This window comes from Tenrec ecaudatus, chromosome 5 (genome assembly GCF_050624435.1).
Source record: "Tenrec ecaudatus isolate mTenEca1 chromosome 5, mTenEca1.hap1, whole genome shotgun sequence".
Classification (NCBI taxonomy): domain Eukaryota; kingdom Metazoa; phylum Chordata; class Mammalia; order Afrosoricida; family Tenrecidae; genus Tenrec; species Tenrec ecaudatus.
In genome coordinates this window covers 44,600,949-44,673,037 of record NC_134534.1, presented here as the reverse complement: position 1 = coordinate 44,673,037, position 72,089 = coordinate 44,600,949, and positions in this window count along the sequence as shown.

Below are 72,089 nucleotides of genomic sequence, written 5' to 3'. Positions count from 1 at the left end.
ACCATAAGGAATAGGAAACACACAGGAGATTTTTGTTCTTCAGCTTTCTGTTCAGTATTCCGTTCTCATGATGCACAGGGGTAGCTGAAAATATTGCTATAAAATCATAGAACTGTTTCTTAGGCAAAAATATGAAAAGGAAAACTCTTATTTCTCAGCCTGTCCTCGTCACTTCTGAAGGCAGTGCTTCGGTCTCTAACAACAAGACTCTGCACTTGTGCATTGACACCAGGTCAACAGGGCAGATGGCCACCATCAAGGAGTTTGAATCACGTTCCTTTGAAATATTCCTTGATTTTGGGGGAACAAAAAGAATACTGAAACAGCCAGGGCAGTACTATAGGAGGCATGAGGTGAGGTTCCCCAACAAAATTCTCATAGGGCAGCCCTTACTACACTAGAAGAATAAACAAGTGTGTTACTATGATGGCGGGTGGGGGGGTCCTCTGTGAAACTTCCCTGGCCTTTGCTCACCAATGCAGCTTTCCGTTTTCTTAAATCTACTTCAGAAGAAGCCCCCACGATCATCCTGTATCCATGGAGACACTCTATTAAAAATTACTCCCTTTCTCTTTAGTATACTTAGGGTATTTTCTTGTTCATAGTTATAGACAGAGATAGAACGGGGATGATAAAATAATTGAGTTACCAAAAGCTATTACATAGGAAAATAAGGGAGGAAAATGGAACTGGAAGACATAGTTGTCTTCGTTATCTGGCATGGCTTTAGCAAAATACCACAAGTGGATGACATAAACATTTTCTCAAAATTTAGGAGGCTAGAAGTTGGAATGCAGAGCCCTAGCCTGGGGGAGATGTTCTCTCCCTGTTGGTTCTGGAAGGCTCTTGACTCCTTTCAGCATGTGGCCCCGTGAGTTTGGAGTTCTTTATGTGGGTTGGCATCAGTCTCCCCCTGGATCTGGGAGGTTCACAGCACAGGAGCACGGGTCCAAAGGATGTACTCCACTCTGCTTCTTCTTTCTTGGTGGCAATAGGTTCCTCTGATCTCTGATCCACTTTTTCTCTTTTATATCCCAGAAGAGATTGAATCAAGATGTAGCCTAATCCTGTCACTCACCCTGCCTGTTAGCATCATAGAGGTTGGGATTTACAGTACAACCGATAATTACATCAAATCATAAAATGGAAGACAATTAATCCATTCAATCATAAGGATCACACTGAGATTTGTGGCCCAGCCAGGTTGACACATATTTGTAGAGGGACACAATTCAATCTATAAAGACTAATAAACAAAAGAAGAAAATTAAAATAATGACTATCCTAAAAAGGGAGGAAAATGAAGCATTTCCTAAGGCCAGGAAGGGTATTTTTGCTACATCTAATCCAACTACCCATTTCACCTATCAGGAGACTGAGAGAGAGAACAGTTAAACGGCATAACTATAATGTTAAAACCGGCAAGGAACAAAGCCAGAGCTAGACTGAGGTTTTCTAACTGCTGTATTAAACCCATTAAACCTGGCGTGTGTTTGCAGCATCTACAAGAGTGAAACTGCCAGTGCAAGCATCAATTTCCCCAGTAAATACTTCTCACTGGGATGGACACTGGTACAGATAGGAACTGGAAACACAGGGAATCCAGGGTAGATGATCCCTTCAGGTCCTGTGGTGAGAGTGGCGATACCAGGAGGGTGGAGGGAGGGTGGGGTGGAAAAGGGGAACTGATTACAAGGATCTATATATAACCTCCTCCCTGGGGGGTGGACAACAGAAAAGTGGGTGAAGGGAGACGTCGAACAGTGTAAGATATGGCATAATAATTTATAAATTATCAAGGGTTCATGAAGGAGGGAGGAAAGGAAGTGAGGGGGGGAAATGAGGAGCTTATGCCAGGGGCCTATGTGGAGAGCAAATGTTATGAGAATGATGAAGGCAATGAATATACAAATGTGCTTTACACAATTGATGTATGTGTGGATTTTGATAAGAGTTGTATGAGCCCCTAATAAAATGATTTTAAAAACTAATACTTCTCACTGTTGAAACACAAGACTGGCTGCTTTTTGCCTTTTAGGAAAGCAGACCTCTATAAGTGCTTCGAGTTCTGTGAGCAGCATCCCCAGTGCCTTTGCACAAGAACTGAGATATTGGGCTCGCCCAGTATTTTCCTTATGTAAATTTGTCTTGTAATTGATCGTGTGGACATTTCCTGCATCGTTTCATGCAACCGTGCCAGTTTCCTTCATCTTTGAGTGTGAGAGCTATTTTTAAGTCTTAGGAAGATTAGATGCTGTCCAGCACAATTGTAGACTGTGTCACGTTGATTCGTCAAAGCTACCAATAAAATATCTGCCAGATTTATGACAAAAATATGAATTGCCTATTGTTATCTAAAACAGTCTCTCCAAAGGGAACACGTATAATGGATGGTTTACATTTCACAAGCTGCTGGATTGCCAGAAACGTCACCGCACAAGAACAGAAGGAAGCCAGCTTCCATCTCTCTGCCACGTAAAGCCCTCCCTTATCACAGGGACTCTGTCTGCTCTGTTGACTACCGATCCTTCATGCACTGAAAATTAATTGAAACAGCAATACATAAATGATATATTTTTGAACTGGATACGCAGGCTCAACTGACATTCAATCATTTCAAAACCGTGCGACTTTGGAGCAGTTACTGTGAACCTCACTTTGATGATCTGTAAAATGGAATATTAATAATGCCTTGGGTTCATTTGATTTGCTTTAAATTTGGATTTAAATCAAGAACATATTTCAAGCATTGGTTATAATTAGTCTGGTGCATAGCAGATGTTCAATGAAAATTGTTTCCTTATCATTATGATGAAACCAAAATCCACTGCCATCCAGTCAAGTTCAACTCACACCAGAAGATGATGTGCTCAAGGCTGGAGATCTTTAAGGAAGCAGACAGCCTCATCTCTCTCCAAAGGAGCATCTGGTGGGTTTGAACCACTGACCTAGCAGTTAATTGTCCAACACCTATCAGACACCACCACCGAGTCTCCCTTCTTCTTCTTTATAGGTGTTGATTAAGATAAAAAATAATCAGTCATAATGCTTGCCCTCTAGGCATTTGCAATACACCAGTAGAATTGATTTCTAAAGGACTAATTCCCACATATTGTAACTTGGTGACTCGATGAGAATCCCTCCAGGAAACAGATGGTACCTCAAATTGGATAATTTGAGAAGGTCTAATAGTAGGACTTTTACAAGGTGTAGATATGATGTGAAAAGTGCAGAAGAAAGTGTAGTCTCCCATGGTTACAACACAGTGTGGCATAGCCCTCCTCCCGGGGCTCAGAGGTTACACAGGGAAGTGGAGGAAAGATCAGACTGTAGTGTGCGGCCACTGGCTCGTGTCAGCGTGTGAGAGAGAGCTGGAAGTCACCTGGGCTTGTTTGGGTTCCATAGCATGAAGGCCTTGGGACATTTTAGTTGCTTGAAATGATTTAAGAGCAATTCTTCCAATGATATGCCGAAATGGCATCATCTTTGATGATCCCACTTGCTGTTGTGGTTACATGCCGTTGAGCCAGCTCTACTTCATAGCAACCCTATGTACAGCAGAGCGGAACACTGCACTGTCCTGCCCCTTCCTTAGGGACACTGCTGTTTCAGCTCATTGTTGTAGTCTTCCTGTTGATCCATCTTGTTGAAGCCATATCATGCCAAAGTCTTGAGCTGACTCATATTCAAGACATAGGATCTCAGATCTCTGCCTCGTACAAGTTCAAAGTCACATTATAAGAAGGGCATGTTGGGAAGAAGGGCAGCTGCAGCAGCAGTTACGCACTTGGTGGCTAACCATAAAGAGGTGTCTAGCAAATCCACCCAGCAGGAGAAAGACTGGCCACCTGCTCCTGTGAACATGGCAGCCTAGAAGAGCCTGGGCAGTTCTTCTCTGCACGTGGAGCTGTTATGAGTTAAAGTCAATTCAAAAACACCTAACAGTAATAGCAACCTTTGGAACATGCAATCTGCTACTGGTACTAAAATGGCCCGAGTTTAAGTATGCCTCTCTCCTCTCTGCCCCATCTCAGCCCACCAGGCTCAGTATCCAACTTCCACTATGAAGTTACCTTCAGACACCATTCATACAGTACTCTTCAGACTCAGTCCTAGTATTCACCGCAAAAACTCACTCACTGCCATCAAGCCAATGCCAACCCATAGCAACCCGATAGGACAGGGGAGAACTGCCCCTGTGAATTTCCGAGATGGTTCTAGAGTAAAACCCCGTCGTTCTCCAGCAGAGCTACTGATTTAAGCTGCAGACCCTGCACATCACAGCCCAGCACATAGCCCTACCCCGCCAGGGCTCCAGTCATAACACGGCCCCAAGAAAGGCGGGGGGGAGGGGGCAACGGAATATAGGCCCCTAATGGCAACAAGGTATCAGAAAGAGAGAAGACATTGTAACCTCATGAGCAACACAGTAAAAACTTTCATTTTAGAACTACTGAATGGGAGAAAATAAAACCAAGGCAGGGAAATCAAGTGGGACGTTGTTCATCGTCTTGCATTTCCCATCTCTTTATTGGGCCTTAGTTTCTCAACTGTAACAGAAGAAAAGTGATGGCACGTACTTCATTGCGTTCTTGTGAGAATAAATTCGTTTACACAGGTAAGGTGGTAGATAAAGTGTTCATCACATAATAGATGTTATATGTCATACATATGCACACAGCGATATACACATTTGCTATTGCCATGTTCTCATTCTTACTAACATTCTTGTGAGAGATGGCTTTGGCCTAAATAAAGGAGGTGAATAGATTTTAAATGTTTATTGAGTGGACAATGACAAAGAGGGAGGAGTCAAGAATGACTAATGGGGTCGGGGGAGAAAGATTTCAAAAAGTTCATGAAAAAGTCAAATTTAAAGATATTGTCATTTTCCCGTGTACCTTTTGAAGCCCCCTCTTATATTTGACTTGGAGCAAATGGTTGGATGATGATAGATGAGAAACACAGGGAGCCCTCTCGTCTATCTCCAGAGGCCCATTCGAACATTGCCCACGGCTTGCTTTCAAAATGTTCCCCTTGAGAGGATGGAGAAATAGATCTATGTGTCTATATTTATAGGTCAAGTATTAAGGTGGCGGAAGGACCTTGGGCCTCTACTCAAACACTCCCTCAATGCATGAATACCTTCTTTTATTAAATTGGAACTCCATGATGCTCACTCTCCCGATACAACGGCTGGAGCCAAAGTGGGTGAACAAGAAAATGTGGTGAAGAAAGCTGATGGTGCCCGGCTATCAAAAGAGATAGTGTCTGGGGTCTTAAAGGCTTGAAGGTGAACAAGCGGCCATCTAGCTCAGAAGCAAATAAGCCCACATGGAAAAAGCACACCGGCCAGTGCGATCACGAGGTGCCCAAGGGACCAGGTATAAGGCATCATGCAAAAAAAAAAAGATATAAGTGTGTGTATGTATGTGTATATATGTGTATATGTATGTGTATATATGTATATATATCATATTAAATGAAGGGGGAAGTGCAGAGTGGAGACCCAAGGCCCAAGTGTCGACCAATGGAGATCCCCTCATAGAGGGGTTTAGGAGAGGAGATGGGTTAATTAGGGTGTGAGGTAGTATCGATGAAGAACACAGCTTTCCCCCAGATCCTGGATGCTTCCTCCCCCCAACTACCATGATCCGAATTCTACCTTGCAGGGCTGGATAGGACAGAGGCTGTACACTGGTGCATATGAGGGTTGGAGGTACAGGGAATCCAGGGTGGATGATACCTTCAGGACCAAGGGTGTGAGGGACGATACTGGGAGAGTGGAGGGTGAGTGGGTTGGAAAGGGGGAACTGATTACAAGGATCCACATGTGACCTCTTCCCTGGGAGAGGGACAGCAGAGAAGGGGGGAAGGGAGACTCCAGATAGGGCAAGATATGACAAAATAACGATGTATAAATTACCAAGGGCATATGAGGGAGGGGGGAATGGGGAGGGAGGGGGGAAAAAAAAGAGGACCTGATGCAAGGGGCTTAAGTGGAGAGCAAATGCCTTGAGAATGATTGGGGCAGGGAATGTATGGATGTGCTTTATACAATTGATGTATGTATATGTATGGATTCTGGTAGGAGTTGTATGAGTCCCTAATAAAATGTAAAAGAAGAAAAGAGAAAAAAATGATTAGGGCAAAGACTGTACAGATGTGCTTTATACAATTGATGTATGTATATGTATGAACTGTGAAAAGAATTGTATCAGCCCCAATAAATTGTTAAAAAAAAATGTTCCCCTTGAGGAGACGAGCCAGTCAGAGTGCAGTGTAGCATGGATGAAAACTACAACTTTCCTCTAGTTCTTTAATGCTTCCTCTCCACCACTATCATGACCCCGAGTCTACATTACAAATCCGGCTAGACCAGAGCATGTACACTGGTACAGATAAGAGCTGGAAACACAGAGAATCCAGGACAGATAAGCCCTTCATGACCATTAATGAGAGTAGAGATACCAGGAGGGAAAGGGGAAAGTGGGGGTAGAACTTGGGAACCAATCACTAGGATCTACATATGATCCCGTTCCTGGGGGATGGACAACAGAGAAGTGGGTGAAGAGAGACATCTGACCGTGTAAGACATGAGAAAATAATAATAATTTATAAATTATCAAGGATTAATTAGGGAGGGGGAGTGGGGAAGGGCGGGGGGAAATGAGGAGCTGATACCAAGGGCTCAAGTAGAAATCAAATGTTTTGAGAATGATGATGGCAACAAATGTACAAATGTGTGTGACACAGTGGATATGTGGATGGATTGTGATTGAGTGGTATGAGCCCCAATAAGATGATTTATGGGGGAAAAAAAGAAAAGAAAGAAGGCACCAAAATTAGAAGGAAAAAAAAGTCCTCCTTAGTTGTTCCAACTTTGAGATGGTGAGAAGTGTCTCAACACTCAAAACTTGCGTTTCTTCATGTGTGAACAGAGGGTAGTCCCACAGCAGAAATGCGTGCACAGTTCCTGTGACGTTAACTCTGGACCTCAGCAAGATAGAGTGCATGGGAGGAAGCAGGGGTGCGAGAGAAAGAAGAACTTGAATGATGCAACCACAATTCAAACCATTCGACCCTGTGAGCACAGCTCCACTATTAACGTGATAAAGAAAAGAGAGGGGAATCTGCTACTGCTTCAGTCTCCTGGGTTCTGTACCTCTCTCCTACATGGAGTTTGATTTTAAGGGTTAAATGTAGGTACTTCTGTTTTTATGTAGTGTAGCATTTTTTCTTTTCCATTTAACATGGGCTTAAGTGAAATCCAGTATAACTGGGACCAGTCTTTGGTCAGTTATCAAAGTGCCATTAACACAAAAAAAATTGTTTTTAAATGAAATATACATAATCACCATCTGTTAGCATAAAATGCATAAATACATTCACTAGCCTGTCCTTTGAGGTAGGTGAAGAAGACTTACTTTTTTACCTTTGTTGCCCCTTCGTAGAGGTCCATTAAAAAGGCTTGTTCCCCGGAGCCCTGGTTAGGAAGAGAGTGAGCGACACAATGGATTGCTCAGCACACGGTCAGCAGTCCAAACCACGGACAGCTCCATCCGAGGCAAAGCTCGCTGTCTGGGCTCAGAAGAGGGCCGGTTCTACTCTGTTCTATAGGGTCGCCAGGAGTCAGGATCAACCAGAAGGCAGTGAGTTGGGTTTAAAATGAAGTTCCACATCATATTCCTAGAATAAATTTACTTGCTTCTCATTTTGCCCTTTTTAAACTGGAGCAAGAATTTAAAGACACTTACAAAGCAATCTGATTGCAAAATCCTAGATTTCTACAACAGTTTCCAGATTTGTGTCTTCTTCTCTCAATACAACTAAGTCCAGAAACCTTTAAAAAAAAAAAAAAAAAAAACCTTATTTCTTTCCAGAAACATACAACTTCGTTTTCATTGAACAACTCTTCTTTGCATCCATAATTCACCAGTTAAATGATGGACGCAGATTAAGAAGTACGCGGTTATACACAGGTTTGGGAACAAACAACTCTTCGTAAGAATACTGTCATCTACTCAGGGTGCTGTGAGCATGGTCAGCACGCAAGGCAGAGAGAAAGGAGACTCTGGTTAAAGTCAGAAAGAACATATCAACTCCACTTCTTTGGTTCCAAGGGGAGATTAGGCTATGTCCCAAACATGGAGGGAAACTTGTTCACTTAGAGTTAGGGACAAATTAATCTTACTCTTCAATATGCTGCAGATGGATATTTCCAAGGACAATTTTTGTCACGCGTAGTTTTTACTGTAGAGGCTATGCCAGACAACATTGGTTGCCTACCCAATATCCATTCTCACTTTCTTCACATTAACAGAATCATGATTTGGTAGAGTAAGACAATATGGCTAATTTGAAAGACTCTGTTTCTCAGAAGACTCATAGGCAGCAGTAGCCATGTGATGCAGTGAGTTCTAGCCGGTAAGCAAATGTCACTGTGTGGAGCTGCAGGGAAAGTTCTTTAGATCAAGGCAGGATCCACAGCAGACACCTTCCTGTGGACCTTCTCATCTTCCCATTCTTCATTCCTGAACTGTGAACAGAGGTAAGCTGCGATTTACATATGACGAGGTGCAAGCTAAAGAATTAGGGATTCTTGAGCCACTGAACTAATAATAGCAACCACCTGCTCCAGATATCTTACTGAGTGAGAAAAAATCAAATAAATCCTCATTTATTTAAGCTAATTTTGAAGGAAGTCTGTTTCCAATGAAAAGCAATCCTAAGTACATTCATGCTGACAATAGACAATGCTCACATTAGAGAGGACGTTATAATGTTTCATGAGATGGTTGTGAATATTAAAAGCGATAATCATTTCAAAGTGCTTAGTACAACTCCTGGCACATCTGATGTTCTTAGTTCATCTAGCAATCATCATTATGATCACAGTCATCAGCGTTATTGTTATTTACTAGCATTGTTTCATTAGGGTGAGTATATAAAAATGCTAGTCAAGAAATAATAATTAGTTCATTTTTTTCTAAATGGAAGATTGTGGCTTTCCAGGATCAGTGCACGTACAAGGCTTCTAAAAACATAACCCAATATTACTAACATTGACCTTAGACACCCAGGCCTTGAAATTCTCATCCTTGATCATTTATGTCCAATGTCCACACATTCAATAAACATGTATGGTGGCCTGCTCTGAGCAAGGTATGTACAGTTGTTCCTAGCTGTCTTCAAGTCAGCCCCAACTCATGGAGACTCTACGTAAAAGAACAAAATGCTCCCCGGCCCTGCTCCATCCCAAAATTAAAAGGTAGTTATTAAACCCTGTAAATGGATCATAGTATGGGTAAGGCATAGATCCTGCTTTAAACAACTTACTATTTTGAGAGTCAAAACTACTGAGGCTCTGACCTCAAAACAAGCGGTGTCATGGCGTGAGCTATGTGAACCTAACAGGCATCATCCTTACCCAACCGCAGTCTCCAATCTGTCCCTCTGAATGACAGCACACCATTCTTCAAGCATGCTTCATGCCTGCACACCATGGTTGCTGGATCCACATGTGACTGGCAGAACCTCTCTTATGTTTCGAACACAGTGATGAGATGAACTGCTGGATCTCTACCATGTTGCTACCTACTTCTCCATTTACGTTCTCCCCTCGGGATTTTAATCATAACTCAGTCTCCAAACAAAGTGCTTCCCAAAGGAGATACAAGAATACTGTGTCTCCGATTCAAATTCTCGAGCTAAACCGCATCCTTAGGAAGCATTAAGGACACCAAATACCAGAAGAGCAGCCTCCCTCTTTCTTTCACACACACACACACACACACACACACACACACACACTTACACATACACACACACATGATAGGTCTTAGCTTTCCATCCATGGTAAGTGTAAGAAAGGACATTGTAGTTTAAAGTGTCTGTAAAAGTTGTCCTCAGCACAGGGCGCTAACCCACCCAAGGGGAGGGTATTGTTTATATCTCCACAGGGAAAGAGGGACCAGACTTCAACCTAGTGCCCCAAGGTGTGAATGCAACATTCTGGTGTGGAGTAGGGAACCAGTGGAGAGGTCTGGGGGCTGGCCCCACTACCAAGTACTAAGTGGACACTTGCCCCTTCCCCCAGAAGAGTTTATTTCAAAGGACGGCATTGAATCTGCAGCTCCGGGAGAGGGACATATCTGATCAGAGCACACAGGAAGGAGCACATGAAGGGGGAGAGGGAGAGAGTGGAGCCCATCCTGGCCCACCAGGCCATGAGGATGATGACCTCAATTAGAGCAGACAGTCCACAGAGAGGACCACATGGCCAGCCCCACTATGAGACATGACATCCCTCACTGACCCATGGCCCTGCGGGGGATAGCACCAGAGACAGTGTGGGAATTGTGCCGGACCTGATCCCACCACACCGAGGCAAAGCACTGGGGGAGTGCAGTGGAACAGCAAGGGAATGGAGCGGCAAGGTCCCCAGGGAATGCTGAAAGTGGACTTTGGGGCCAGGGTGTGCTGTTCCAACAGACTGTACAGGAAAACACTCCTAAAGGCCCACAAATGATCCTTGAACTAACTACAAGCTTTTCTTTCTTAGTGTGTTTTGTTCTTTGTCAATGGTTTGTTGTTGGTTTGTTATATACTGTTGCTTGGTTTTGTGCATGTTATTATCTCCGCAGGTCTGTCTAAATAAGATAGGCTGAATGAACAATCTGGAGGAGAAAACAACGGGACCAACAGTTCTGGGGGGAAATGGGATAGGGGAGGTGGGGGGAAAGGAAGTGGTGTTAACAAACCCAGGGACAAGGGAACAACAAGGGATCCAAATTGGTGGTGAGGTGGGTGTGGGAGGCCTGGTAGGGCATGCTCAAGGGTAATGTAACCAAGAGGAATTGCTGAAACCCAGGTGTGGATAGATCATGATAGTGGGACAGGAGGAAAGTCAGGGGGAATAGAAGAAAGAGCTGGGAGGCAAAGGACATATATAGAGGTCTAGATAAAGACATGTACATATGAAAATATATTTATATATGAGGATGGGGAAATAGACCTATGTGCCTATATTTATAGGTTTAGTATTAAGGTAGCAGAGGGGCATTGGGCCTCCACTCAAGTACTTCCTCAATGCAAGAATACTTTATTCTATTAAATTGGCATTCTATGGTGCTCACCCTCCCAACACAACCTCTGAAGACAAAGCAGGTGAATAAGCAAATGTGGCAAAGGAAGCTGATGGTGCCTGGCTATCAAAAGGTACAGCGTCTGGGGTCTTGAATGTTTGAAGGTAAACAAGCGGCCATCTAGCTCAGAAGCAACAAAGCCCACATGGAAGAAGCACACTAGCCTGTACGATCACGAGGTGTCAAAGGGATCAGGTATAATGCATCATCAGAACAAAAAAATCTTACCATAGTGGATGAAGGGGGAAGTGCAGAGTGGAGACCCAAAGCCCATCTGTCGGTCACTGGAGATCCCCTTGCAGAGGAGTCTAGGGGAGGAGATGAGTCAGTCAAGGTGCAAAATAGCACTGATGAAAAATACAACTTTCCTCTAGTTCCTAAATGTTTCCCACCCCACTCCACTATCATGATCCAAATTCTACCTTGAAACTCTAGCTAGACCAGAGGATGTATACTGGTGCAGATAGGAACTGGAAACAGCAAATCCAAGGTGGATGATACCTTCAGGACGAGCGGTGTGAGTGACAATACTGGGAGGGTAGAGGGAGAGTGGGTTAGAAAGAGGGAACCCATCACAAGGATCTACATGTGACCTCCTCCCTAAGGGACGGACAACAGAAAAGGGGGTAAAGGGAGACATCGGACAGGGCAAGATATGACAAAATAATAATTTATAAATTATCAAGGGATCATGAGGGAGGGGAGTGCAGGGAGGGAGGGGGGGACAGAGGACCTGATGCCAAGGGCTTAAGTGGACAGCAAATGTTTTGAAAATGATGAGGGCAATGAATGTACAGATGTGCTTTACACAATTGATGTATATATGGATTGTGATAAGAGTTGTATGTAATAAAATGTGTTTTTTTTTTAAAAAGTCAAGGCAACCCCTTTTCAATTGAGTGACTCTTCAGTGAAAGAGCAGCTTAAATTGTTATGCCCTCTTCTTTTAATAAAATATGTACTGAGTGGGGGAACAAAAAGCTGTCCTCAGAGAGAAGTTGCCAAACTACTTTAACTCTTATTTGACTGCAGCTCTTTGTGTGTCTTTCCTTGATGCTCACAAAATTGCTAAGCCCAGTGTACTTCCTAATTTTCTCCTCCATATTCCCACAGCCACCTCCTTAGGTCAAGTTTTATAAGCTGTTCCTTAGGCTTAAGCAATAGCCTCCTGAGTGGACGGCAAGCCTTGCCTTCTTTTCCCAGGTTGTCACACAAGATGAGCTTCTATCTCATTCAAACTTTTTCTCAAATGTTCAATAATTCTAGTAGTTGAGGTAAAGTCCCGATTGTCCAACAAAACATACCTAAGGCCTTTTAGAATGTGACCCAAGCTACCTCTTCAACTTCATCTGCATCCACTTCTCCCTCGTCCAATTTCACCCTTGAACCTTGGTGATTTTCTGAAGTGCGCTCGCTAGTCCTTTATCCAGAGTTGTTCAGGATGTTTCTCTCTTTCTACAATGCCATTCTTTGGTGAGCATGATGAACTCCATTAAAGTCAAAGTTAAATGATGACTTCTTCTTCCTGTACCAATTCATTCATTCATTTGCTTATGAATTCATTCATTCAGCCCCAGCCCTATCACAAGCACAACCTTAGACATTTACACCCAGCAGTCAACTGTTGTTATTGTTGTTCGGGGCCGTGGAGTCAACTCTGTTTGTCAACATTGTTGTATGTGTGGGTCCTATGTACAGTAGAATCAAAGACTGCGTGGTCCTGCGCCATACTCACAACCGTTCCCATGCCTGAGCCCACTGTTGCAGCCACGATGTAATCCAAAGGAGTACCTTCCTCTCCTTTGCTGCTCCTCCACTTTACCAAACATGCTATCCTTCTCCAGGGACTGGCTTCTCTGACAAAATATCAAAAATTTATCAGACAAAGTCTTGCCATGCTCGCCTCTAAGGAGCACTCTGACCACACTTCTTCCCAAGCAGATTGGTTTGTCCTTTTAGCAGCTCGTGGTACTTTCAAATGCATCGATTCTTTTCAGGCTTCCTTATTCGTGTGCAATGTTCAAATGCAGATGAGATCATTGACAATACCATGGCTTGGGCCAGGCACACCTTAGTCCTCCTTTTAAATACTCTAAAGAGGTCTTGTGCAGATTTACCTAATGCAATATGTATTTTGATCTCTTGACTTCTGCTTCCATGAGCCTTGATTGTGGATCCAAGCAAGACAAAACCTTGACAACTTCCACCTTTAACCTTTTCTCCATTTATCGTGATGTTGCCTATTGTTCCATTCGCGAGGATTTGGGTCTTCTTTACTTTGGATTGTGATCAAGAGTGAAGGCTGCAATCCGTGATCTTCATCAGCAAATCAGCATATAAAGTGCACGGAGTGTGAGAGACACAGACATAAACATCAATCACATATGGATGTGTAAAACTGAAACCATGACAAGTGTGAGAAGAAAAAGACAAGTGCAAAGGAGACTCCATGTTTCAGGGCCCTGTGGTGGGAAGGCGTCCAGCAAGTATGAGTGGCCGACAATTCTGAGTGGTGGAGATAGAGACAGAGATGGCGAGTAGACACAAATAAAGCCAGGACAGACTAAATCATTTGAGGCCTTGATGTCTACAGTAGGTTTTTTTTTTTCTTTTCTCTAAAAACAGTGGGATGATTTTGTGGTGTTTTGGGTGGAAGAGCCATGAGATCATTTTCCCCTGAGTAGTCTGCCATGTAGTAACTAGATGGGGAGATGCATTGTTAAACGGTATATAAAGAAGGGATTAAATTAATTCCCTCACATACTGTATGGAAAAGTATGAAACAGCACAACAATCCTGGAAAATATGCAGAGTGGTGGAGGGAACCATAGTGAAATGATATTTGCCGTGAACACCTCATGGAAAGAGCCCTGGTGGACCTGTCAGGAAAGTACCGGATGGCCATTCAGACCCACTCTAGCTCCCCAGGAGAAAGTTAAGGTTACCTTCTCCTGGCAAAACTGACAGACTTGGAAAATCTACATACGATCACTATGAGCCAGAATCAACTCTATGGGAGTGGGTTTGGTTTCATATCATTTGGCTGTTTTGGTTTGGTTTGGCTTGGCGTGGCTTGGTTTGGCTTGGCGTGGCATAGTGTGGCTTGGCGTAGCATGGCATGATGTGTGCTTTGGGTCCTGACCACTAAACCTCCATTCCAGCATTGCTGCCTTTGTCTGAAACTTGCTCCAGCATCATTGACTTAGGAATGGAGGAAGATTATCATCCTGCTTCCAGATTCCCTGGAAAAGAGAAATGTAATCCAATATGTATACCGACTTAATAATTTTGACACAATCATGCGTATTTCCTTCTAGGATTCAAAACATTTCCTTTGATTCTTTCTCAGGTATGAATTTAGAGAAGTACCATGCTTAAATATCTGTAGGTCAGGCATCACTTATATAAATATTTTCATATTTGAGAATTTTATTCTCTGTATACAGACTTCAGTTACTAGAGTTGCCAAAATACACACACATGCAAACACACATTCAAGTACATAGATAGCAGACTGAAATGTAACATCTTTGAGAAGGAGCCCTGGTGACATAATGGGTAGCTAACGAGAAGATTGGCTGCTTAAACTCACTCAGTGGCTCCATGTCAGACCAAGTGATCTGTTTCTGTAAACAGTAGAGCCGAGAAAACCTTCTTGGGAAGTTCTACTCTGTTACATGGGGCAACTATGAGTCAAAAATTGATTTGATGGCACCTTACATTAACAATAATTTGAGGCTTTAAACAGCATGCAGGAGTGATATGCCTTACAGCATCCCCATCACACTATAAGATCCTAGGTTTCCATCATGCATTCATGTGGGTTGACTAGGGAAACAGATCCATAAAAACTCATGGGTGTATAAGAAAGAGCTTTAAATACACGAGCAGTTGAAAATTGAGAAAACATCCCAGCCTAGTCCATATCAAGTACATAAGTCCAATATTAGCCCATATGTCTGACACTAATCTATAAAATCCTCTTCAGGCTCACGAAGCACATGCAATGATGCTGAATGCAGGAAGATCACAGGACAGTGGGTGCAAAGTCAGTGGCGGTAGAAGCCTCTCAGCACTGGCAGGGGTCTCCACATGGCTCCTCAAGTTCCCAGGGCTGCATCAGGGTAGGTCCATGTGGCTTCTCCTCAGGGAGGTCTCGCATGAAGTCAGCCTTGTAAGTAGAGAGACTCCAAGGGAGTGAGCAGAGAGAGTATGCCTCCAGCCTCCAAGGAGGAAAAATATCAGAGTTCCCAGAATTCTCAGGGGAAAGCCATGCTCACACAAAGGCCTCATGGGTTATATCTTGATTGACAGGCCAGATCCACCACTTCACTCATAATCCTCTCAAATGGACACCAGGTTATATAACTACCACACCATTAGTCATGAGGAAAGAGTTGACAGGGTCTGTAGAGATGCCCGAGTCTTGACTTTGAGGTAATGGAACTCGGGTGAGAGGCAGCGGTGGCTGCTGCATATTTCTATACCCAGCGAGCTGGTCTCCACACGAACTATCCATCTTCCCAGCTGATTCTCCGAGTAGGGTTTTGAACATGTGAGAGGAAAAGAAATAAAACAAAAGAGTCCAACTATGATTAAAAGGTGGAAAAAATGAGCCAAACTGGGGGTTTGGTGGAAACCAGTGCATTCTCCTGTGGTGCAGGAAGATGTCTGAGGCAGAAGACTCTTACTAGTGCATGTTTCAGGGATAAGCTAATGGGAGAAGATAAGCAGGCATGTCCAGCCCCTGGAGACTAGCTGGACATAAGATGAGGGTGGTATGTTCACTCAAGCCCGCCCGGCTCATTGTCACCCCGTGCCTAATGGAACAAAAGCATGCTCAGTCCTGCTCCACCCCATGAGTAATTGAAGACTGGATAAAATTGCAGATCAAGCACTGTAAAGGGATCAAAATATGGATGAAGCTTAGATTCTGTTTCGCAGAGCTTACCATTTTATAAAAATACAAATCTGAGAGTCCAAACTGCTGAAGCTGGGCCCTAAAACAAGTGGTCTCAGAGCTCAGAGCCCTGTGAGCTATCAAACTGCCATCTTCTGTCATGGTGGAGCATGAGGACCTCCAAACTTCTCATGGACACAAAGTGTGGTTGAGCCACTGAGCAATCCCAAGGACCCACTTTGAGAGAAACCACCATAGGGCAGGGGAGGGAGAAGGAGGAGGGCTGCTTCTCTCCCTTGCTGTAGACCACATAAGGACGCACGATGACCCAGAGTATGTTTGAAACGAATTGCACTCCATGGGGTTTCCATGAATGACCTTCTGAAAGTAGAAAACTAGGTCTTTTTTCCAACACACTTTCAGATGAACTTGAACCTCCAACTTTTCACTTAAAAGCATAGTGCATTAACCCACCCACCGGGGAGTCCAGGTGTCAGCTAGGGCAGGATAATGGGCCAAAAGAATGTCAACAGAATAGAAAACGGTTGTGACTTCTTCCCACCTTTATGACATGTTCTGTCAGAGAAGTCATTTCTCCCTCCCTCAGTATAACTTAGAAGCTGAATTTGTAGGAAATGACTGGATATGAAAAGGAGTTTGACACAGTTCAATGCTGAACTACCTACACTTTAAACTAGACTATGCCCATTGTATACATCTTGACAACCCACCAAAAAATTTGATTGCATTTGCCTGATTTACCTTGAAAACCAACTGATGTCTCAGAGGCAGAAATTAAAGTCAGTTCTACCAATGATTTAGGAATTTGGGGAACAGTGTGTGAACATAGAGTTAATACCAATAACATGCACATATTGTGAAAGAAAAGTCTGGTTGTCTATTTCCCAACTCGTCTGATGAAAATCCCGTGGATTGCAAAGGTCAGATCTGCACATGGGAGAGCAAGAACCAGGAAACTTTGCATTGTGCTGTGCAGAGACCAGGATGGGCCAGAGGCCAACTTGATGGCAGTGAACATCAGCAGAATAATATAGTTGGTTCCTTGACACACAATTTGTGACCTCACTTTTGGAGGTTAGTGAATCAGATTTGAAAATAATAAAATGCTCTGGATAAACACAGATATAAGACTCATCTGATCATGTGATTTGGTTTCATGTGATTTGGTTTGCCAAGAAGAACCAGGAGGCATGAAGTTGAGCCATGTAATTCAAGAGGTCAGAGTGCCAGCTTTTATGAAGCAAGCCCTCATTTTGCAATACCCACCCAGGGTCTTACTCACTGCCATCAAGTCAATGCTGGCTTAGAGTGACCCTATAAGACAGGGTAGAACTGCCTACTGTGAGTTTCTGAGACTGTAATTGTTTACAGGATGTGTTAGACCAGGTTATTGTGCTAACCTGGCCGATACACACATGTGGGGCTCATTGAAGGGCAGAGAGATAAATGGATTGATGAGCCTCATCTTTCTACTTCTCGAGTCTCTTGCACTCTGATGATCGGACCAGGGTGCAGCTGCCTTAACCAGTTCCATGCTTCAACTGGCAAGGCTCACTTCCTATAAGACATCCCTGAGGAGAAGTCACATGGCTCTACCCTGATGCAGCCCTGGGTGCTGGAGCATCTGTGTGGAGTCCCCTGCCAGCGCTGAGACGTTTACACACTCATTGATTTGACTTTCCTCCTGTATTCAGGGTCATCGTGTGTGTTTTGTGAGAATGAGGAGGACCTTGTAGATTGGTGTTGGACATATGGGCTAATAATATTGGACTTATGGGCTTGGACAGCACTGGATTGGGCTGCTTTCTTGATGTACATTTACCCTTTATATAAAACTCTCTCTTATACATAAGAGTTTCTGTGGATGTTTCCCTAGTTTACCCAAATTAATACAACTAGAGAAACCAATTGTTTACAGGATGTATTAGACTGGGTTGACTAGAGAAACAAATTAATTGACACTCAGATGTGTCAGAGAGAACTTTATATCAAGAAGGAAGTATGCATCAATAAAAGATCCCAGTCCAGTCCAGATCAAGTCCATAAATTCAATATTAGCCCATAAGTCTGATATTAGCCCATGAATTCCTCTTCAGACTCACGTAGCACATGCAATGATACTGAATGAAGGAAGATCACAGGTGGGTGAGTGGAAAGTTCTGTGGATCCAATGGCAGTGGACACATCTCCAGGGCTTTAGCTGACATCAGCATGGCTCCATGTGGCTTGTCAACAGGAATGTGAAGGAGAGAGAGAGAGAGAGAGAGGCAGAGGCCCACCTTTTCTGATGGCAGAATCAGGAGAGAAAGAAGTTCCCAGAATCCTCATGAAAAGGCCACGCCCACAAGGAGGGAACATCAGGCTGTGACCGGATTGACAGGTTTGACTCCACGCCTTCATTCTTTCATCAAATTGTGTAACTACCTCACAGGAGTTGAAAGCCCTTATTTTTCTCCCACAAAATGGCTGGTGGTTTAGAACTGTGGACCTTGCAAATCATAGCAAATCATGTAACTTCTATACCTCCAGGGTTCCTTTTGACCCCGGGAAGGGAGCAGAAATTATTTTGAAGTTGTTTTTCCCCCGTAAATTCAAGGAGAAAAAAAGTATTTGTATGTGTAATGCCTCTTCTTCTCCACTGAGCCCTGGCCCCTCCATACACCCCACTTTAATTACTGGCAAAAGTGCCACTTGAGAGAATTACAGTCATCACATCTGGCTGCAACCAAAGCAGACAGCTCTGTTTCCAAATCCATCGGAAACAGCCAGCAGTCCTTTCCTTCCACATTTCAAAGATGACAGCACGTGTGCATTAACTACATTTAAACTATTCTTTTCCAGGTGAACAAAAGAAAGTGCTATCACACACGGAACCATTTCCTCCTAAGATCAAGAGAAAAAGAAGCCATCATCAAAGAGTCTTTAACTAAACTCTGTGGGAGCCAGGCTTTGGTTCATGTTGTCACTGCCAAAAATCAGATCAGGTCTGCCTCCCCCTACCTCTTTACCTCCGAGTGTTCTGGCTTCTGTCCACTGGAAACCAGGCGAGGTTCACACTTGCGCACTGAAGGGGTGGGAGAGGAGACTTTTGCTCTGAGGTGGGGAAGAGAGAGAATGCTTTCTGGCTGACGTTGGAATCCCATCGTCCATAAAGCGGAGCATCATCTGCAAGCCAAAATGCTACTTCTCAGGAACGGTTCCTAAGGGCAGCGCTGCACCAGTGAACAATAAAGAGGCAGAAACCAGCCGGGCGGCAGGTGGAACAGGTGCAGGCAGAGAGATGAGTACACCTCCCAGATCAAGGGGAAATTGGTCACTCAAATGTGCTTTCAAGGAAGCTGACACGCCGACTGGAAGGGCCTGGGCAGCTCTCAAAGTGAGGAATACTCCTGGATTGTGATTATTGATCTAGAGCCCCAGGTGGGCAGTGTGCTCTGTAATAGGTAGCATGTGCCAAAACAAAGAGCGGAGCCTTGCCCTGCAGAGCCTGCCATCTGAAAGGTACATTCGGGTACAGTTAGACTCCACGACTCGGCAAAGCAGAAAATAAACACAGCCCAGCTAGAAAGAGCTGAATGTGACAGAGCTCTCTTAGTGACAGGAGGGCTTTTAGGGTAGCTGTGGATTTTGTTTCAAGTTGTGTTGGATAAAGAAAGAAAGAGAGAAAGGGAGCGAGAGAGAGAGAGAGCAAAGAGAGACCTGCTGTTAATAAGGACTTAGAGAGATCTTAACAGGCTAGAGCAAGCAGTTCATTAACGATAACAAGAAGGCTTTCAATAAGCTCTACCATGCAAAGATTAGCCACGGAGTATAAAACAAAGACCATTTAGGAGTTGACTACAAGGTGATCCCTTCAACACCATGTTCAGGTTGAACCCCCTAAAAACACTAAGTGGATCTGAGGATGAAGCCACGAAAAGACTGTGTCTAGACTGAAAAGAGTTGGTTGAGCTTTGAGCAGCTTCTGAGCAGGGTCCAACTTGGATGTGACCATGGGACACTCCCTGGGGGGCCAGACCAGGCTCTGGAGTCAAAGTGACTGATTGCAGACTCCAGTCCCCTGGAGGCACACTCTTCTCCCTTGGTACAGCTCTCTCTTGGTCTGCTCTCTACTTGGATCAGGAAAGCTGCAATGCTCCCCCTCCCTTAGACTTCCATTCCCTCCCTCTTCCCTGCAAACTGAGCTCACGGTGGGATTCCATTTCACCAGGACTTCCTGTCCTCTGTGGCAAACTTAGCCTGCTATTGGCAGTCTGCTCCACCAGGTCCCAAGTTGTTCAGCATCACTCAGCCAATGGCTCAAAGTGCCCTGGCTGACACTTGTCTAAGCAAGGAAGAGTGTGATGCAATGAGACACACACTGTCCTCTCAAATCCTGGATCTTGCCGTCACCTTCAACACCGTTTACTACACGTTGGTTCACACAGTTAGCACACCTTTGTTAGCAGAAAACAAGCCTCGGCTGCAGTTTCTCCTTGGATGCCACACAGGGAGTCCTTCGTTATTAAAAGCCGTTTGTTGGCATTGATTGGGTAGTGCTCTCACTGACAGTCTCTGGCTGGTCCTTGGACCGTGTCCTGGCGATCACTCGTGCCATTGCAGCCTGCCCAGGGCCACAGCATCACGCCCCGTCCTGCGGCCTACATGCTGTCTTCCTTCTCGCTCACTCCCATATGATTTTTCACTTGGCCTTTCTGTGGCTCTTCAGTCCCCTCAGAACACGCCATCTGGAAAAATGAGGAGTGAAATAGTGCTTTAAATGGAAAGAAATGAGAGGGAAAGAGACTTTTCATCACCCTGAATTAGACCCAATTTTCCCACTCTGTCACCACTTTCACAAGGGCTGGCACACTCTTCAAAAGCTGCCCATGTTTCTTCTAAGAGAGAGGGGGCAAGAGAGAAGACATCCAATGCAGTGTATAGATCTGGCTAGATTGATGTCATTGCTCATTAAGAAAACAGGCAATCTGCTTCGAGTTCTCATTGGAGAAAATAAATCTGCACAGAGCCCGGCCAAATAATGTGTAGCAAATGATCAATGTTATCTGAGGGAGAAGATGATTGATCCTTTATTTCTTACACCCTCTCATGCATAATACATAGACACGAGGATGTCCTCAGCCTGCCTCAGGACCCAGCAGTGACGTGCCACATTACCATGCCAAGGACTCGTTCTGAATTTCTAGTGACAGTCTCCATATCCCTCAGCAAGTAGGAGCCAGGAATGCTTCAGAATTCAAGAGTCCCTGATAGCAGCATGATGGATTCTTGAATCCCCTCCAGGCCGTTTTACAAGCACATGTATGACGCAGGGAAAGTCTCAGACAGAATTCAGACCGCTGTATCCTCTGATACAAAGCAGGATTGGCCATATTGCCTTCTGTCAGAATGCCAACTATACGAATATAAAAATGAAAATAAATTAACTTTTTTACTGTAAATTGGGTGAAGCTTGAGAGAGTAAATCCATTTTCTATTCAACAAGCCGCACACATGTTGGTTCATCTCGTTGACTGCAATCCCACAATGCAGCATCCCGTAAGTCACCGCCACCCTTTGGTTCCTGTTTCGATTCCTCCTTCTTTCCTCACCTTCTGAAACTTGTCCTTGACGAAGTTCTGCCTTTCGGGCTCAAACTATGGATTATTCAATTGAAGTCGCATGCGCCTCCCCCATGTTCCTGCTCGTAGACCTGTCTAATTGTTTTGCTGAAAATCAAGCCACGAGAGTGAGCTCCGTTCACAGTTGGAATGGTTCCTATAGGCCATCGTTTAGGAAGTCTACTGGTTTCTAGCAAATCAGTGGTTTGGTTTTGTTATTTTTTTTAACTAATTTTAAGTTCTGTTCCATATTTTTTCTCACTCTCCCCGTGACTTTTCAGAGAATGTGTCCATGGTAGCTAAGCACCATCCAGGTCCAGTCTGGGGACCGTGATGACTCACATCTGCATGATCCACGCGTCCAATTGTTTCCACCACGTGCCTTCGATGTTCATCATTGTTCTGTGCTCTTGATGAGGAGAGACCAGTAGAGACCAAGCTTTAGATGACTGCATGCAAGCTTTTAAGGCCCCGTCACTACTCATCAAAGTAAGATGGAGAACACTGTCTTTGTGCACTCCAAAAAAACCACAAACTCACTGCCATCGAGTTGATGCCAAATCTTAAGTGACCCTGTACAACAGGGTAGAACTGACCCTGTGATTTTCTGAGACTGTAACTGTTCACAGGAGTAGAAATTCCAATCTTTCTCCTTCAGAGTGGCTGATGGTTTCAAACTGCTGTCCTTGTGGATCACAGCCTGACATGTAACCACCGTGCCACAGGGGTCCTTTGTGGGCTATGTCACACCAATTGACATGGCTGACTCCAAAGACCATGATCCTGAAACATGTAACTCCAGAAATTCATTACCTCAAGGGGCTTGTTTATGGCTAAGAAAGTTTTATTACATTTTATCTTGTATGCTCTACTGCATTCATGGCTATCTTAGCAACATAGATAGATACATATGTAGAACTAACTTCTGACAAAACTATATAGATGAGGGACAAAGTTCTTTTTTAAAGTTCTTGGGAAAATTGCTTTGCCTTTACATTCCATTTTTCCATAAACTTTCTGAAGCCCCTCAAGTATTCTTTGGCAGGGTCCCATTTTCTTCCACATTATTAGGTCAGCTTGCATGTCTGTGTGTCCATTCACCGGTGATGGTCACTGCAAGATTGGGTCCATAATAGCAGCGATGTCTGTTGTCTTTAACTTTTTCCCTCCTCCAATTGTCTTCCTTTGCCTTCATCAACATATGAAAATCTTTTAAAGAATCAGCAGTATGGGAGATGGCTAGAGAGGACTGTGTTTGCTTCTCCTTATAATGATTATGCTTTAGGAAGCGAAGGTATAAATGTATCTGCAATTTGAAAGAAAGCTGACTTCTCAAACTTTATATCTTAAATTGAGACTTTTTTGTTGTTATTTATCTCAGACTTTTAAATAATGATAGTAAGGGTGATGATTATGGTGTTGGTAGCGGTGGTGACAGTTAACATTGCAAACACCCTATGTACCAGGTTTTGAATTAACCACATTACATGGTATCTCATAGGTTGTAAACTGAGGCTCGGGGAAGTTAATTAAGTTACCTAAAGTCCATGACTAATAGTCTTTGTACTAAAGAGGCAAAAAGAGTAACCTCTTCCTACAAACTCTGCACTAGGGTGGAAGTGAGGTCAAAATAAAGGAATCAGAGAGCACCAAAGTATAATTGTCCAATCATCAATTGTGACAAGTGGCCTGTAAACTAGCAAAAATTGAAAAATAAGTCTTTAGAAGCAAAGATGAGAAGACTTGGTTACAAGCACTTTGGGCATGTTATCAGGAAGGGCTAGTCCCTGGAGAAGGATATAATTCTTGGGAAAGTACTGGGTAAGCAACAAAAAAAGAAGACACGGTAGCTGTGACAATGGACTCAAGCATAACAATTGTGAGGGTGACAAGGGTCAGGGAGCGGCTCCTTCATTCCGATGCACGTAAGTAAGGTCACCATCCGATAGAACTGACTCAGCAGAACCCTCTCTGAGGCACCTAGCAACAACATGAGCCAGGTACCGTACTTGATTTTGACATGAATTCTAACAATAATCGAAGTGACAGTGAACCTATGCAGTAGACAATATTACTCTTCTGCCACATACCAAGCTAATTTTTATCCGCCTACATCCTTCCTTCTACACGCAGATTTATGATGCTCAGGCTGGAACTCTGCAAACCACACTTCTGCTTTGCCTCTTGGTTAGCTAGGCTCTATCAATAAGTGGCTGCAAAGCAGGAGGAGGGAGAAGGGATTTGATCCTTTCTGCTTAAGTTTCTGTACTCATTGGCATCATCTCAGCAACACTTCTTAACTCTGGTAGCAGCAATTCCTTCCAGGGTACAACCTTAGTTTTCATTCAAATAGCAGTTGTGACTCAAGTTTATAGCACTTTTTAGCTTCACTGCACTGCCCTTCAGAAATGTCAACCCACTCGACCAGCTAACCCTCCTGTGAGGTGTGAGTCCCAGCTCTGTAAGACCTCTCCCCCCAACTTCTATATTATAATAACTCCAACTTCTCCTTGTTTCCCAAGCTGATGAGTTGTAGTTGTTTCTGCATTACTATCTCCACGATACCTGCTTCTGATAGTTGCCATAGAATCACTTTCAACTCATGAAAACTCCATGTTTGCAGAATTGAACATTATCTCTCTACAGTACAGAATTTTTGAGACTGTGACCCTATAGTAGAGGGGTTTTCAACACTACGACTCTTTAGAAGCAAATCATCAATTCTGTCATGGGGGTGCCTCGAGGCGGACTCAAACTGCCAACCTTCTGGCTAGGTGTTGCATACTTAACCATTTAAGCCATCCAGGGACTCCTCCAAGGTACCCAGATAATTTTGTTTTACCTTTTCTTTCTCGAATACCCAGTTTATAATGCTTCATATTCAATTATCTCTGTTAATGATTCCTGTCTCCTGACTAGATCTCAGAGATACAACCCCCAATTCAAAAAGGACAGTAAGTTGCACACACCCAGGACTGAAGAGTTCAGACCATCTTCTCTTTTTGTTTAATTATATGCTCTTACCAATATCCTTAACAAAGCAATCACATCTAAAATAAAATAATATAAGAGGAAACTGTACAACATCATGCAACCTAAACTTAGTAGTATTTGGAAACTGTATAAAATGGGGATTTGCCTGCCTTGAAATTTCTTATCAATGTTTTTATCGGTCATCATAAATTGCTATTGTGTAGGGGGAAATGGTTTTCATTGCACTGAAATACCTTATCCAATGACTAGCTTGCTTAGGTGTTGACATAACACTAAAATCCTCTCTGTTCTTAAGAAACTGGCATGCCCACCTTTTACCTGAGGACCAGAAACCACGACACCAAGGTCACAACACCAGAATAGAGAATAACTCAAGCCATCATCGTTGTCATAATAAAGGATGCATCAGAGACTTCAAAAAGATCGTGGTGGACTTTTCAGTTGTGAATATCTATATGGGCCCCCCACTCTAATGATATATACTCCACAAACCAAGATAAAGTAATATCGGAGGGCATACATGTGGACTGACAGGGATAGGCAGACCTTTTATACTCACTAGCCCAATGGGGCAATGATACATCACAGATACATCCACACTGTGAGACTTAAGGTGGTTGGTGAACTTAAAGGTTAAGAGCAACTACGAGTTCAACATCTATACTATTCTGAAGCCAAGAAGTCAGAAACCACTCCTAGAGGGGGAACATTAAAGAACCACCAGAAATTTTCAAACATAATGTGCAATCAGGGAAATTATGTTTCTTTGTGTAAATGAGTTCTGAAAAATCTTTCAGCATCTCAGATTTAACCAATCTAGCTCACAGCATAAATATTAAAATGAAGGTAAGAAGTCTTTTATGCCACTTTCTGATATGCACACAACTTTTTTCTCCTTTATCAGGAAGCTTTGTAGCTTCTCAAAAAAACTGGTGTAAAGAACTTGCATTCCCTGGTTTTACTGTGTAAATAATTGAATGTATATACTATATAATTACAAATTTTACATATAAAATATACATAAATATAATGGGAAGGCCTATCTTTTCTTTTTTATTTATGAATACACTCAGGGGTTATATTACATTGAATCCTTTTAAACAATGTGACAAATGTATTTCTAGCAAATCCTAACATAGTCCATGAGACAGAATGAGTGATCTGGCCCACTTAGTGGTCTAAACAACAGCAAAAAGTTATACAGTGATGGACTGTACAGAAAAAATCATTCCCCTCCACCCTTGTAATGCTTCATTCTAACTAAGTGCCCTTGGCAGTACCTACTACAATGTCACACATCCAGGGGATGTCTAATAAATACTGGTTGTCTCTGATAACACTGACAGAACACAAAGGCATTATAATGAATAGTGGGTGATAAAAATATATATAGGTAATGACTTAGTGGTGGTTGTGTCTTTCTGCTGCCGTTTAGAACAATAAAGCCTGCTATTACAGTATAGACAGATAACAGTAGGTGTGAAAACTGTAACTCTCTTGTCTGGTGTCACCCAAGGAAAATGAAAGTAGGTAGAGTGAGCAAGGTTCCTTTTACTAGCATAAAGGAAGCCACTGCTTCCTTTGGGGACCTGTATTTAACCATCAGCACCCTGTGAATTTGGAGACAAGAGCAGAAAATCCATGAAAAGTGAAGATAGTGAAATCAGCAAAAAAGAGATTAGTATGTTTAATGGTGTCATTGCATTGTATCCACTCAAAACATGTGTCAGCTTACCTAGACTAGGAATCTCACTATTATGTAGCTATCTCATTAGCCAAACTCAAACTCAAAGCTACTGCCATCAAACTGGCTGCTATGGTGCCGGCTCCGAGCAACCCTGTAGGACAGGGTAGAACTTCCCACGTGAGTCTCTGAGTCTGTAACTCTCTACAGGAGTGAAAAGCCCCATCTTTCTCCTGTGGTTTCAAACTGCTGACTTTTTGGATTAAAGTCCAATAAATAACCACTATGTCACCCAGACTCCACTGCAATGAGTTTTTGTGTGTTTGTTTTATCCTCTAGTTTGTGATCTGATGTAATTATTCTATGTGCTATAAATCTTAGCCTTTGTAATGTTAATGAGGCAGGATTAGAGGCAATTATGCTAATTAAGCTTGGTATAATCTACATAATTAGGTTAAGATATAAAGAGATTAAACAAGATCAGAGTTACTTCAGTACCACCAAGAAAGAGGAGTAGAACATGTCCTTTGAACCCAAGGTCTCTGCACTAGGAACCTCCCAGGGGAAGAACGATGTCAAGACACATGAAGATCTCAAGGAACACTGGAAAAGGTGTTGAAAGGAGACAAGCACCTTCCCCAAGAGAGAACACACAGAGAAAGTTTTCACCTAAAGCAGGCACTCTGAATTCTGACATCTAGTCTCCTAAACTGTGATTAAACTGTGACAAAATAAGTTTACACACCACTTATGGTATTTCTGTTCAGTAGCACAAGATAACTAAGACAACGGATCCTAAGAATCAACCAAGCCCTCCGATTAAAAGGTAGAATGTAGGGAATGGGCAGGTATAAAGAGGAGATGTATAAACAAAGAAGGAAACCTGCTGTGGACCTCTAGATCAACAGTTCAAAACTACCAGCTTTCCTATGGGAGAATGATGAGGCTTTCAACACCCCTAAAGAGTTACAGTCTCTGAAACACACGGGGACAGTTCTACCTACCCTGCCCTATAGGGTCGCCATGAATCAGAATTGACTCGATGTCAATGGGTCTGGTTTGGTATAATCAGAGAATTTTTCCATGGTTATCAAATAGTGAACAAGAGGATAGACTCTGTAGTGAGAAACCAATATTCCTCTCACTAGAAGAATGACTCTATTTTAGGATCCAGCTTTCAAAGCCCAGACTAGGCAATAGTGGGTTGAGGAATATAAAGAAGTCTAAGAAGTTACCTTAATCACAAGCAGTTTCATATGTCACTTTGAACATTAAAGGCAGACCTGACCATCTGGAGAAAGCCATATTCTCACCTAACTTAGGCTACAATGACTCTATGGGAGCAGCCACCAGAGACGTTACCATCACACCTGTGTACTGCAATGTGCCTTCCTCCTCTGATTTGAGAATCCTGTAAATCATCTTGATTGGTACAGAATAAAACTTTGAAAGGATAAACAGAATCAACAGACCGCCGGCCAATCTAACCAAAGAAAGGAGGGAACAAATTTCAATAGCAAGGAAGAGGGATGAAAGAGGGGACATTACAACAGACCCTCATGGGGAAAAAGGATAAGTACACAGTACCATGAAGGCTTGTACTCCAATGAATTCAACAATTTAGAAGACATGGGCAAATTCTTGGGAAAACAATCCCTCCCTAGATTATCCCCAGTGGATGTTAATAATCTCAACAGACCCATAGTAATAGAAGAAATAGACAAGGTTATCAAGGGATTACCAACCAAAAAATCTCCTGGACCAGATGGCTACACGGGAAAATTCTACCAAACATTCAGGGAAGAGCTGACACCAATCCTACACGAACTCTTCCAGAACATAGAAAAAGATGGAAAACTCCCAAACTCTTTCTATGAAGCTAGTATAACTCTGATACCAAAACCGGGCAAGGATCCCACAAGAATCAAGAACAATGGACCAATATCCCTAAAGAACATCGATGAAAAAAATCCTTAACAAAGTACTGGCCAATAGAATACAAAAGTATATAAAATAAATAATTCACCATGACCAAGTAGGATTCATACCAGGGATACAGGGATGGTTCAACATATGAAAGACCACTAGTATCATTTGCCACATTAACATGAAAAACTATCAGAACCACATGATAATATCGATAGATGAGGAAAAAGCATTCGACAATATCAAACACCAACTCCTACTTAAGACACTCAAGAAAATGGATATGGAAGGGAAATTCCTCGAGATAATACAAGCTACATATGAAAAACCAACAACCAACTTGGTAGTCAATGGGTAAACGATGAACACAATCCCACTGAAAAAAGTGGACCAGACAGGCTGCCCCTTGTCCCTATTCTAACTTAACATTGTACTGGAGGTTTTAGCTAACAGCATAAGGCAAAGAAAAGACATCAACGGTATTCTCCTGGGAAAGAAAGAAGTGAAACTATAATTATTCACAGATGATATGATTTTATATATGGAAAATCCAAAAACTCCACAAGGGGAGTACTGGAAGCAACAGAGGAATATGGAAGTGGCAGGATACAAGCTCAACAAACAGAAATCGAACAGACTGCCATACATATCAGATAAGACCACAGTAGAGGAGATCAAAAAGGTGATACCCTTCACAATAGCCAAACACAAAGTCAAATATCTAGGGATATACCTGACTGAAAGAACAAAAGCTTTATATGAAGAAAACTACAGAACACTATTACAAGAAACCAAGAGTGACCTCAACAAATGGAAGAATATCCCAGGCTCGGGGATTGGAAGGCCCAATAGGGTAAAGACGTCAGTTCTGCCCAAGGCACTATATAAATTCAATGCAATCCTGATACAATTACCCTCATCTTTCTTCAAAGAAATGGGAAAACTGATTACGAACCTCATATGGAGAGGGAAGAAGCCCAGAATTAGCAGACAACTCCTCAAGAAGAAGGACACAGTGAGAGGGCTTGCTTTACCTGACTTTAGCACATATTATAAAGCCACGGTGGTCAAAACCTCATGGTGTTGATATAATGACAGATACTCAGGCCAATGGAAAAGAACTGAAAGACCAGAAATAAAATCACCAGCATACTGATCTTTGATAAGAGCCCCAAGAATATCCAATGGGAAGCAACTCACTCCATGCACAAGAATAAACGGAAGGTGGATCACAGACCTTGAGGTAAATCCCAAACTATTAGGGCCATCAATGAGGGAAATGGGCAAACCTGAGAGTTGTGGCATAGGGAATATATAGGCTATTGGAAATAGGGAAGAACACAAATACAGATGAGTCTCAAATTGACAACTGGGATATACTGAAGATAAAACACCTGTGTACATTGAAAGAATTCACCAAGAGAGTAATAAGAAAGCCCACAGACTGGGAAAACATCTTTAGCAATGACACATCAGACATAGGTCTTATTACTATAATCTACAATACACAATATATTCTAAGAACCACAATAAGGGCTTTATTTGCATAGACTATGTGATGTAGGTGTTATAGTCTTCATTTTACTCGGGAGTGAATCAGTGCATGAGGTATTCAAGAGAGAGAACATTTGCCTATGGTTATACATTGAGTTAGTGACAGTGACAAGTTCAAGGCCAGGCTATTTTAACTCCTAAACTTGAGGACATGATAAATATGGGGAAGCGATGTAGAGTAATGGCTAAGTAGGCACAATGATATGACTTCCAGTTACTCAATACATTCTACTGTTAATACTCTAGAAAGAATATGGCACTGATAACAGTAGATGAACTAATCCAAACTCCAAACTCACTGCCCTCAAGTCAATTCCTACTCATAGAGAACCTATAGGGCAGAATAGACCTACCTCTGTGGGTTTCTGAGACTTTAAATGTTTACAGGTGTTGAAAGTCTCATCTTTCTATCGCAAAGCAGCTGATAGTTTTGAACTACCAATCTTATGATTAGCAGCCCAACACGTAACCCACTACCTCACCAAGGCTCCCTACATCGACTAATAGGAGACTAAATTCAGATAGACTCCGTATACAAAATAATTTATTATCAGGTCAAGAAAGCATCAAAATGATGGTGAAATGATGGAGCATTCAGTAGATGATGATGGAAAACCTGGCTAAGTAAAGAGAAAGGACGTTAAGTTTCTAACAAATTCTGTTCAGCATGAAGGCTCACAATTAGATTAAAAACATGTGCAATCATGGAAAGTGATCTGGTGATACTTAAAACACTTGGGAATAGAAATGCCATACAACAACTCAGCAATACTTCTGCTGGACATATACCCTGAAAAAATATGAGGCAGAACACAAACAGACCTCTGCTCTCCCACGTTCACTGCAGCACAGTTGACAACAGCAAGAAGCTGGAAACATCTTAAATGCCCATTAGTAGAAGAAGGGATAAAGAAACTCTGGTGCATACAACTCAATTAAAATATATAAATAATAAAAATTCTATAGGAAAAGATAAATGAAACTGATGCAACTCGGGTGTGGGTTACATGATAGAATCCTGATGGCTAGATTTGATGTCATGGCACTTTTTTTAAAAATAGCTTTATTGGCATATCTTCACCCATCATACAATTTCATCATTCAGTCATCTTAAAAAGAGTTGTGCAATCAGTTTCAGAACATTTTCTTCTCATACTCATTGTTAGCCCCCACTCTCCCCACACCCATCCTTCCCAGCCATGCCTCTAGATAATTATTAATTCACTTACTGTTTCTATAGATTTACCCATCCTGGATCTCATATAAAGAAAATCATACAAATCACAAATAGGAAGTAAGTAAACCAACAAATAGACAAAACACAGAAAGGTCTCAATCAAAAAGAAAGCAAAATATATTAAAAACTACCTTTTGATCTATTTTAAAGTTGTCTCAGGTTTTAATAATTTCAGCTTTCTTTTCAATTGAAGTTTCTCCTATTATTTTGAAAGCCAAAACACTGTTAAAAAGGGTTTTGTTTTTGTTTTGGTTTTTTAAGACAATTAACAAATCAGGAGATGGGGTAGATCTCTGCTTCCAAAAATATAATACATAAAGAATTTTATTTTGTATAATAAACTTTAAAGTCCATAAAGGAAAGGTAAACACCGAAAGAGGAAAAGAAGTTTTAAAAAAAAAAAGAATGAAGATAGAGACCATAAAAGAAAGAGTGCTTATGTCCTATTTATATTATATATGTGCAAACATATAACATGTCAGTATATAAAAGGCAGCCAATCTTATCAGTAATAAAATAAAGGTTAACCAGGAAAACAAAGTGATAACATTCTCAATCTAATAAATTAATATCCTTTTTGCCCTTAGAAAACACAAGGTTTGTTGTTGGCAAGGGTTTGCAGAAATGTGGGCATGCGCATACACTATTGGTGGGAGCATAAATTAGTTTAATATCTTAAGATGAGTTTGGCTATAGATATTGATTTTTCCCAGGAATTCTACTTCTTAACATAATCTGTCAAATGTTAAAGAAGGAAAAATAAAGTAGCATTGCATCATAAAAAAATAAAGTAACATGTCCCGGTTGCCATTAAGTTGATTCTGTCTGGAGACTCCTGGGTGTGAGATGACGAATGTACTCCAGAGCGCTTTCCCAGGTGGATTTGTGCAGAAGCAGCTCTCTAAGGCCTTGCTTCCAAGGCACCTCGGAGTCAATTAGAACGGCTAGCTTTTAGCTTCGAAGCCAAGCCCATTAAGCAACGGTGCCAACCCAGCACTGCACACTCATCGGAGTTAGTTACAGAAACACAAGAGTGGAAACAGACTAAATCTCCATCAGCAGGGAGTCACTAACTAACTAGTGACAAATCCATGCAATTGATAACTGTGTGACTGTTAAAAATCATGACCTGGTCCGAATGTATTGGCATGAAAGAATGGCCCGGTTAGATTGCTGAGTGAAAGCCACAGAGAAATAAGCATGCTGAATGTGATAGCTCCCTTATTAGAAAAAACATGACGGTGTCAGTGAAGGGGATGGGTAATACATGCATAAGGAAGAATACATACCAAGAGGTTAATGATCACTTTTATTGGATAACGGGAGTACCATTCAGAGACACTTTCTGTTCTTTTTCAAAATGAGGACATTCTTCGTTTACCCTCAGAGGGACTAACGTGTCAGTATTCTGACTGAAAGTATTTTCTGAAGCACAAACGTTGTCCCCATCTCCTGGGGCTCTTTGTTTTGTTTTCCCACCAAAGCACAAGACATGTCCGATCATTCTCACTGCAACTCTCCATGTCCCCCTGGGACAGAGAAGAACGACGGCATCCTGTGAGTTTCTGAGACTGTAATGCTTTCCAAGAGCAGAAAGCCTCATCTTTCTCCCACGGAACGGCTGCTGGTTTCAAAGGGCTGTCCAACGTAGCTCACTCCGCCATGAAGTCTCCATTCAATTATCAGAAACAATAGTCCTCTGTCTGAGTGACCAGGAAGCCTTCGTCATCTGTCAGACAAAGAGCATGACCAGACCTCTGAGAAGCTGATGTCTGCGGGCACAAGTTTTAGATGCTGTCTGGAGAGATCATCCGAGTGATTTTTCTCTTGTTCTCTGCCCATAAAAACTCTATCATGAACAAAGTATGTCTTCAGGTATTTTTCATTTGCTTTTGACTTGCTAACTGACAGGAGATTACCAGTGAGTATTGAATTGCTCAAGAAAAGATATGCCAGATATGTCTATAATTTGGAAGACAAGAGAAAAGTTAAACCTCGTTGTGACCCTCTAATCTACCACCTGTCACCCTCTCTGTTTACTCATCTACACATCAGGATATGGCCACTGCCATTATTATTCCCTCCTCTTGGAAAGCTGATGGTGCCCGGCTATCAAAAGAGATAGTGTCTGGGGTCCTAAAGGATTGAAGGGGAACAAGCGGCCATCCAGCTCAAAAGCAACAAAGCCCACATGGAAGAAGCACACCAGCCTGTGCGATCACAAGGTGTCAAAGGGATCAGGGATAAGGCATCATCATCACAAAAAAAAAAAATCTTACCATAGTGAATGAAGGGGGAAGTGCAGAGTGGAGACCCAAAGCCCATTTTTCATAGAGGAGTCTAGAGGAGGAGATGAGTCATTCAGGGTGCGACGTAGCACCGACGAAGAATACAGCTTTCCTCCAGTTCCTAAATGCTTCCTCCCCTCCCCACCCCCCACTATCATGATCCAAATTCTACCTTGCAAGTCCAGATAGAGCAGAGGTTGTACACTGCTGCAGATAGGAGCTTGAGGCACAGGGAATCCAGGGTGAATGACACCTTCAGGACCAGGGATGTGAGGGGCGATACTGGGAGAGTAGAGGGTGAGTGGGTTGGAAAGGGGGAACTGATTACAAGGATCTACATGTGACCTCCTTCCTGGGGTACGAACAACAGAAAAGGGGATGAAGGGAGACGCCGGATAGGGCAAGATATGACAAAATAATAATTTATAAATTATCAAGGGCTCATGAGGGAGGGGGGAGTGAGGAGGGGGTGGAAAGAGGACTTGATGCAAAGAGCTTAAATGGAGAGCAAATGCCTTGAAAATGATTAAGGCAAAGAATGTACAGATGTACTTTATACAATTGATGTATGTATATGTATGGATTGTGATAAGAGTTGCATGAGTTCCTAATAAAATGTTTTTTTAAAAAAGGAAGTAAATGTGTAGAAAAGAATGATGGCAACATATGAACAAATATGCTTTATACAATTGATGTATGGATTGTTATAAGAACTGTAAGAGATCCCCCAAATATGATCTTTAAATAATAATAAAAACTCATTTGCTGCCAAAAAAAAAGTCTAGTCTTTTTATTTATCTTGAGATTTGATCATTCCCTTCCCCGCCCCCACTCTATCCAGAACCTTCTATGTGATCCCTTTCAGAGCCGTTGGTAGGGGTAGCCAGCCACCAGCTAGTTCTTTCGGTCTCAGGGTCATGGAAGCTGAGGTTTGTGTGGCCACTAATCCATTTACATTATTGTTGACATGTGCCTTTGATCTTCATCGATCCAAATGGGAGCAAAGTTACACCTCAGATAGTTGCTCACCAGCTTTTAGGCCCCTCGTCACTACTCACCAACGTGGATGAAGGGCCCTACACAACAAAGCGGACTATCTTATAGCAATTGACCCTGATGTTTCCTGAGACTGTGGTCCTGAGTTCCAGGCCCAGTGACTCAGTCCTTCTAAGTGCTGGTTATATCTAAGTTTTCATAAGTTTGCCCTCTGTATGCTCTGCAACAGTCAGGAATACAATTGCTGCCAATGTAAATACGCATATCTAAATATCCTCTGTCAAGCCTACAGCTACGCATGGGTATGCTTGCCTTCTCTCCCTCTCCCAGCTTGAGTGTCCATGTGTGTGTGTCGACTTGTGGATGATCATTATTGCAGTTCTGTGGATATAACAAGATTTACCTCCGTTGCCTTTAACTCCTGCACTCCTCCCAGTGTCTTCCCCCGCCTCCATCCTTTGGGGTTTACCTCTCTCTTATTGTCTATCATCTTCCCCTTTATCCAAGTCAACACATGTCTATCCTCTAGTCTGTAATTTCCACTCCTTTCCCTACGACCCTGGCAACCTTCAGAAAGGTTTCTTCAAGCGTGCAGCCCTTCTCTGGACTTCGTGATCTGATACAATCCTTGTCTTTCTGTGATTGATCTTGCTCGGCGTAATGTCCTCCAGGATCATTCATGTTATGAGGTGTTTCCAAACCCGTAGTTCCCCTTTAATATCGCATGCTATTCCATTGTAGGCATGCTTATCCATTCTTCCATTGATGAGCATTTTGCTCTTGGCATAGTGCTGCGATGGACATGAGTGTACCACTGTCTTCATGCTGCTGCTCTGAGGTGTCTGGATTGTATAACAAGTAGAATGATCACTGGTTCGTAGAGACTTTCTGTTTCCAACGTTCCAAGGAAGTGCCGTATTATTTTTCACGGGAGTTGTATTATTTTACAGCCCCACCAACATTTCTTCATTACTTGTTTCTGTTTTTTGAGATGAAAACAGCCTCGTCACTAAGTTCTTGATTAAATAACGCTTGTACTTCATTCCCCCGTCAGGACAAGGTCAGAGATACATTTCACATCGCCAATAACAGCTGTTTTCTCATTCCTTCAACACCAAGTAAACACTTCCACCTGTGAAGTCAGGATAATTGGAAACACCCTGCACTCCAGATTAAAAAGATAATGATTTTCCCCCAAAGGTTAATGAATTATTATTATGCTCCTATGGAGAAATGTAACTTAGGAGGCCTTTTTAAAATTTTTTTGCTCATTTGTTCATTTTTAACTAAAACCCTCATGTATTGTCTGGCAATTTTTACACCAATGCTCACAAAAAGAATTTTTTTTCCACACAGAAACAACCTCCCTACTCCCTGTCATTGCATTCCTCGGGCATTCTTTTCTCAGCTCGACCCCAGACACGGAGCATTACAATTCGCCCTCACATCAGCAACTGTTCCATCAGAAAGAGAAGACGGAGCCATTACTAAAGGAATTGCATAGAGAAAGCAAGGGGATCAGAAGAGACAGCTTCGCCTGCACATTTATATAGTTCAGGAATCTGCTACAGGTATATAAGAGATGAACTCTGAAAACTTGTTTAACTCATGGTTTTTTGTTGGGTTTGGGTTTTCATGGTAGAAAAATTCAGTTTAAAAAAATGTAAGGGATAAAGAGGTGACCGGAGAAATATTATGTGGTGAATTATTCATTCTAGCTGAGCCATTCCAGGTCACAAGACAGGAGACATCTTAAGATCTTACGCATAACAGAGATGGAGGATGACAGCAGTGCTGTTAATCAACTCATAGTTCGTTCGGTTCCTCCGAGGCCAGCATTGAGAGGGTGTTGGCGACCCGGGAGAGAAACCACTGTGATGAATTGCCAGGTATCAGAGAAAAGCAGGCCAGAATGGAAAGCTGTTTTTTTAAAGCAATTTGTCCAGAAGGCCAGGCAAAAGGAAAAATTGTAGAAGATTCCTTCTCCTCCCCTGACTCGATGCCATCATTCAAATGAGTGAAATAAAAGACTAAACAGTATTATTTTTAGAATGGAGGAGAAAGGAGAAAATTTAGCCCATGCTTGGTATTTTAGAACATTTTGTATGATTATAAAAATATGATGCGTGCATAGGAGAAATTCTGGAAAATATAGGAAAGTACAAGAAATAAATCTCTTCTCTCCTCCCAGACTCAGCAATAAAAACAATCATTAACACTAGTGTAAATCATTTTGTTCTATTTTGTGTGGATGTAGAATCTCAATACAGACAAACATCATATATGTTAAATTGAGTTATTTTATGGATAAACATAAATTGAATTATAGTTGAATTGATGGCTCTAGATTATATATATATATATCATATATATGCTTAAATATAAATTTTCCCAAAAATTCAATCTATATTATATGTACTATTTTGTATCCCACTTTTTAAAAGTGAACATTCATGGTTATTTCCATGACAATATTTTATATCTTTCATCAAAAATTATTTTTGAACACCAATATACATGTTATGTAAACATGACCCCCAAATATGTATGTAAACCAATATGCATACTATGTAAACATTACCCCCAAATGCCTTGAAATGGCATCAGCCAATTCCCTGATATTTGATACTTAGAACATGAAGAAGCGAATGCTCAGTTTTACAATATTGCATGGGATTCCATAGAAGTGCCTGGCTAAAAAAGAAGACAAATAACATAAAACCTCTAAGTTTAAATGTCCTTTCTATAGTGTGTCCATTGTCATTGAAGTCTTCTTGCCCTGCATAATTCAGTCCTGAAGTTAGCTATATAATCAAAAGTATCGATTAAAAGAGGATTCCTAAAGAGGTCAACACCCTTAAAGCATTTTACTGTTACTTCACACAAACCTTCGTGTCAGTAATGTATCATCTACTATTACCAGATTTTGTTTCTTAAAGGAAAACAAGAATATGCTAGTCCTTCTAAAATAGTGCAAAAGTCTTTCTAGATTTTCTTATGTTTTCCCTCACACTAAATGCAAGAGAAATCTGCTAAAGGACTTTTTCTTATCATGACTTTGTAAATATTCTTAGTTTTCATCAAAACATCTCCTTTCCCATCTTTTAGCATACATCATATTTAATAAATTTGTGTAATTTCAACCACAAATACTACTGGAAAACCAGTTTGGGAACACACTCAACCAACTCTTCTGAAGTTGTAGTTCAGCAGAGGGAAGCCAAAGGGCTTAGGGAACTAAAGAAGCTACTGGACCAAGGATCCAGTGAACCACGAGTGCCAGAGAACATGTCTTAGAGAGAAGGAAAACTCTCAATAAACCAACCATGAACTAGGTGAATAAGGTTGCTATAAATATTAGAAGTCATGCGTGCAAAATAGTACATTGTTTGATTCTTAATTAGCACTTGATAAATATAAACTTACAGAATGAATGAAAAAGAAAATATAATCTCTGTTGTTTCCTCACAATTATTGGAATGCAATCAAGGTTCAACTATGAATGAGCAAATAGAGTCTAAAGGCTGAGAACTTGATGCCAGGCTGGAATCAGATCTTTCAAGATGAGGATCTAGAATGAACTGCGATTTAAGAGGACAGGGTGCCACTGTGAAATTTTGTTTCCTACTTTGGAAAAATGCCACAGAAACTGTTGTGATGTTGAATACAGCTTACAAAGACAGCACTATGGGGGAAATTCAAGTGTACAAGTGGTTTTCTCATTTCAAAAGAGGTGAAATGTCGATTGATGACAAACCTCAATCTGGACATCCATCAATTTCCAGAACGAACGAAAATGTCAACTGGTGGTGCATTTGGAGTTCATTCCATCAGGTCAGACTGTTAACCAAACTCTCTGTTTAGAGGTTCTGAAAATATTGCATAACAGTGTGCAACAAAAAGGCCTGGTTTGTGGCATATGGGCGGCTGGTTTTGCCACCACGACAATGCACCTGCTCACACAGTCATCTCAGTGCTCCAGTTTGTGGCATAAAAACAGTGTGTCTCTCTTGCCCTACACACCCGACTCACCTGACCTTGCTCCGTGCCACTTCTTTTGTTTCTGAGAATGAAAAGGAACATAAAAGGACAGCAATTTGAGGATGTAAAACAGGTGAAGAAAAAAACAGATGAATTTGAAAAATTTTTCAAAGAATGGAATTGCAATTATGACAAATGTTTTAAGAGTAATGGAGGTGCTGAGGTTGTTTTGTGTAAAAATAAATAAATAGAAGATCAATAACTTTTGTTAAAAATCCATTTTGGGGGGGAAACCCTCTCGTATGTACACACAAATGGGTATGCATAAAACTGTTGAAATCGGAATAAGACAAATGGAGTTTATCAATGTCAATTTAATGGTTTTACATTGTACTATAGTTATGCAATATAAAGGGTAAGTAAAAAATCTTGGCATTAGGGTTCTAGGTCATATAAACACCAATGTATTTCAGACAAAATGTGTAGGACAGGGTGGAACTATCCCTGTGGGTTTCCAAGACTTTACAAAAATAGAAAGCCTCATCTTTCACCTTTGAAGCAGCTGGTGGTTTTGAACTGCTGACCTTGAGGTGACCAGCCCAATGCATAACCACTAAACCACCAGGGCTCCAAAGAAAGTCAAAAAGACCTTAAAAGTGAACTCAAAACAGAGAGATAAGCTCAGAAAGTTATAGCAGCTATTTTTGTGTTGTTCTGTGTTTTGGATGTCAAAAGGGTAATTTGGATGGATTTTCTTGAAGGACAGTCACTGGGGCTAATTATAGGGTTTTAAGAAAATGCAAAACTACATTGGTGAGGGCAAAAGTCAGAAAAGTTGTACTACGGAATGTTTGGTTTGGTTTTTGTTTGGGGGTTGTTTGTTTGGGGAGGGGGGGTCCATCACAGCAATAAATCTGCTCATTCTTCAAGAGCAGCAAAGGTTGTCTTATAAGAGTTTTATTGAGAAAACTTACCCCCAAGCATCCTACAGCCTGATCTTGCCCTTTCAGTCTTGTCTGTGTTCTCAAAATTTAAAGACTATTTAAGAGAAACACAATCAAGGCTTTAAGAATGGAAAACCTGCTATTTAGATGTGGTATAAATCAAAAAGCAAAGAATTCTTTGGGGAAAGGCTAAAGAGACAGGACACAGCCTTCATTAAGTGATATACTACATGAATGATAGCTCAAGAAATTGTAGCTACACACTATGTTTTTGTTTAGGTTTCTATGATTTGGTAGCAATATATTGTGGTACCATTGAAGAAAATAGGGTGAAGATGAATAGGACATCCCTAAAAATTTTTGGTAACTTCCTGAGAATCTATAACTACTTTAAAATGGACTTTTTAAAAGTAGGTCCAAATATTGATATGCAAAGTACTTATATTAATATTATCAAAGCCAGTTACCACGTAGTACTACAGTATGATCATCTTATGAGAAAGAAGGCTAATATAAAGAATGGAGAGCTAAAGAAAAAACCGTATTTCCATATCAGTATCTTTCTGTACCATTGGACTTTTCTTCTTGATATTTTTCTGGACTATTTCAGTGATGATAAGTGGTTATGGGAAATTTGGCCATTGATATGGAGAATGGCTGTACCTCGAAATTAATGTAATTAACATAATGCAATTAATGTAATCCACATAGCCGAATTATACCTGCAAAAAATTTTTAATTCAAAAATGTTGGGTCACATAACTGAATTATATGTGTAAAAAATGCTGAATTGGAAAATGCTGGGTTGTATATATTTCTACCACAACATCAACAACAACTCAAAAAGAATACGACTTTTTTTTTTAAGCCTGTGGGCCTTCTCTCCACAAAGTGTACATACAATTCTGCCTACAATGTTTGCAATCCCACGGACCCCGAGGCCCATCTCCGGAGCTCCTGAAGGCTGCACGCTTCCCTGACGGGAGCCCTTGCTTTGAAAGATGGAGGCCTAGGCAACTGGAAAGAAGGGGGCCAGGGGACCTATTAACCATATTCAGTGATCAGCCCGGCTCGATTCACTATGACACTCCAGTCACCCTCAAGTGGGAAATAAAGATGCATTTCTTTGTTTCTTTGGAAGTGACGAGATATAGATCTCCGTGTCGCAACTTTAGGAGCCACACCAAGGGTGATCACAACCAACTGAAGGAATAAATTAGCATACAAATAACTTATTACTAAGAATACTTAGAACAACACGAGAAAATAGAATGGTTCTTTGAGCATTTGTTTACTAGCCATAATCCAGGCAACATGCTAAATACTGGAAATAGAGTAAGGAGAAAGCAGGCTTGTTGGCCACCTAGAAATTACTGGGTGCCTGCATCTATGGGTATGCTCTTGGCATGTTTAATGCAGGACATTGCATGCTATGAAAATCTTTAGTATAAAATAGTATTTGCAAAAGATATATAAGAAACATAATGAAGGAGCCAGAGTGAAAATATCTAATCATATCAGAGTTTTGCCCAACAATTTTATTGGCATCTAAGTCAGCCATCAAACAATTAAATAGCTCAATCACTTCAAGAAAAGTTTTACAATCATCACTACAGTTTTAGAACATTTTCTTTCATTTCAGTTTTTAAAGGACTGTACAAGCAAATATATGGGGAATACCTGAGAGGGTTACAGATATAGCTATTCATATGTATACTTTTGTACATTTTATATGTATAAATAGATTATATGTGTACTTTTGTACATTTTATATGTATAAATAGATTATATAAATCCATTTATATGTATAAATAGATCTTTTTTCTTGGCTATCAAATAGTTAGGCTCATCCAGAATACTTTTCATCCAACCACAAGTTTGTCAAACTTAAGGATGACAGAAAAAAAGCTAAATGATTCAATGATCCATGCAGAAGACACCTTGTTTATTTGTTTGTTTGTTTTAAAAGTAAATAAATAAAACTAAAAGACAACGTGGCCGAGAACTGCAACCGTACATGGTAGACATAGGAGCACAGCAGTACCGCAGAGAGCCCTTGTGACTCAGAATACAAATTCTCGGGCCAGACCACCCGGATTAGCATCCCAAACTCCCCCTCTGTGGCTCTGTATCAGAGGGTAAGTAAATTCACTCTCTAAGTCTGTTTCTTCCCCTGGCCCCAGGCATCGTGACCGTAGGTGTAACTGAATGAAACTCCAGCTGGTCATGTACCATCTTCAAGATCCTTGCTCTGTTTGAGACCATTGTCACAGCCTCTCTGCCAGGCCATCTCTTTGAGTATCTTCCTCTGTTTCATGGACCCTCTGCCAAGACTCGTATCCTTCTCCAGGGACTGACCCCTCCCGATCACATGTCCAAAGCACATGAGAAAAAGTCTTGGCATTCTTGCCTCTAAGGAGTAGTCTGACTCTCGTTCTTCCAAAACAGATTTGGTCATTTCTTCAGCCCATGGTATGGCCGGTATTCTTCACAAAAACACCATCATTCAAATGCACCCGTTCTTCTTCGCGCTTCCGCATTCCCTGTCCAGCTTTTGCCTACACGGGAGGTGATTTAAAGCAGCACAACGTGGGTCACACACACCTTAGTCCTCGAAATGACATCACTTACAAGAGGTCTTTAGCAACAGATATGCCTGATGTGATATGTCATTTCTTTTTTGACGGCTGCTTCCATGGGTGTGGATTGACAACGTCAATCTTTTCTCTGTTTATCACCCTGGTGTTATTGGAACATGTTTACTAGTGGTACCGTTGGGAGGGTTTTTGTTCCTTTCAGCTTGAGGTTTTTATTTGTTCCTCATTTTATGTCGAGGTGTAATCTGGTGGCGTGTGATCTTCATCAGTAAATATTGCATGTTCACGTTGCTTTCAACAACCAGCTTGTGTCACCTTCATGTGCAGGTTGTTAGTGAGTCCTGCTCTAATCCTCATGCTGTGTTCTTCTTCATGTAGTCCAGTTTCTTGGGTTAATTAGCAAACAACTGAATAAATATCGTGGAGGCCTACAAACTTGGTGCATGCCTTTCCTGATTTTAAATCATTCAGCAGCCCCTTTCTCTATTCTAAGGAATGCCTCTTGGCCATTGTAAAGGTTCCTCATGAGCATAATTAAGGGTTCTGGAATTTCTATTCTACATAAGGTTACCCATAATTCGTTATGAACCACATGGGCAGGTGCCTTTGAATCGTCAATAATACAGGTAAGACTCTTTCTGGTAGTCTCTGCTCTCAGCCAAAAGCCATCTGACATCAGCACTGATATACCTTGTTCCTCAACCTCAAAGTGGAGCTAATGGGGGGTTAGAGAGTACTACAAAAGTATTTGTCAAATAATCAAACTTTTCAGCCAAACCTATTGGACCCAAACCCAATGCCATAGGTTTGCCTAAGGGGAAAGCATCCTGGAAGAAGGGTCATTTGAATGGGTGAGAACTCACCAGGTGATGAGAGGGAGGGGCACTCCCCTGAGAGATGCAGGCAATGTCTGAAACAAAAGGGGTGAGAGTGTGTTTAGGAATGAGTGGATGACAGATCCCACTGGATGGCAGCCCTGAAGACACAGCTCAAGAAGATGGAGTGGACCGGAAGGCACAGATGAGAAACTCAGGAAGGAAGAGAAAGAAAAGGGGGGAAAGCCTCTCTCTATATGCCAACGAAGAGTTTAGGTTTTACTTGATAAAAAAATGCTAAACCCCTGAAGGATTGTGAACAAAACAAAAAGCTGGACAGTGCTTTGCTTTGGGGAAATCAAGATGCCCCATGGTTTGGATGAGGAGATGAAGAAAGCAGTTAGGAAAGTATTGTATAATGAAAGTCCAGGAGAGGCCTGATAAAGGCCGAAGCCCAGTGCTAAGGGTGAAAATGGACAAGAGGCAGAAATTAACTATCACTCAGAAAAAAGTCAGAGAGATTGGACAAATGACAAAGCCAGTTTAAAAATAAAATAGAAAAATATGTGGAAAAAAATCTGAGAAACCTGCTGTGTATCAGATACACTGGGGGCTTCACATTCAATACAACAATCATTTGAAAATAACTGTAGACAGAGAGAAAACAATCCCTCTTTTTTCCCCATAAGAAACTGAGGCTCGGCAATTTATATAATCTGTCTAGGTCATGTGATCAGTTATAATCCGAGCCAGGATTTGAATGCAAAACTTCCTGACTCTGGAGTCGATGTGCCCCCTGGACTGTGCCATGCTATAGCACATGTGGGCAGAAGATGCCAACTCCACTTTTGGACACCGTGCCGGACCTCCAGATGGATTTGTTGAACGGACAGCTGGAAAGGCATGCTGAAGTCCAAGGGGAAAACCAGGGCTGGAGAATGGAATTCAGAAGCTTCCTGGAGGTTTTGTACGGATTAGCAAAGTCACTGAAGTGAATAATCAATAACAGATCATTTATAATTATTAACTTGCACGTTCATGGGCTGGTATGTAATCATGTTTGTCTGAAGAGCCAACACAGCAGTTTCCCAGGGATTCACAAACAGAAGAAAACTGCTGTTCTCGCCAGTAAGCAATATTTTCGTGGCAAAACACCCTGCAAATGGTTTGTGAGTACAAAGCAGCAAGCATGTGAATAGCTTTCTACAATGTCACGTCCCCTCCTTCCACTTGGGAAGGAGGTACGCTGCTGCCATAAGCAGATCCGAGCAGAGTGCACATGCCGACGCCGATGTGAGCATAAACGCTGTTCCCGCGCCAAAAAAAAAAAAGCCATCCCAAAGCACCAGGCCTGCATAAATCTTACATTTTTATGAATCACTGCCATTGTGGCAACCACAGACTGACAATGTGTGTCTTCGGATGTGAATGGATCTTTCTAGATGGTTTAGCTTCTCTCAGACTCCTCCTGATGGAAACGTACCCATGTCTCCTATCCAAACAGGGCTTTGCTCTTCAAGATTGCTCAAAGAGCAGCCTGGACCCAGCATGGCTAAAAGTTCCCCCCAAAATCTATTTTAATTGCAACCCAGAAAGGCAAAACCGCCCCCATGCCTCCATTGCCATGTTGTAAACATCCTGCCACAGATTCGACGTTAATTTTTCCATTTCTTATCAACAACGATTTTCCAGTGCCAACAAATACATTCTGCCATACAATGTGGGGCTTTGTAAAAGGTGACCTATACTTTCTTTTCAAATGCAGTTTCTTTAATGAAAATATTGTAATGTCAGTCCATGCAAAGCAAATGCATATTAATATGCGTTTACATCTGTCTCATATTAATATTCATGCCTGAATCCACATCCCTACACAAAGCCAATTTTCTGACCATCTGTGTGATGGCTGGTGGATGCAATGAATAAATTTTATTTGTGAGGGGAGTGATAAATCATGTATCTTCAGTTTTTCACCCACAATCTTCCCTCTTAGGTGCAAAAATGTTTTCATCGTGGTTTGGAATATTTAAGTAAATGCAACGGATTAACCCTTTAGCACTCCTACAGATACTGGCAATTTTATAAAGACCATGAAAATGTAATCTCAACAACTCTCGGCCCCCAAAAAGGGGGAAGGCGTGAGGAGAAAGGGTGGATTTGCCTGCTCGAGTTTAACATCTCTCTCTAGTCTTTATGTGCGTTCCAGTCTTTTGCAATACATTGCTCTCTCGCTGTGCAGTTTCCGTAGTGTAGTGGTTATCACGTTCGCCTCACATTACTCTCTCGCTGTTTTGCAAAGTTACACACACAAAATGAGGCCTACCTAAACAGAGGATTTTCCTGAAGAAACTCCATAAAACTAACAGGGAAAGTTTTTGCATATGTAGATAATAGTGTTAGTACTCTATGACTCAAGTGGACTAGCAAGATTCCAGCAGGTAAGCACTTGCTTGTCAGTTTGGTGACCTGTTGGGAAAGACTGCATTCAAATCTTAGAAACAATTACCTTTCCGGGTCTGCGAGAAATGCAGCTAATTAACCTACCAAACGGAGTCTGGAAGCACGGATTGAATTGAAAAGCAATCATACTGTGTGTATGACAGGGAGGCCCAAAGACGCACGCATGCTGAAAAAAGAAGGATAATCCAAAGGTTGAAATCATGAAAACCGTGTCTGGTGGTCTTAAGACAGTTTCCACAGAAAGAGTTCTCTTTCTATGAATTCTGGACGACTATGCTACTTGATTGGACCCAAACCCCAAGTTTCAATTTGATCTCATAGACCTTTCTACGTTAGATGGGCCTTTTCCAAGGTCACTGAGAATGTTCACTGTGGCAAACAGCATCAACCATCACTTCCAGGTCAAAGCAGAAATCAATTGGAACTTGGTGTTCTCACTCACAGGCTGCCCAAACTCCCCACTTCTGGGGTAAGGACACGGAGCAGAGTGACGGGGTCTAGTCATATCTCTCAGAGCTATCAATCCACTGCAGAGACAGCCCATTAGCAAATGAATATTCAAACCATCACTGTAGCGGGGTCAGCACAACCTTGTCACAAACAAGCAACAGTTACTAGTGAACAGAGCCCCTGGGTGGGTGAGAGTTAAGGTGCTCATCTGCCAACTGGAAGGTGATGGGTAGAGAGGCCTCGCAGACATGACTTGGAAGAAAGGCCAGGTGGTCTGCTTCCTGGAGGTGGAAGGGGACCGGGGGGCAGAATCTGTACTTTTCAAACTCCACGAAGCACATTTCTACGCTGACACCACACATGGAGTCGCCATGAGTCTGAATCCACTCAAGCACAACCATTGCTTTGCTTTGTGTTTTGTGCTATTTATTGAGCACCTACTATTTTCAAGATGCTACGGTGAGGAGGTGGAGCTGCCAGGTTGCCCTCTGAACGCTTACCGCCTAGTTACTATGAAGATAGATCCACCCGCACCAGAAGCCTCCTCCACCACAGCGCTGGAAGGTGAGACACATCAACCGAGCCACTATACAAGGACTCTAAAGGATAACGAGGCTTCATACACTCCAGGAGAAATTCGATATCCATTTGAAGGCTGAAAACGTTCCGATGGTCTCTCTTCCGATGACGTTATTGCAGGTGGGAAAGGATTTACAAAGGTCCCGAAGAAGACGTCCTTAGTGAGAAGAAGTGGAAAGTATGGGTAGACCACTCGGGTTACATCTGAGAATTATCATCTTATTAGCGGAAGTTACGGGAGCTGGGCTGGCACCGTGGTTTTGCATTGCGCAAGGTCTGCAGCTCGAAACCACCAGCTGCTCTTTGAGAGAAAGATGAGGCTTTCTACTCCAGGTAAGCGGGTAGAGGGGTTCTGGTATCAAGGAGTTCAAGAAGGAAGAAAATGTTTTGAAACTGATTTTGGTAGCAATTGTATGCTGCTGCCCGGTGTGATTGAACTATGGAATGGTATGGTGTCTGGTCGAACTCCTAACAAAATAACCAAAAAAAGAAAGCCAATATTATTTTTCAATAAAACCTCTGTAGTCAAGTTCCAAACTCAAAAACCCAGAGAGGCAGTTCTACCCTGCCCTCTGGGGTCGCTCTGAGTCATAACTGATTTGATGACAGGGAGGTTGTTTGTTTGTTTGTTTATCATTTTAAAGGAAGTAAAGGGAAATGATTTGGGGCTATTAACTGAACCTGAATCACAAAGCCCAAGAAGCAATTCCTTAGCAAGTCTCTCTTTTCTTCTCCTTAATTGTCACAGAAGAGAATGCCAGTGGGGTGCCAGTACATCTTTGACACCTAGGTAGGATTGCTAAGTATCTTTTTACGTGAGCAAGCCAATCACAGGTTCAAAATACAAAGCTACTGAGCTACAGACTGGAATTTAATAGCGTTCCTTTCACTGTGTTTTGGTTTTTTTATATCACTTTCTTTTATAGCCAATACTGGCCCTCCCTATAGGTTGGTGATATAAGCCTTCCTTTTAGGATAAATTTGTGTCGAGACTTTAAAAATTAGTTGTAAAAGAACCTGTAAATGTGACAAGCAAATGACTAAAGTTTGGAAAGAACCAACGTGCTGTCATCACCGGCAAGATTGGAAAGATGGGTTGGATTCTATCCAGAAACGGCTCAATGTCGGCGCTGACTGCACGGAATCACAGCCTTTGCCTGTGATCCAATTTGATAATTCTAACGCATCTCCTTTTCAAATTCACGTAGCGCTGACGGGGCTTTGGTGAGGTCATGTCTATTTTATAAATCTCTTTCTGACCTGGAATGTTGGGTTTTTTTAGTATTCTTAAAGTAATTTTTATGTAAACGCCAAATGGAACATGATCTAAAGCTGCTGCAAAGATGAAGAAAAGCATACTACGCCAGCAATCCCTAGCCCTCCAGATTTAATGTAGGAGATAGAAACACAAAATTCTCCACCGGAAGCAAAAGGATACGGCTTTCATTAGGTCACAGCGAATTTCACACCATATACTTAAGTATGATTTAGCATACTATTGATACTTGTTTATATTTACCACCTACCTATTTTGCACCTACCTATGTTATAAGGATTAGTGATATAATGTTTCTTAAGCCTCTCGAGCTCCCTAAAGAAAATACACACTATAAAGTCAAGGTAATAGTAAATAATAGTCATCATCATAATAGCAATACCTGCTCGTGCGTTTTCAAATGCTGACTCTGTGTGGCTGGAAAGGGAAATTAGTCTGTGAGTATAAAGAACAGGCTTGTCAGCTAGGTTGAACACTCTTAGAATAGGGCAATCATGATGTTATATGGCTTATCAGGGTCTACAAGAGGGTCTTTCTCTAGTGGAGCTAGTGACTTTGCAGTCAGCAACTAACACGTCATCACTAGCCCACAGGGCACTTCTCTGTCCCTTACGGTCGCTAGTAATCAAACTTGTGTTTCTAACACAAGTTTCTGTTCAATGTTGACTTCAGCACTCTTTCATGATATCAAAAAGTGAGACAATCATGTTTCTTATCAAATGGTTAATCATATGGGATATGTTCACAGTGTGGCACAAAAAAAAAGGAAAGAAAAGAAGCGATGTTCAGTAGCGTTTAGATTTCAAGGTGCTGTTGTCAGGTGCCTTCAGGTCAGTACCGGATCATAATGGCCTTACAGACAGCACAACCAAGCCCCGATCCTGGGCCAGCCTCACAATTGTTCTAATGAGGGAGTCCATCAAGGCGTCAACAGGTCCATCCATCTCCTGGAGGGCCTTTCTCTCCCTCACTGCCCCTCCACTTTACCAAGCATGATGGCCTTCTCCAAGACTGATCTCTCCACACAGCACGTGCAAACCTTGTGAGACAAAGTCTCCCGTCCCTGCCTCTAGGGAACATGCTGGCTGGACTTCTTCTAAGAGAAATATACAAACTGGGATGCATAACTCAAAAATTAATCAGCATCTTTGCTTTTTTTCTGTTGAGTAATTTTTAGCATGAGGACCAGCAACCAGCCTCCCCTTAGAAAAAAGATGGGGATTTCTATTCCTGTAAACAGTCAGTCTCAGGAAACCACGGGGCATGACTACCCTGTCCTATAGGGGTCCTAAGTTGGCATCCACTTGATTGCCTGGAGAACCTTCCAGTGGGAGAAAGACTGAAGGTTCAATGATAAATCAAATCTAATATAATATTAAAAGAGGAGGGGAGAAACTGTTTTAATGTGGCATTTTTCCTTAGATATAAATATTATAGGGGAAAAAATAAATAAATATTACAGGATAGCACATATTGTAAATATATTAAACGATGGGGAAATATTCATGACTGTGCTTTAACATTTTCCAAGTTGTGTTTTACCACAGTTTGTCCATGCATTCTTCCATGGATGGGCACCAAGGTTGTTTCTGTTTTTTGCGTGTGGATAATTCCATGAAGAAGATGAATGTGCATATATCTATTCGTGTGGGGCACCTATTTCTCTAGGATATACACCAAGTTGGAACGTATCAATTAGTGGAGACATTCCTCTCCTGGCTGAATGTTTCAAATGGTACTCAGGCAATTTCTGGGGCTTTGTTTTTGGTGCTGCCTTCAGTGCAGCCTGAACTCCTTCCATCAGTTCTACGGGCTCTGGATCACAGGCTACCTCTTGAAGGATTGACTGGCCACAAACCCTTTGATGCAGTGACGGAGTGTCCCTCCATCTCCTTTTGATGTTTTTTGCATTGTGCAATATTTTGCCCACAGAACCCTTCAATAGTTCAACTTGAGACTTGGCTATTTTTCTCCACTTCTCGCAGCGTGAGACTTGCTGAGCCTCTCCTTCCTTCGGGGCTTTCTAGCTCCTGCTGTTTACGCATTTCACTGTCTGTCATGCTTTCAGGTGTCTTCTTGAACTGTCCCTTACTTTTTTCTGTTTAGATCTTCTATTTCATTTCCTCCATCTGCTCCAGCCACTCTCCCATCGAGAGCAATTTTCAGAGTCTCTTCTGACATCGATTTTGGTCCCTTTTTTCCTTTTGTCTTTTTTAATGTTCAGTTCTGCTGGAACCTGATTGGTGTATTTTGAAGCTCTTTCACTGGGTCCAGAAAGCCTTATTAAGGCTATTTCTCTTGGTCACATTACCACTTCTTCAGTTATTATGTAATGTCTTTCTTTGTTTCTGATGCTGATGCTTGCCTTGATATCTGTTTTACAAGATATTATTATTGCTACTATATGCTGTTTTATGATTGGATATATTTTGTTGGATATATTTTTCCATCCTTTGGTTTTCAGTCTATTTTTGTCTTTGTTTCTAAGGTGTGTCTCCTTTAGACAGCATATTGATGAATCCTGATTTTTTAATCCTATCTGATAGTCTCAGTCTCTTGACTGGGTATTCAATCAATGTATATTCAGTATGAATGTCCACAGGTGTAGATTTATTGCCGTCATTGTGCTGTGGTGTGGTAAGGTGTGGTGTGTATGGTGTGGTATGGCGTAATATGGTATGGCGTGGTGTGTGTGTGTGTGTATGTGTTGCTGGTCTCTTTGTTCCACATAATTTTCTATGCTGGGTTCATTTTGTTTGTGGGTTTTCTTATCACTTCCTTTATTGCTAATGTTTTAGTGTTTACCAGATCTATACTTGCTTCTTTTTTACTTTGATAAGAAGCTTTATTCATTTCTTCTAAGTTACCATGTAACATATTGATCTCTTCCCAAGTTTAAAGCAGTTTGTTCTTTCTTGAAATAGTTTTGACTTCCTCTCCATTTGGAGGTTCTGTAACTACACTATTCATAGGTAATTATTTTATTTTGAAAATAAAAACAAAAGTTAAACTAGACACCTATTTTATGCTCCTTCCTCTTTATCCAGTTAGTGATTTTTCTAAGTCATTTCCTAACATAATCGCAGGCCACTGTAAGATTAAAAAATAATAATAAATCACTTTAGACCAAAGAAATAAAAGTCATTCATGAATTTTTATACTTCAGCATTTGATTCACTCAATATTCATTCTTTTCACAAAATGTACTATGGTAGATCCACTCTTCTGAGCACTGGAGATTCAGCAATAAATCAGATGATAGTCCCTACTCTAATATAGCCTTTATTGTGGTAAAATCAACAAAAACCAACAAGTAAACAAGTAAATTGACTAAGCGCTATGGAAAGAATAAGCGTGCTTTTCCCCAGCCTCCAATCTACCCCCTTCTAGTCATTGCAATAGGCAAATCTGCTGCACAAGATCTCTATAGAGTCTTGGAAAATGTGGGTTTTGCCTGGAGAACTAAAGTGCGCCTGACCCAAGCCATGGTATTTTCCACTGCCTTATGTACAAGTGAAAGTTGGACGTTGAATAAGAACTAAAGAGGAACCGATGCATTTGAATCGTGGTGCTGAAGAAGAATACTGAATGTACCAGAGACTGTCGGAAGAACAAACAAATTGATGTTGGAAGAAAAAGAGCCAAATTTAAAAAGAAAATGAGCCAAATTTCTCCTTAAAGGCCACAATGGCAAGACTTCATTGTACATACTTTGAGCATGTTGTCAGGAGAGAGCGATCACTGAAGACGGACATGAAGTTTGGTAGAGTAGAGGGTCAGGGAAGGAGATGATTGACAGCAAGGCTGCAGCAATGGGCACGGGCAGAAGAACAGCTGTGATTTGGAACAGGACCAGGCAGTGCTTCGTTCTGTTGTGCACAAGGCCACTGTGGCTTAGAACCAACCTAAAACACCTAACAACATAACAACAAAAATATGGTCCCAATGATCCCCGTCCCTATGTCCATGCTCTCATATGGTCCTCTCCCACATTATACAAGGTTAGACTCACTGGCCAACAGAATACAGCAGAAGTGATGGTAAGTAAATTCCAAAATTTGATTATAAAAGGTAGTGCTATGGTCACTGCCTTGTGCTCTGTCTCTGGAGGAAAAGCCAATCATCATGTCCTACAGACACTCGGATAGCCTATGGAGAGCTCCGGGGGGGGGGGGGGGAGTAGGCAGGAAGGACCTCAGGCTCTCTGCCAAGAGCCCTGTGACTGATTTTCAAAGTGGAACCTTCATTTCCCTTCAAATGACTGTCACCCTTGGCATCAAGAGCTTGACTGCAACTTCGTGAGACTTCGAGTTGGAACCACCTGCATCCCCAGTCCTGGTCCACGGAATATGTGGGACAATAAAACATTTGCTGGTTTTAAGTTATCTAGTTTGGGAACATTTTATTACACAGCAATAGGTAACTAATACCAAATTCATGGCCAGCACCTCGATTCCAATGCATAGCAACCCTATAGGACAGGATAGAACTAACTGCCCCTTTGGGATTCTGAGACTTTTTCAAATCTTCACAGAATCAGACAGCCTCCTATTTCTCCCGCAGAGTGCCTGGTGGTTTCAAACCACTGACCTTGCAGTTAGCAGCTCAATGCATAGCCCATTACACCACCACGATGATGGAATAACCTGCATGATGGTCTCAAAGGCCACTCCCTTCCAGACTATTTTGACTGTTATGGGTTGTACTTGACAAAATGCAAAAGAAGTGTTCGTAAAACAGGTAAATCTCTTAAATCATTTATCAAGTAAAAACTAGACATCTATTATATGTTCTCCGCATGGGGATTATATTTGCTAGAAAGCCTGAAGGACAAGAATAAACTATGCAAAGATAAGACCATCTAAGGGAACAACAAGCAGAGCTGGGGCAGGACGCAGAAGGCTCGAGGGTGGAGCGTAGTCTGGGCCTGTGTGTTCACCTGCAGCCACTGCCTCTTATCTGCTGGCAATCTTTCATTACTCGCCTACGTTTGTGCAGTTCCTCGCCAGGGAATCTCAAGAAAGATGATCAGTGTTTAAGGTGATTCTTCATGGCCCAGGACTTGACTTGCTTTGCATCCCTAACCCTACCCACTAAATGCTCCTAGAACCCATAGTACAGTACATGGAACAACCACAAAATTCACTCCCGCCTTTCCAATACTTGTGGTGAGGTGCCGGCGACTAGGCCGCCCCTCGTAGCGGTCCTGTGTACAGCAAGAGGAAACACCGCCCGGTCCTGTGTCCCATTCACAATTGTTCTGATATGCGAGCCCATTGTTGCAGCCAGTGTGTCAGTCCGTCTTGTTGAGGGCCTTCCTCTTTTTTTCCTGCCCCTCCACTTTGCCAAGCGTGAGAGCAACATTGACCCAGTTTGAAATCACCCAATCTGCTACAGAGATCGCGGAATGCAGGAATTAGAAATACGCTCTTTGGCGTCTGAAATTCCTAGGTATGTGACTCATCTCCGCAATCTATCAGGGAAAAAATGAATTCGTGTACCTAAGTCTCAGTTTTCATATTTGTTAAAAACTTTTCCAAGGTTTAAAATCAGGAAAGGTGCAAGACAAGGTTATATTCCCTCATCATATTTATCCAATATGTATTCTGAGCAAATCATCAGAGAGACACTGGCTTTTATGAAAAAGGATGTGGCATCAGGATTGGAGGGACCCTTATCAGCAACCTGCGATATGCAGATGACACAACCTGGCTTGCTTAGAGCAAGGAGGCAGCTGAAGCACTTGCTTATGAGAATCAAGGATTGCAGTCTTTCGTATGGATGGCAACCCCATGTAAAGAAGACAAAAATCCTCCCAACTGGACCAAGAGGTAGCATCATGATACATGGATAGAAGGGTGAAGGTGCCAAGGTCTTGTCTTGCTCAGATCCACAACCAATGCTCATGGAAGCCCCAGTCAAGAGTTCAAAAGACACGCTGCATTAGACCACATTAGAATATTGAAAAGCAAGAATGTTGCTTTGAAGAATAAAGTGCCCCTGACCCAAGCCATGGTGTGTTCCATTACCTCATATGTTCATGAAAGTTGGACATTGGATAAAGAAGACCAAAGAAGAATCAATGCATTTTAATTCTGGTGCTAGAGAAAAATATTAAAAGTGCCATGGGCTGCTAAAAGGACAAACGAATCAATCTTGGAAGCAATATGACCACAGTGCTCCTTAGAGGCAAAGGTGGCGTGGTTTCATCTCTCATACTTTGGACATCTTGTCAGGACAGACATCATACTTGGTAAAGACGCCATGAAGGCGGGCAAGGTCCTCAAGGAGATGATTGGCACAGCGGCTACCACAGCGGGCTCAAGCACAGGAACAATGGTGCTGATGGCGCGGGGCCAGGCAGGGTTTGGTTCTGTTGTGCATGAGGTCACTGTGGGTCAGAACCAACTCCATAGCACCTAACAACAACAACAAGGATCATATGCAACAGCACGTGCACAATAGCACAGGCCAGGCACGTGGAGAACACGTAGAGACGGGAACGCTTCCTGCTCGCAGCTTAACCGAATCCCTCTCATTCTTTAAAGTCAAGTGGAAGCCAAACTTCCTCCAAAGAGTGTTGCCACTCCACTGACTCCTTTTTCCATTTGTAATGTAAGCACTCTGACACCTTTCTTGGGGGCAGGTGGCCCACAGTGTGTATTAGTCTCTATGGACACAAGGGCATCCAGAACTGAAACCACACGGGTGGGATCCCCTCCCCCTTGCCAAGATCCCTCCCCTTCCCCATTGCAGGCCACAGGGACAGGAGGTCTGCTCACTGTCCCACTCTTCTGCACTCCCTCTTCAAACTCTTAAGGGCTTTCTCCCTGCCAGGTCGGTGGTAGAATTGGGCACAGGCTCTACCATACCCAACACTTCCTCGCAGGACCAAAAAAAAGGACAGTCTGCCTGGATGTTCCCATGACACATTTTCTGGAAGTGTGGGGACACAGGTGAGGGGAGAGCCTCGGCAGCAATTTTTTAAATGCTCAAAGGTGAATAAACAGCATTTCAATATCTCAAAATGCTCCCCAAAATTCTAGTTCCCTGGTCATCCTTGCTCGATCTCCTGCTTACAGTAAGTTCTGGCTCTCTGTGTGTGTTTTCCCTCTGCCAGGCCTCTCTCCACCTCTTATTATTATCTACACAAGTGTGAAATGAGGCTCCCTTCCCCTTTAACTCTCCCACACAATATCACCATGGTCACCGGGTGGGAGGCCGAGCTTTGGGAATCATAGAGGGAGACTGTGTGCTAGCATAGCACAGCTGGACATCCACTCCCCGCTCTTCTCACTTATTGACGATCTCATGACCCCACATTTCACAGTTTCAAGAGTAAAATATCTACCATCTAAATATTTTTTGAAATAACAACTTAACATCCCTCACTCACTGCCATTGAGTCAAGGTTGATTCACAGTGGCCCTACAGGTCAGGACAGAACTGCCCCGGTGAGTTTCTGAAACTGTAATTCTTTTTTTTTATATCATTTTATGGGGGTTATACAACTCTTTTTTTAAAAAAAACATTTTATTGGGGCCTCGTACAACTCCTATCACAATCCATACATATATCCATTGTGTCAAGCACATTTGTACATTTGTTGCCATCATTTCTCAAAACAATTCTTTCTATTTGAGCCCTTGATGTCATCTCCTCAATTTGTCCGCTTCCTCCCCACCCATCTCCCTCACAAACTCTTGATAATATATAAATTATTATTATTTTGTCATTTCTTACACAATCCAACACCTCCCTTTACCCACTTTTCTGTTGTCCCATCCCCCAGGGAGGAGGTTATATGTAAATCCTTGTAATTGATTCCCTCTTTCTACCCCACTTCCCTCCACCCTCTCAGTATTGCCACTCTCACCACTGGTCTGGAAGGGTTCATCTATTCCCCCATCATCATATATAAATATATTTACATATGTACATGCCTGTATTTAGACCTCTATAAATGCCCTTTGTCTCTTAATTCTTTCCTCCAATTCCTTTTACTTTCCTCTAGCCCCACTATCATGCTCAGACTTCATTTGGGTTTCAGCAATTCCTCTCAGTTACATTACCCTTGATCAAGTCCTACCAGGTCTCTTATACCCTCCTCAACACCGATTTTAGATCACTTGTTGTTCCCTTGTCCATGAGTTTGTTAATACCCACTTCCTTTCCCCCACCTCTCCTCTCTTCCATGTCACCCGCCCCAGGAACCGTTGGTCCCATTGTTTTCTCCTCCAGATTTTTTATCCCATCTAGCTTATCTAGGTATACCTGCAGAGATAATAATATATACAAAAACAAGACATAGCTAAACAAAGCAACAAAAGAAAACACAACAACAACAAAATGACAAAAAAAGAAAAGCCTATAAATAGTTCAAGGTCTGTTTGTTGACCTTTAGGAGTGTTTTCTGGTCAAGTCTGATGGGGTGCCACATCCTGGCCTCAAAGTCTATTTTTGGTAATCTCTGGGGACTTTCCCCTTGCTGTTCCGTCGCACCCCCTTAGTGTTTTACCTCAGTGTGATGGGATCAGATCAAGTGCAATTCCCACACTGTGTCTCCAGTGTTGTCCCGTATAGGGCTATCGGTCAGTGAGGGATGTCTTGTCTCATAGTGGGGCCGACCATGTGGTCTTCTCTATGGATTGGCTGCTCTCAGCTGGAATACAATCCTCAAGGCGTGGTGGGCCAGGATGTGCTTTACTCTCCCTTCCTCCCCCTTCGTTTGCTCCTGTGTGCTCTGATCAGACATGTCCCTCTCCCTGAGCTGTAGCTTCAGTGCTGTCCTTTGAAGTAAATTCTTCTGGGGGGAGGGGCAGCTGTCCACGTGAAACTGTAATGCTTTATGGGAGTAGAAAGCATTATCTTACTCCCTTGGAGCCACTGGTGGCTTTGAACTGCTGGCCTGGCAATTAGCAGCCTAATATGTAACCAGTAGGCCACCAGGACACAAGCAATTTATGTCTGCCAATAACAAATGCTGAGGCACAAGGTCTGGGTAAGGTGGGCTGTGATGGGTAAGGTGGTGTATCAACTTGGCTGGACCATGATTGTCAGTGAGGTGTAGTTCTCTCATGAGGTAATCACCCGCCATAGATGATCTCAGGTGATCATCCCCCCTTTTTTGCAAAAGCACCAGTTTTTGTATAGTAACCTGATCTTTGAAACCTAACCACGTTGATACAAGAGGAGATAATGCATTATAATTCCTATGCTAGCTTCCCACCAGCCCCAATCTCCTGAAATTTATTTTCTTCCCCCAAATGTAGTATAATCACTATTTTAAAAGCCCTTTTAAAAAATAGCAACAAAGCCCAGAAATTTTCAAAAGGATTACAAATTTCTCAAACATTCCAAGTTGAGATCTATCATGCTGACTCCCTTTCTCTTAGGCCATCAAAACTCAGCTAACCAAAGGTATGTCTTCCTCTTCTTGCTCTTTCTTGTTTCTATACAGGATAAAGCTCAAAACTACCTTGTCCCACCATCACCTACCTTGGGTGAAATTAAACTCTATTTTTTAAATCATCCTTTCCCTTTAAACTAAAGACACAAATCAGAAGGGTGATCTGTGGCCTCTGTGTCCCTACCTTTCTTCCTTGGTGAGTGATTGGCATTTCCAAACTCCTCCCCCCCGGCATTCTCGCCTCCATGGTTACCATGTTCTGGCACTCATCCTAGTTGGCTTCTTTGGTTTAGCTTTCTTTCCCTTGCGAGGCTAGAAAAGTGCTCACTGGTTTTATTCCTTTGCCCCTTTGCTGCACGGCACCTAGCTCCAGTCTTAGAAGAGCCCTATCATGCTCACTGAGTCTTAAAACCATGGCTACGTATCGGCTGGCCTTGCTTCCTCACTTTCTTTGATGCTGCCCTCGTCCACATTCACCCATGGCAAAAGCACCAGATGCCAGTTCTTACGTTGGACTAAATAAAGAAAAGAAATTTAGAAAAAGTTTCACACATCATCTGGGTAATTATCCTGTAGTTATAAGAGAGCAGATAAATGTCCCTGCATTAATCAATGACTAATGCTGCTAGCACTGAGCACGATCGTCAGAGCTTTTACTTAGCCCACTCAAAACAAAATCCTGTGATCTGACAGGGCCAAACAGAACCCCAATCTTGTTTAGCATCAGCAATAAACATTTGTTGAATAAATGCGTGAGCATGTAAACAAATGAATAGACTCTAATAGAGCTGGAAGATTGAGATACCTTGCATTCAAGTCCAAAGTGCCTCAAGACCAACCTTCCTTTCAAGCACCACCACCCCACCCACGGCCATGGGGAGAGCCGAGAGCCCAGGAATCTGCTACTCCAGGGGCTCGCCAGTATTAAAATCTCCTCTATTCTGTTTTTCTTTTCTTATCTATTCCTCTTCTCTCCCTCCTGCTACAAGGCAATTGGGTGTAATATCATCAATTGAGAGTAATCTCTTCACCAACGATAGGTTGTGTCCTTTCAAACTACCTGCTCCATCAATGAGACCTCTGGCATAGTGGTAACAAGTTGGGCTAACCACAAGGTCAGCAGCTCCAACCACCAGCTGCTCTCTAGGAGAAAGAGGAAACTTTCTACTCCAATAAAGGGTTACAGTCTCAGAAATCTACAGGGACAACTCTATCTTTCTAACCATTTTATTGGGGACTCCTACAACTCTCATCACAATCCATCCATCCATTGTGTTGAGCACATTTGTACATTTGTTGCCATCATCATTCTCAAAACATTTGTTTCTGCTTGAGCCCTTGGTATCAGATCCTCATTTCCCCCTCCCTCCCCACCCCTCTCCCTCATGAACCCTTGATAATTTATGAATTATTATTACTTTGTCATGTCTTACACTGTCCGACATCTCCCTTCAGCCACTTTTCTGGGGACAACTCTATTTTGTCATACAGGCTTTGCTATGAAACGTCATTGACTCGCTGGCAGTGAGAGAGTTCTTCAGTCTATTCCTGAGCTGATAGCACGATATGTTGGACTACAAGAAGAGATTGAAGACGGTCATGCCACCAGGATGGAAGGAAGGTTTATTAACATCCTCCCTATGGAGGTGCTCTGGTGCATTAATAGTTTACAAGTTAGGCTGCTAATCACAAGGCCAGCAGTTTGAATTCACCAGCCACACTTTCTATGGGAGAGAGATGAGACTTTCTGCTCTTGTCAAGAATTAACAGTCTCAGAAATCCCTACACGGCAGGTCTACCCCATCCTATAGGGTCACTATGAGTCTGAATCAACTGGGTGGCAGTGAATTTAGTATATGCAGTAGATACAGCTTTGCTTCCTGAAAGCAAGAAGGACTTCAAGCCCTTGCAGATGAAGACTCCAATGTGGATTGCAATTCACTGTACAGAAAACTATCTATAGGTTTTGTTTTGTTGTTGTTTTCTTTCACTCTATGTCTAGCTATATAAGATAGGCAGAACAATTCCAAGGAGAAAACAACCAGACTGGTGGTCCTTATGGGACATGGGAGAGGAGGGGGCATGGAGGGGGATAAGGAAGCCAACAAACTCAGGGATAAGGGAACAACAAGAGATCTAAAATTGGTGGCAAGGAGGGTGATTAATGACTGGAGGGATTTGATCAAGTGTAATGTATCTGAGAGGAATTACTGAGAGCCAAAGGGAGGGTGAGAATGATAGTGGGAGAGGAGGATGGTGAAATGAAACAGGAAAGAAGTAGGAGGCAAAAGCTATTTATAGAGGTATAGCTATAGGCATGTATGTATATATATATGTAAAAATATTAATTTATAATGAAAGGGATAGAGGCCATGGACATATATTTATATGTTAAGTATTAAGATAGCAGATGGACTTTGGGCCTCTACTCAAGGCCTCCCTTAATACAAGAACACTTTGTTCTAATAACCTGGCACTCTTTGATACTCACCTTCTCAACAGGATCACTGAAGACAAAGCAGGTGCATAAGCAAATGTGGTGAAGAAAGTGGATGATGCCCAGCTACCAAAAGATATAGCATCTGGTATCTTAGAGGCCTGAGGTTAAATAAGCACCATATAGCAGAGAAGCAAATAAGCCCATATGGAAGAAGCACACCAGCCTGTGTGCTCATGAGGTGTGGATCAGGTATCAGATATCAAAAGATCAAAAACAAACAATTATATCAATGTAAATGAAGGGTGCTGAAGTTGAGTAGCCATCTAGACAATTGGACACCCTGTCCCCACAGAAGGGTTACAAGGAAGGGACGATTCAACCAGGGTGCAGCATAGCACCAATGAAACACACATCTTTCCTCTAGTTCCTGAATGTTTTCTCTCCACCCCAACCCCCCTGGAATTCAGGACAGATACAACCCTCAGGAACAGTAGTGGGAATGGTAGTATCATGAGGGGAGGGAGGTGGGGGAGAGAGGAGGAGAAAGGGAGAACCCATCATAAGGTTGGATATATAGCCCACCCCCCAGGAGAACGAATTACAGAAATGTTGGTGAAGGGAGACAATGGACAGTGTAAGACATGAAATAACAACAATAATATGTAATTGATCAAGGATTCACTAGGGTGGGAGGCAGGAGAGTAAAAAAGAGGAGCTGATACCATGGGCTCAAGTAGAAAGAAAATGTTTTGAAAATGATGGTGGCAACAAATATAAAAATGTGCTTGACACAATGGATGGATGTATGGATTGTGATAAGATTTGTACAATACAGAAGGGTCGTGGGGAGGAGATGAGCCAGTCAGGGTGCAGTATAGCAATGATGAAACATACAATTTTCCTCTAGTTCTTTACTGCTTCCTCCCCGCCACTATCATGATCCCAATTCTACCTTACAAATTCTGCTAGACCAGAGGATGTACACAGGTACAGATAGGAACTGGAAACACAGGGAATTCAGGACAGAAGAACCCCTCAGGACCAGTGGTGAGAGTGGTGATACCAGGAGGGTAGAGGGAAGGTGGGGTAGAAAGGGGGAATCAATCACAAGGATCTATATATAACCTCCTCCCTCAGGAAGGACAAGAGAAAAGTGGGTCATGGGAGACCTTGGACAGTGTAAGACATGACAAAATAATAATAATTTATAAATTATCAAGGGTTCATGAGGGAGAGGTGGGGAGGGAGGAGAAAAATGAGGAGTTGATACCAAGGACTCAAGTAGAAAGAAAATGTTTTGAGAATGATGAGGGTAATGAAAGTACAAATGTGCTTTACACAATTGAAGTATGAATGGATTGTGATAAGAGTTGTATGAGCCCCCAATAAAATGATTTAAAAATTAAAAAAAACATTTGTAAGAGTTGTACAAGCCCCCAATAAAATGATTTTTTAAAAGAAAATGTTTTGGAAATGTTGATGGCAACATATGTGCAAGTTTGCTTAATACAATTGAATGATGGATTGGCATAAGATTTGTATGAGCCCCCCAATAAAATTATTAATTTAAAAAAGAAAGAAAACCAAAATTCTCACAACTGAACCAAAGGACCAACTTAAAGTTCGCAGCTTGAATCCAGCAAGGCAGGCCTGGAGATGCACTTCTGCAAGCAGGAGTCTGACAGCCTAGAAAACCCTCGAAAGTGGTTCTTCTCGCTAAACTCATGAGGCTCTCATACATCACAGTCAACTCGTGGACAGTGGCTTTGGATGGAAGATTGTGAATAGCTTTTGTTTGCTTATTTAAGTGAGAAATACTCCACCTGTTTTCTCCCATGAACATATCGAACTAGATGAAAGAAAATTAACTTCAATTTTTCTTCTGGTCCATCAGACCAAAATGAACATTATCCAAAATGGTAGCACATGAACTAGGAAGAAGAAAGTGATGATGGTTATTATTACACACTCTCCATATACACATTTCTTCTTCCCACCTAGATGCCCAACAAAGAGGTTTGGGGAAGTAAGTTGAAGCAAAGTGAGATCAATGCTCCCTAAAAAAAAAATTCTGGGTAGCCTTGGGCTTTTGCCTTGTTTCCAACCAATTAGGTGCATGCTAACATCCTTTTAGCCACTGAAGTTACTGTAATGCCTGTGACAATATGCCTATGTAGCGCCTGCGATTTCCTTTAGATGGTAACTCTTGTACTCTCCCAGTCTTAAATAAATCCTCTATCCTCTTAGTTCCTAAACAGCCAGGGTATGTGTCAGCTCTGGGCTTTAATGACACTGCCTACAGCCACCTCTCTTGCAAGGCGAGAACTGTGCGTACACCCTTGGGGTTACGGGCTTGTCTAGTTATGAAGAAATGTGGCCCTAGTTATATCTTCAGAGATCTCCCATAAATAATTCTTGCCTGAAAATGAAGCAATTGAATCATCTTTCTTATGCTTTATCCCCTCTCAGAACGTTGGGGCTGTAAGCTCACGTATGTGTGTGTGTGTGTGTGTGTGTTGCGGGGGGGGGGGGTGTAGTTCTCCACCTGCCTTGTTCAGGCTACATAGCTCCTAAGCCTAGCGCTGTGCTTTGCCCATTCGTGTGTTCAATAAACTTTTCTAATTGTTGAATAAATGAAGGAGCATGAATAAATGAATGAACTCTCCTAGAGCTAGAAGATTTCAAATATTCTTGGATTCAGATCCAAAAATTAAAAGCCTGCTGCAAAGGGTCTCTGTGGAATCAGTGACTCCTTAACTGTAGACTTTTGCCCTGTTCCCTCTAAGTCCGGTGTTTCAAGACATGGCATCTCCTTCCACCAATTAAAAAAAAAAACAGAGGGGGCTGGGGGGTCTTCACTGTCCTGGACCCTGTAAATGTTTAGGGCTTTCTTTAAAGCTTCAGGTTAGTGTCACGATGCAGTATTTCTCGAGCGGGGCTCGACTAGCATTTTGCACGGGATTTCTCCGTGCATTGCAGCACGTTTAGCGTGATTCCTGCCTGCCCCCCCCCCCAAGATGTCAGAGGTCTGGCCCAATCAGTGTGACTTCCCAGAACAGCCTCAAGCATGCTTCGACCGTCCCTTTAAAGGCATACTCTAAGTTTGGGTTGGTCACAGTGTATACAAGGACTCCCCCACTTTCTTAAGGATGAAGTTCGAACCTGATCAGACGTGAGGAAGTCCTTCACGACTTGCCCATTCCGTCCCCGGAAGGCCCAAGTACACATTCACATTCGGGATGGCTCGCTCACGAGCCTGGCAGTTGCTGCTGGCTGTCAACCAGAACACCCACGTGTAGCTTTTCAGCGTGGTGATCTCAGGGAAGTGGGCTTTCTTTACACGGTGGTTGGCACCCCCCACCCCCGTCCCCCCGTCCCCCGCCCCCGGGAGTATCTGTAGAGAACTGAGTGGAAACTTCCAGCCTTTGCTAACGGCTCACTCAGGACTCCCTTTCCCTGCATTCTATTGGTCAAAGCGATCGCAAGCCCACTTTGATTCAAAGGAAAGGCACATCGACCCTGTCTCTCAATGGGAGAGATAGAATAAAATGTAGGGACAGATTTTAAAATTGCCACTTGCCTTCTTTCCATCTTTAATGTGCCCCAGCAGCGTTCCCTTACCCCAGACAATATTCACACTGGAATGGGTTGTTAAATGCCAGGAAAGGCTATGGATTACTGGTTCTCGGAACGCAGTCTTCCGAGATGATGCCAAAATCTATTCTAAGAACACTCTGGCTTGTCAGGTGACTCTTAACGTCTTCTATCATATGCAGTCCTTGCTCATCCAGTCTTTAAATCCATTGCCACTGATCCATCCCTCCGTGACCTTCTTCGGAGAGGGCTAGAAATGCTGACCATGTTTTCACTCATCTTTTTTGATTCACATAACACTCAGGACTAAAATCCTGGTAGTTTACAAGTTATAAATTCTGCACCCCCTGATAGTGCCTACAAAGAATCCAGTCGTGCATAGAATATTGCCATCCGAAGTCTAGAAGTAATTGAAGGATGAATCCCCGACCTAGTAAAACACGCACCCATACAATTCTTTGGGCTGGTGACTGCCTTGTGTTGTGCATTTGAACATGTTTTATCCATGCTCCTGTCTGTAATTGTCCACGCGTATGCCACACAACCCATTCACATGCCTCCACAGTGTAAGTACATACATCATTTCATACTGCTCGGGATTACATAGAAATGAGATGTGTCAGGGTTTTGTGTGGTGTGGTAATACGACACTAAAATGGTTGAGTCCGTAAGTTCAAACGTGGAAGCATATTCATCATTTTGTTACAGTAAACTGCACAGATGCAGTGGAGTAATCGCAGACTGTGGTGATTGCTCTAGCAAGTTCTATTAGAAATGCGTGTATTTTTCCCCCAAAGCTATCTTAATTATTTCTCCCCTTCCTGGGAAAGAGATAGGGAGAACTCAACATGGGCATTTTCAAAGCATTGCACTATCTCACCCAAGACTTTTTAATTACATTAATAATCATATTTAGAGAAAATATTGAGGGGGACATGTAAATTTTCCAATTCAACTCAATGGCTACGTGAAGCTAAATCTGTGTGTTGTAGTGAATATAATCAGCACAGGCCCAACCACCTAGTCATAACCCTTCCACATAACTCCAATTCGGTCCTCTTCTAAATTTGATGCCTCTTCTAAATTACCAAGGCGTTTTCAAGAATCCTATTTATTTGTTTTTTTTTAATACATGGTGCATTTTCTTCTAATTGCATTCTGAACACATTTCACAGAGGAAACTACATCTGGCCTATCCATGGTATAAAAAGGGCATTTCCTCGGGGGGGGGGGGGGGGGGGGGTAATGCGTGTGTAACTCTCGACTCCCGCCTGAAATCTGCAGAGGCGCTAACACCCAGATCACTTGAGCGCTGCTCTTTGTGACTTGGGAGCGAGGCTTGCAGACTCTCCGCAGGGTAATGAGGCCGTGGGCAGTTTGGCGCATGTGCATAAGGCCAAACTGTTCTTCAAGGGGTCCCTCTGCCCCGTGTACACTGGCTTCCCGCATTGCCTTCATGGGCCAGCCTCCCAGCAACGTTTAATTGAGGAAAATAAATGCGTCAACGAGTTGTTCTTTTTGTTCACTCAGAGCCATGTCGGGGGGTGGGAGAACAGACCATCTATATGCACACATTTGTGTGTTGCACGGATGATATTAAGTACATTAAAGCGGCTCTCATTTTTAATGGCTCCATTTTCCCCCCCTTTGATTGCCTCTACCAATAAAAGTGTAGTCTCCGGAAAAGCACCCTTCTGGATAATCCACTGTCTCATTTCAACTCATTTTTTCCAGGAATTCCCCCTGCAGCGATCCCCACTGCCAGCCATTAGCTGTGCACATCTGCCCACGGTAATGACCGCTCCTGTGTACATACCTGACTGCCATCTAATTTAGACTTCACCCACAGGACTCGAAGCAACGTCTCTGGGGCCAGCTAAACTCGGGGCTGGTAACACATTACGATGATCACTTCATTTGGACCTTGGAAGAGCATTACAAGTGCCTGAGGTCGAAAACAGGTCAAATGCTGATGCCGTGGGCCTGCACCTCCGCCATGGTCACACGCTGGTATGTCCACATAGCAGGCGAGGCACCTCACAAGTCTCAAACTCCATTGCAGGCATGGCCAAAATAAAACACATTCAAATGCAGCCTCTTCCTTCCCGCAAGCACCAAGGTATCCTGGGCATTTATGTCAGTGAAATCACAAAGAATCATACTGTTTTGGCCCTCTATTAATGCGTCAACCCTGACGCGTGGCAGCTCTGCGTGTGTGGCAGGAAAACTTGCTCCGGCAGGTTTTCCACGACGAGTCTTTTTAGAAGTAGATCACCAGGCCTCTGGGTAGACTTGAACCCCTAAGCTTACGTTAGTAGCGAAGTACATAATCCAGGGACTCTATCCATAAATGGAAAGACCATATGTTAAAGTGTGTTCCACCTGAATTTTATTTCTTTCTGATGTATACTCTTACCCCTCTGAACACGTCTTGATTTTAAACTCCATGGAAAATAATGGAATGATTTGAAAGTTCTTGTAGGATGGACCACAGCCTTGTTCCTGGACCTGGGCCCTTCAGTATTTTCTAATGGATCGTAAGAGATGAGAGACCCAGTCCTGCCGAAGGATCTAGTGGATGGGCCATCAGAAAACCTTAGGAAGGACAGTCGTAAGATGAGACTTAGAGGGTCTCCAAACAGGGAGAGAGCCTGAGGAGGAGGAGGAGCACAGGTGTGGGGAAGAGAGAGGAAAAGGATGGAAAACAGGGAGCCTGAGGGCCTCCTGCAGTGGGATGTGGTGGGATTCTGGAGGTGGAATTGCTGTGCAGTGGGAAAGGGTGGCGTGTGAGTGAGGATGAGGGAACAGAGCTATGAGGTACGGCTTCTCACGGGACTCGCGGGCGGGGAAGGGGACACAAAATGCAGGTTGAGAAGCCACCGTCTGAAGAAGAGAGAACAGGACAGTGCTTCCCCTGACAGACATCTCTCCCACAGCAAAGGCCAAGGCAGAAACCAAGGCTACAGGCTCAGAGAAGTTTGCAGATGGGATCAGGGGAAAGAACTCATGCAGACTGCTTCATCGGGCCATTGTATTTTTTAAACTCATCATTTCCAAAACTTAAAGGAATATGTGCTCGATTGGGGTGAGCACCTACACCCCAATTTTTTATTTATAAGTTTCACAAAGATGGTATGCTCAATCTTCATTTGAAGGAAGGAATCTTTATGTGAACCAACTCTTTATTTGGTTTCTTCCTATTTTCAGGAAATGAACATCCTGTATCAATCAGTATGCTCCTTATCACAAGGCCTGGTGATCTGCTTCCGAAAAGACCAGCCATGGAAAACCTGCGGAGCAAGTTCTCCTGCCACACGCGCAGAGTTGCCATGCGTCAGGGTGGACGCATTAATAGAGGGCAAAAGCATAGTGTGATTCTTTGTGATTTCACCAATATAAATGCCCAGGATACCTTGGTGCTTGTGGGGAGGAAGGGGTTGTATTTGAATGTGTTTTATTTTAGCCACAACTGCAGTGGAGTTCTGAGACTTGTAAGGTGCTTCACCTGCTGTGTGGACATCTCTGAGTCTGGACACAGAAGGGGTTTTCAACTTGACCGCTGGGTTTCCAGGGCTGCCATGTTTCCAGAAAGAGACCGCCAAGTCTTTTCTCCCACAGATCCACTGAAGAGGGTCAGAGCCACACTTCAATGTGTGCGACCAAAATGCCTTCCCTAGAGCATTGGGGAAATGGCATGGAAACCATGTCATGCCCTTTTGGTCTACCCAGGAGCAAAGAGAATCTCACTCCTGGGAATGATGTCCTAGGAAGCAGAGGTCATGCATGCCTCTCCCCTCCAACTTCTAACACCAGCTACTCTATGGTTCTGCTCACAATGATGAGGGTTTATTAGGAAAGTTAACGGGTTACAAGTCAGGATCAGAAAACATTACAGACACAGTTCTTTTGTCCACAGTGCCTTGTCTCTGCCATGCTGGAAAGCACACCTCCCTCTGGTCCTCAACCTTGCAGTCAAGCATCCCCTTGGCCTCTGCCCTGCTCCAGCAAGTGTTACTTAATGCTAATACGTGCCCCATTCTGCAAACCAGCCTCCTGCTTGAAAACACTCAGATTTACTTGTCCAGGGGGCTGGGAAGCCCAATGCTCTGTCTTATGGTCGCAGCGCTTCAGCCTCTGGTGCCTCCGTTGCTGCTGCCACTCTCCAATTATGAGATCTCATCCCTGCTCCACGCTTGGGGTTCTCTTCCATGATGATCATGAGATTCCCTGCCTCTGCATCTGAAATTACTCACTTGGAATGGCAAAAGTGATCAATTCTGGAGTGAGCGTCCTAAACACGTTATTCGTATGCCCCCACTGTCATTTGGTGGGAATTACAGAGACCGTGGACAGACGAGCAACACCAAATAATTTCCCTTCATCCCGAGCACACATTCTCCACTCACTGTGAAAGGACTGGTCTGGGTAAGTGTGGAAGTGTTTTTATAGCTACGTAAAAAGATCTCAGGAGAAAGTCAGGGTTTTCTATACCGTAAATAGTTAGTCTCGGAAACTTGTGGGGCAGTCCTGCCTGTCTATTGGTCCCTGTGAGTAGGCATTGACTCTAAAGTGGTGAATCTGGGGTGTTTGGGCTTTGTTTTGTTTTTTAATTATCATTTTTATAAAGAAAGGCTCCCGGGTGGTGTGGAGGGTTGAGCATTGGGCTTCCAACTGCAAGGTCACAGGCTTAGAGCTCCCAGCAGTGCCTAGGAGAATGACGAGATTATCTGCTCTGCGAAAGCACGACAACCTCCGAAGCCCGGAGGAGCAGTTCTGCTCTGTCCTGTAGGGTCCCTGTGAGTCAGAATTAATGAAACGGCAGTGGATGGAGTTGGTTATATTAAAAGAACCCTGGCACCAAAAACCTAAATGTAATTTTACTTCCCGCATTCACCTAGCCACCGACCTACACCTCAGTCCACCTCTTTCCGTGTTAACACTCATTTTCACCCTGCTAGGAAACCATCTCTCTCGGTCTTCCATCATTTGGTTTGAAGCAAACAAGAGTTGCTCCATTCCCTACTCAGTTTCCTTCCCAGGCACAGCTCTCTGACTCGGCCAATTCATAAACAACCCTGAGAGGTTCTCAGCCTCCTGGTGGAGCCATTCTACAGTGTCCCCATCCTGTGTGTCATGCCTGCAGGCAATCCTCACTGTGGGTCTGTATTGACTGGCAGACAAAACAGGGGCCATTCTGAGCTGGTGAGCAGCCATGCTGCATTTCTGGTTAAGATTCGCTGTCACCTCCCTGGCTGTCAGGCTGTCAGCTGTCATGCCTTTCCTCTGGCAGCGGGACTTTGAATTGCACCTTCTACTGCTCTCTTCCAAGTTGTTCCTTCTTAGCTCCCCCAGGTTGGAAACCAAGACAACTAACAGTGTCGGCAATAGAACAAGAAATCAAAAATGCAAGATTTAGGAAGCAGGAAGAAGCCTAGTTTTAGTACCAGACATTTGCATCTCTTCACTCCTACTGGCCTTTTTCACTGACTCCTTTCCATCAAAACTGCTCGAGACTGACTTCTATATAAAACCAAATCAAACTCACTGCCACTGAGTCCATATCAACTCATGGCAACCCTATGGAACAGAGTGGAATGCTCCCCTTTGGGTTTCTAAAACTATAAATCTTTACAGGACCAAAGAGTGTCCTCTTTCTCCGGCAGTGTCTGAGCGGTTCAAAGTGCCATCCTTGTGGTTAGCAGTTCAATGTAGAAACCAGCATGCCACCAGGGTTCCTGTAATCTCTACATAGGGAGCTTCCAATTTATGATGTATTTGAGTTACAACAAACTACAAGCAATGTATTAGTCTGGGTAGACTAAAGAAACAAATTCATAGACACTCATGTGGATACAAAAGAGCTTTATATACAAGAGCAAGTGAATATTGAGAAAATATCCCAGTCCAGTCCAGATAAAGCCCATAAGTCCAACATTAGCACATATGCCTGATACCAATCTATAAATTCCTCTTCAGACTCTCAAAGCACAGCAATGACCCTGAATGCAGGAAGATCAAAGGCCAGTGGGTGGAAGTCTTGTCGATCCGATCCAATAGCGGTAGAGGCATCTCAGCGCTGGCAGGGGTCTCCAGGTGGCTCTTCCAGCTCCAGAGCTCTAGCATAGCTCCATGGGTCTTGTCAGCAAGCATGTCTCACAGGGAGTCAGCCTGTGTCCTACCTCCAGTGAGCTATTTATCAACTTAATGCCTTCAAATGAGGTCAACAAACTGTGAGACAGGCTAAACTCCACCCCATTCACTTTAAGTCTCAAATTGACAATGGATTATATAACTCCCACAAACAGTACTTACAACCATTTGGATTGAGGACTTAGATTTTCTACATCTTATCATTAACAATATGTACTACACACAGAATTCCATTGCAGAATTTGCTGATGTGCATCCTCTGATGTTCACTCCCCAGCATTTAAGGTGATGCTTTATAATGATATGGATAATAGAGGGCCATAATAATGGAAAGATGAGGTACTCTGCTGATATCAGCGCCCATTGACAGCGATCTCATGCGGATGAAACCCCATGCATGCTAAGTCAGAGAGAACCTGTGTGAGATAAAGAAAGGTTTTTCCCCAGGTTGTCACCTGCTTGCTAGCACACTGTGTGGTCAGCTACTTAGAGATATTCTTCCTGAGGGCATCAGCCATCTAGAGCAATCAGACACTATTGTCTGCCCCACCATAGGTGGGGCTCACTCCCTACTGATAAGGAGAGTGATTGATTCCCTGAAGGGGAACCCAGAGACAAAGCCAAGGCAGCTCAAGGAGGATCAAGGTTAGACTGCTATCTTGAATCTAGGATCCACCCATCTTGTCACATGTGTATTCCTCATCCCTCCCCTTCCTATTGTATGTACACCCCTAGGTCGACCCCCTCCCATTGCTTGTATTGCCTATGTTACAACCCCTTCCTGTGACATATGTGGTTACCTGTAATCAGGGGGCCTTGAAAGCCCCTTAAGTACATATAAGCCTTGGTTAGAAATATACTTTCTCTTCTCACACATCCATGTGGACCACCAAGAAGGGCTGAGGTGAGCATGCTATTATAAAATGTGTCTGACTCCTTTATCTTCTCTCCTACCTATCCCTCCTATTCTCTATGACTTTATTATATTTATATATTATTATACAGTTTCACCGATGGACCCTGCGGTTGTTAGAGGCTGGTTTACTCTCACACACCTATATATGACCGATATTGCCACATGTTGGGTTTTTTCTTACAGGCAAAATAAAGACCGACTTTCTTTGTGACATTGCCATTGTTAGGTAGCTTAGCCTAGGGAATTGGGAAGTCCATTTATGCATGCCAAGGAGAGCCAGCAAAGGACAAAAGCTGGATTTTCCTGCCAGTGGGCCCAGATGGGCGTTACACCTGGAGCAGCCCACCTGGCCCAGGTGACTGCAATTCAGCCAATGGGATCAACCTGGGGTCGTTCACCACGCCTCCCCCGGGATCCCTTGAAAAGGCAGGGACCGAGAGGGAGAGGGGTCTTGTCTTGGCTTGCTTGTGTGGTCTGGTCGTCTTCGTGGGAGGGGAGAGATCCTTGTGTGACCTGGGGCAGTCTCTGCCAGGCCGCATGGTCAAAGGAATCCTATGGGTGCCGCGTAAAACCTGATGCTTCTTTGAACCTTCATTAAATTCACTTGGATCACGAGCCCGGCTTCGGCGTGAAAGCTTTCTCGCGTGGAACCAAGGACCGAGGCTGAAATCTAGTCCCGGAGAGAGAGACCTTAGACCATCATAATCAAGCTGCAGTAAAATGAGTTGTTCAGTCCCTTGTAGGAGCCCAGTAGAGGGAATCAGTGTGGACACAATGCCCCTTTTGCCCTGGAGTACTCCTGAAAGCGGCCTACAAGTTTCTGTTGAGTGAACTATCACCCATGAAAACCCCATGTGTGCCAAAGTAAAGGTGTTCAGTATTTGCCTTTTTCATTGACGCCAGGCCTTTCCCCAAAGACACCTCTGTGTGGACTTGAACCTCCAACCTTTTGATCAGCAGCCACACACATTAAGCAAGTACTCCACCCAGGAATCCCAAAATTAATCTAATTGCCATAATTCATATATTTCTGGTCTTCTGTATGCTCTTTTTTTCTTTTTGCAGGTGAAGGGGGTAGTGGTTCTAAGTCTTTCATCTTTTTTCTGTACCGTACAGTTCTCCAAGCCAATAGAAACCAGGCCGCCAAATTGATAAGCACCTTACCAACTTCCAGGTGAGGAGAGGAGAGGAGGGGAGGGGAGGAGAGAATAGGAGAGGAGAGGAGGGGAGAGGAGGGGAGGGGAGGGGAGAGGAGAGGAGAGGAGAGGAGAGGAGAGGAGAGGAGAGGAGAGGAAAGGAGACGTCTGGCCACTGCTCCATGGGCACCAGCAATCCTTTTATCCACTCTAAGGCCACGAATGGCAGCATCAATAAGGAGAGATGAAGCCAGAGTACAAAGGGGACTACAACTGCTGAACATCACTGCTTGCCCTGGGAGCCCTGTGCCGAAGCCCACGGGAGAGTTTCCCCGAGAAAAGATGTGTGACTCAGCCAAATACGGAGCATCCACCTGAAGACCTTTCTCCCAGCGTGCGGAGGGAACTGCTGCCGAAGCACCCAGCTGCTGCCAGCTCACTCCCGTGTGAGCCCACACGAGGGACACTGAGAAGCACAACTGCTCGGCTCAGTAAAGGGAAGGCAGGAGTGTCTCCTGGAGCCTCCAACTTCTAGGATGGGCTGGGGGAGGGAGGAAGGAGTCCCACAGGCAGGAAAGGCTGGGAAGCAGAGGAGTAGGCAAATAAAACAAAACTTACTTGCCATCAAACACACACAAGAAACAAACTCACTGCAGCCACCCAGTCAATTCCAACTCAGGGAGACCCTGATCGGGCAGCGGTTCTCCATCTTCCTCAGACCGTGACCCTATAATAAAAGTTCATGTTGTGGTGACACCCCCGAACCATAGCATTATTCTCATTGCTACTTCATAACTGCGATTTTGCAAGTGTTATGAATCAGGTGACCCCTGTGAAAGGGTCGTTTGACCCCCCCCCAAGGGGTCGTGACCCACAGGTTGAGAACCGCTGCTACAGAGCAAAGTAGAACTGCCCCTATACTTTCCCAAGACTGCAAGTCTTTATGGGAGGAAAAGGTCTCATTGTTCTCCCCCAGCATGGTTTTCAACCCAGCA